This window comes from Salvia hispanica, chromosome 3, assembly GCF_029641045.1.
Source record: "Salvia hispanica isolate PSC_SH4W2 chromosome 3, Shi_PSC_v1, whole genome shotgun sequence".
In the NCBI taxonomy this organism is placed as follows: Eukaryota; Viridiplantae; Streptophyta; class Magnoliopsida; order Lamiales; family Lamiaceae; genus Salvia; species Salvia hispanica.
In genome coordinates this window covers 30,296,516-30,353,883 of record NC_142694.1, presented here as the reverse complement: position 1 = coordinate 30,353,883, position 57,368 = coordinate 30,296,516, and the positions used below count along the sequence as shown (strand labels likewise).

General features: G+C 36.1%; 7 protein-coding genes and 2 pseudogenes across 12 annotated transcripts; 3 read left to right on the top strand and 6 right to left on the bottom strand.

Moving 5' to 3' along the window:
- Nucleotides 1–886: 886 nt before the first annotated feature.
- LOC125214961 (uncharacterized) lies at nucleotides 887–3,335 on the bottom strand. Of its 2 annotated transcripts, none has more exons than XM_048116223.2 (5): nucleotides 3,097–3,335; nucleotides 2,480–2,742; nucleotides 2,193–2,404; nucleotides 1,796–2,063; nucleotides 887–1,359 (listed from the first exon to the last, which is right to left on the bottom strand). In XM_048116223.2, exons 1-5 carry the CDS (start codon nucleotides 3,191–3,193, stop codon nucleotides 1,072–1,074), a joined length of 1,128 nt encoding a protein of 375 aa, XP_047972180.2. In that variant the 5' UTR covers nucleotides 3,194–3,335; the 3' UTR covers nucleotides 887–1,071. The 2 variants fall into 2 exon arrangements, with proteins under 2 accessions (XP_047972180.2, XP_047972181.2); XM_048116224.2 differs by having other exon boundaries at nucleotides 2,480–2,683; nucleotides 3,097–3,319.
- Nucleotides 3,336–6,097: 2,762 nt separating this feature from the next.
- LOC125214963 (uncharacterized) lies at nucleotides 6,098–8,559 on the bottom strand. The gene is made up of 5 exons (XM_048116226.2): nucleotides 8,402–8,559; nucleotides 7,768–8,033; nucleotides 7,474–7,685; nucleotides 7,127–7,394; nucleotides 6,098–6,604 (listed from the first exon to the last, which is right to left on the bottom strand). Exons 1-5 carry the CDS (start codon nucleotides 8,490–8,492, stop codon nucleotides 6,317–6,319), a joined length of 1,125 nt encoding a protein of 374 aa, XP_047972183.1. The 5' UTR covers nucleotides 8,493–8,559; the 3' UTR covers nucleotides 6,098–6,316.
- An 8,830-nt stretch (nucleotides 8,560–17,389) lies between these two features.
- On the top strand, nucleotides 17,390–19,212 carry LOC125209726 (cytochrome P450 94C1 pseudogene; annotated as a pseudogene).
- Nucleotides 19,213–19,633: 421 nt separating this feature from the next.
- On the top strand, nucleotides 19,634–20,768 carry LOC148930538 (uncharacterized; annotated as a pseudogene).
- A 2,917-nt stretch (nucleotides 20,769–23,685) lies between these two features.
- Nucleotides 23,686–35,643, bottom strand: LOC125212478 (ubiquitin C-terminal hydrolase 12-like). 4 transcript variants are annotated; one of them, XM_048112661.2, is made up of 32 exons: nucleotides 35,468–35,643; nucleotides 35,008–35,095; nucleotides 34,623–34,776; nucleotides 34,272–34,429; nucleotides 33,497–33,762; nucleotides 33,171–33,389; nucleotides 32,966–33,074; nucleotides 32,772–32,887; nucleotides 31,616–31,714; nucleotides 31,069–31,178; nucleotides 30,888–30,962; nucleotides 30,566–30,644; nucleotides 30,343–30,489; nucleotides 30,174–30,254; nucleotides 29,972–30,091; nucleotides 28,821–28,943; nucleotides 27,932–28,009; nucleotides 27,726–27,814; nucleotides 27,527–27,635; nucleotides 27,327–27,395; nucleotides 27,121–27,231; nucleotides 26,658–26,713; nucleotides 26,376–26,556; nucleotides 26,165–26,266; nucleotides 26,010–26,081; nucleotides 25,680–25,745; nucleotides 25,266–25,331; nucleotides 24,894–24,980; nucleotides 24,695–24,811; nucleotides 24,514–24,588; nucleotides 24,308–24,394; nucleotides 23,686–24,150 (listed from the first exon to the last, which is right to left on the bottom strand). In XM_048112661.2, the coding sequence occupies exons 1-32, from the start codon at nucleotides 35,495–35,497 to the stop codon at nucleotides 24,109–24,111; spliced, it is 3,381 nt and encodes a 1,126-aa protein (XP_047968618.2). In that variant the 5' UTR covers nucleotides 35,498–35,643; the 3' UTR covers nucleotides 23,686–24,108. The 4 variants fall into 4 exon arrangements, with proteins under 4 accessions (XP_047968618.2, XP_047968621.2, XP_047968622.2 ...); XM_048112664.2 differs by having other exon boundaries at nucleotides 26,379–26,556; XM_048112665.2 differs by having other exon boundaries at nucleotides 35,008–35,092.
- Nucleotides 35,644–38,259: 2,616 nt separating this feature from the next.
- Nucleotides 38,260–42,507, top strand: LOC125215153 (uncharacterized). Its single transcript, XM_048116484.2, has 9 exons — nucleotides 38,260–38,520; nucleotides 38,852–38,893; nucleotides 39,541–39,738; nucleotides 40,282–40,398; nucleotides 40,508–40,654; nucleotides 41,027–41,188; nucleotides 41,485–41,604; nucleotides 41,686–41,799; nucleotides 41,941–42,507. The coding sequence occupies exons 2-9, from the start codon at nucleotides 38,870–38,872 to the stop codon at nucleotides 42,079–42,081; spliced, it is 1,023 nt and encodes a 340-aa protein (XP_047972441.2). The 5' UTR covers nucleotides 38,260–38,520; nucleotides 38,852–38,869; the 3' UTR covers nucleotides 42,082–42,507.
- A 199-nt stretch (nucleotides 42,508–42,706) lies between these two features.
- Nucleotides 42,707–45,167, bottom strand: LOC125215155 (nucleic acid binding / methyltransferase). The gene is made up of 4 exons (XM_048116485.2): nucleotides 44,741–45,167; nucleotides 44,000–44,158; nucleotides 43,216–43,297; nucleotides 42,707–42,953 (listed from the first exon to the last, which is right to left on the bottom strand). Exons 1-4 carry the CDS (start codon nucleotides 45,098–45,100, stop codon nucleotides 42,802–42,804), a joined length of 753 nt encoding a protein of 250 aa, XP_047972442.2. The 5' UTR covers nucleotides 45,101–45,167; the 3' UTR covers nucleotides 42,707–42,801.
- A 944-nt stretch (nucleotides 45,168–46,111) lies between these two features.
- LOC125214872 (syntaxin-132-like) lies at nucleotides 46,112–50,840 on the bottom strand. Its single transcript, XM_048116074.2, has 13 exons — nucleotides 50,628–50,840; nucleotides 49,830–49,931; nucleotides 49,612–49,668; nucleotides 48,598–48,646; nucleotides 48,213–48,301; nucleotides 48,052–48,125; nucleotides 47,609–47,651; nucleotides 47,462–47,522; nucleotides 47,335–47,360; nucleotides 47,181–47,258; nucleotides 46,851–46,931; nucleotides 46,590–46,655; nucleotides 46,112–46,507 (listed from the first exon to the last, which is right to left on the bottom strand). Exons 1-13 carry the CDS (start codon nucleotides 50,646–50,648, stop codon nucleotides 46,334–46,336), a joined length of 921 nt encoding a protein of 306 aa, XP_047972031.2. The 5' UTR covers nucleotides 50,649–50,840; the 3' UTR covers nucleotides 46,112–46,333.
- A 2,822-nt stretch (nucleotides 50,841–53,662) lies between these two features.
- On the bottom strand, nucleotides 53,663–57,152 carry LOC125214871 (uncharacterized). 2 transcript variants are annotated; one of them, XM_089068804.1, is made up of 9 exons: nucleotides 57,085–57,152; nucleotides 56,623–56,851; nucleotides 56,337–56,541; nucleotides 56,157–56,247; nucleotides 55,931–56,076; nucleotides 55,153–55,396; nucleotides 54,772–55,059; nucleotides 54,496–54,697; nucleotides 53,663–54,336 (listed from the first exon to the last, which is right to left on the bottom strand). In XM_089068804.1, the coding sequence occupies exons 2-9, from the start codon at nucleotides 56,843–56,845 to the stop codon at nucleotides 53,867–53,869; spliced, it is 1,869 nt and encodes a 622-aa protein (XP_088924930.1). In that variant the 5' UTR covers nucleotides 56,846–56,851; nucleotides 57,085–57,152; the 3' UTR covers nucleotides 53,663–53,866. The 2 variants fall into 2 exon arrangements, with proteins under 2 accessions (XP_088924930.1, XP_088924931.1); XM_089068805.1 differs by lacking the exon at nucleotides 57,085–57,152 and having other exon boundaries at nucleotides 56,623–56,888.
- Nucleotides 57,153–57,368: the final 216 nt, after the last annotated feature.

Genomic DNA, 57,368 nt, shown 5'->3' with positions numbered 1-57,368 from the left:
AGGGAGTAACTAATATGGGTTTTTTCTACAAGTTAGAGTGGTTACCACCGCCATTAAATATAATTACTTTGTAATAATAAATTTGCAGACATTATTTTGATATAAATATAAGACTGAGATAACAAAGTATATTTACAAATTACAAAGTGGCATGGACTAGAAATAGTATATGAATTTTGGTTAATAATAAATATTGAAACTCGCAAACGCCTTTAACTTGGATCTTATTGTTGCTTTGTTATAGAATTCTACATTCAACTGCAAAAATTATGTATATTTCTTCCAATATTTTATAAATATTAGCCTTCGGTGCAATTTTTTGGTGAAGGTGTTAGCGGTGACGAAAGAAATTCCAATTTTATTTTATTAACTCTTTATATCATGTCTTTCACACATGCCTATCAGCCAAAGTAACCAATTTAGTTGAGCTTTATAGGTCAACCAACTCATTAAATTCCTGAGAACAGAAAATTTTCATTAAATTAAACCTTTGGAGCTTCTATTATGTCATTCCACAATGAGCAACTCCACCCTAGCTCAACCTTCAAGAGTTGTTCTTCATATATGTTTTAATGCCAACGCTAAATGTTTTTCACTGAGTCCAGAGGCGGACCCATGTATAACGAGAGTGGGGCTAAAGCCCTCAATAAAATTGTTTTGTAACTTTTTCTTTTATAAATTTTTAAAATTTATTCAAGTTTAATGCAAATTATAATGTAAAATCCCTTATAAATAATCTAAAACATCAAAAAATACTTTAAAACAAATTTAAAACCACAACCCCTATCATTGTTTATTTCTGTGTCCGCCAGTCCAACCTAGGGTTTATGTTTCTCATTTTCAGCACACGTGTGGTATATAAATGTGATATACAAATACAATCTCATAAAATAAAAACACAATACATATATTTTCATATATCAATTGACACATTTTTGCATACGTAAAAACAAGACATACATACTAGTTACGCTCACCCTGAAGAAAACAACAAGATTTGAAACAAAACACTTGCAAAATTAGACGAGACAACCCCACAATGTTATCAAAGTGTGATCTAATGCAAGCACCTTAAGAAACAAGTGCTTGTATGACTGCATCAGCTATTCCATCAGCTAATAGAAACATGTGGCCTGCGCCACGTAGCTCGTGGTAGTGAATCCATGGCAGCCGGTGGACGATCTCACGCTGCAGTATGGCAGGGACGATGCGATCCTCATCACCCTGCCACAGGTGAACTGAGCCTTCGCCTTCTGGAAAGGGGTTTCTCACCTCCGTTGGGTCAAATTCCCACTTCCCAAAGGCGAATGCCAGATCATGGTGAACAGACTCGAAGTCACCCTGCTGCCTTACCTGAGCCTGGATTGCAAATTCAAGTTATATAGCTTAAAACACTCAATCATATGTTTTGGTAATCAAATCTATACGCTCAAAGTAAACCCCTTCTCGAATGAATTAATTCACAAATGAAAATATGTTCAAGGCTGAGAACAAGGGGTGATGTATATGCTAGGAACAGTCTCGACAGAGGTGACACGATGGAATCTTCAGCAGAAGATCAGTGAGGAAAGGATGTCGACTTAGTCTTAGTATTGGCTAGAGGTAAGGAAATCAACAGAGGCATATACATGACATTTCCCAAGAGGTTTAGGTAAAACACGAAAAAGAATTTTTGGGTTTGTACAACGATGGATTTTCAGGTTCGGATATAAGCACAAGACCAATTTTTGAAAAAACTAATAGTTTGAATTTCACTTTTGCTGTTGTGTGCATTCAAGAATATAGTAACCATTACCACATACTCCTGTCGTAAAGAGAGCAACCTTGGCATTAGTTCTGCATCTTGACGAGAGAAAATTTTGGGGCTGAGACTGATAAGACTCACACCAGGAAACAGCTTTTGGGTGTTCCACCAGTAGTTAAGCCACGGTGCATAGTGAGCTACACGAAGCCCCCATTGGTCCTGAGGAAGAAGCTGCTTATATGCTTCTGCAGTGAGGTTCGAAGGAATACCTTTCCACCAATAATTCACCACTGGTGCAACCAGAGCCACTCCTGCCAACCTGCACACCGTTGTACTCAAAATTCAATTACAACGACGAAGGAACTGCTTTAGGCTTTAAAAGCCAAAAAATAAAAGAAATCGAATTTCAAGCAGTGATACGATATTACAAAACTACGAAGAAATGTACCTGTGAGGAATGTACTTGAGGCAGGTCCACACAATCTCCCCACCCAAGGATAATCCAGCAACGTAAAATTTGGATCCTAAAGCCAACTGATCAGCAAGCTCCTCGATGTCAGAAGAAATGCTTCTAAGTGTCGCGGAAGGGTTAGGATCACTCTCTCCATAACCAGGCCGATCAAACGAAACAATATAAATCCCTCGGCTTTCAACAATATCCTGTTTGTGAGGCAAAGAGATCAGCTCATACACTGCTTTTCATAACTACCAGGAAAATACAGGAAGAAGCGTTACCGGGGAGAGCCCTGCAGTTATAAGAGACATGTGCCTGCAAGCACCGAAGCCATGGACAAGCACGATCTTGTGCTTCGCATTATCCTTTTGTACCCCAAATTCGTTGTAGGCCAAGTGCCTTCCATCCTTGAGCTGTATTCTTGTAGCTGTAACCGGAGGCCCGTCTTTCGAGCCACAGATCTTCGGCGGGGGAGGCTTCGTTGCCTGATAAGCCCAACCCAAGATCCCCACAAAGAAAACCAATACAAGTTTCTTGAAAATCCCTTAAACAATTGAAAATCGAGGGCACAAATATCACACATTTGGCCTTAAAATGCAAATGAAAGTCATCTCTAGCTCTAATTTATGGATTTGATCAATTATCAGATCAGAAATAGAGCTATATATTGTAGCCTAATCAGTCAATTCCCAATATCAAAATCACCAATTTCTACGATTAGGCAACACTGAAGCTTACATATGTTATGCAAGAGCAATATAATCAACTTAATCATACGCATAAACCGTAAAAAAAACTAAATTTAGTAAACTGAAATGGGCATTTGATGAAGAAATTCGACAATCACCAAGCGAAATGCCAAACTTAAAATTGAGGCAGAAAAAAAATGAAAGCTCACCTGAACTTTTTGAAGGAGAGTTGGATTTAGGTTTGCGAGTGTGAGCTCTTGCAGAAGAAGCTGAGATTTTCCTGGTCGTTTCACTTTCATCCGCCATTGAAAAAATTGCTGGAACTTAGGAGTTGGACATGCAGAAGAAAGTATACGAAGCGATAAGATTTTGTAATTATTACTCAGTATTTTTAATTCTTGTAGTGTGGAGTACCACTGTACCAATATGGGACAATGGGAGTGGATCTCTGCTGCTGTGGAAACACAGGAGGGACTGTTGTGCCATAAAGCCATCCGCATTATTTAAAATAAAGATTATGTATGTGAAAAGTTAGATATGATAAATACAGTTCACTCTTAATAATTTGTTGAATAATGTCTTTTATTATAATACATTGTTGAGCATAATTTTTAGTAATTAAAATTTTATCGTTTAAAATTATAACTAATAGTATTATCATAAATTAATATAATATCAATAGTTTATTTAAAATAATAATTAGAGTTTGTTGATAATTTGTTTTGGACTAAAATTTTAGTGATTATTTTTGTTAGCTCATAACTTTTGGTTAAATTTTGAGTTATAATTTATGGTATTGGAAAAAAATAAATGAATACTTCATCTGTCTACGAATAAGATTCCCGTTTTTTCATTTTAGTCCGTCCGCAAATAGGAGTTCGATTCATTTATACTATAAATGCTAACATGTGTCATATTCCACTAACTCATTCCACTCACATTTCATTTAAAACTAATAAATACGAGAAAGACTCATATACCACTAACTTTTTGCACTCACTTTTCTTAACATTTATTAAACTCATGCCGAGAAGAAATGAGGTTTCCATTCGCAGACTAAGGGAACATAAAATTAATAATCACTAAATTTGAATATAAAATGAGTTTTGTAATTTGATAAATTTTTAGTGCAAAAAATGTCGCACTTGTAGGATGATACGGGATATTATGAGCTATTTTTTGGTGTGTTAAGTGGAGAGAAAAAATTTATTTTTATATTAATGGGACAGATAACTTTTTCTAAAAATAGAAATGTGATATTTCTAGTGTGACAAACTATAAAAGAAAGTGTGACATATTATATGGAATGGATGGAATACATTAATTTATGGGTCATCCGCATCCTTGTCTCAATACCGTCTCTTAACCGCCTCATCCTTTCACTATTCATGGGCCACACTGCACTTTTTACCTTATCTCTTAACTAAGAGACAACACATGCATCCTTTCATCTTTTAACCATCTCATTCCTTAACTATTCATTCAATTTTCAACAAATTCACTCAATAAAAACGCACTTCATTTATAAAAGACAAAATACAAATTAAAATCATAAAAAAAAAAAAACATAATTAAAATCTTAAAAAAAAATAAAAAAGACATAATTTAAAATACTAGAAATTAAAAATTGCACACTTAAATTATAAAAACTACTCCGCCGGTGAATCATCCCCCGAAGGCGGTGCACAAGCTAAATGGAGGCGGAATACCAAGTTGACTTGCCAGATACTCAATGCCGGCAAGATGGACTTGATATTAAGCAGGCGTCATGCGGGAAGTGTCAGCCATCGTGGATTGTGAGAGTGTAGTGTTTGTGTGTGGAAAAAAATGGTGGGGGAATTGGGTTATTTATAGATGAATGTGGGAAAAAAAGAAAAAAAAATTGCACAAAAAGGGTAAAAGAAATACGGCTGAAAAAAATGGTCAATTTTTTTTTCCAGATTTTTAAAAAAAATACTGTAATAATTAAAAATAGCCTTAAATCGATGTACACTCGCAGAGCTAGCGAGTGGGCGTCACGCCCCAATCGCTGCTCGCCACGTGGCCGACGCGCGTTGCGAGACAGCCCGCCAACCACCCCTCCCCTCGGGCTACGAGATGCGACGGAGCACCCGCATCGGCATCTCGATGCAGTCTCATCTCGCCGGGACGAGACCGAGCCCGCATCGAGACACCGATGCGATGCTCTAATACTCTTAGTTAATGCTCAACAAAGTATTACTATAAGAAATATTAGTGCAAATATTAACTTTGAATCACAGGCCAAATAAATTAAGGATACTACAACGAAAAATTGTCAGCTAAATGAAAAGGTTTTAAAGGCTATAACAATTGAAATAAAACGGTGCCATATTATGGCAAAGCAGCCCTGCTGTGTATCCACCACAGCGGATCCACTCCCATTCTAGTTTATAGTGTTACACAGCTCCTAATTTAATTAATACACATAGTTTTACCTTTTTTATTTTAAGTCACAAAGAAAATAATTCAACTTTTTATTCTTATTGAGTTACTTTATGATATGCAAATTATTTTAGCTTTCTATTCTTCCCTTCATTATTAATTTACATTAAAATTTAACTAGTGGGCGATTATAAATATATTATGTAGTTGTCGGTTTATTAAATAAAATAATGAAATGTAGTCTAGATTTGTGAGATTGTGTTAATTGGAAGGGGCGGCTGACTAAATGTTTTTCGCTGGGTCCAATCCAAAAGTTCTTGCCATTGTCACCACCCATATATGCGTGGCATACAAATGTGATGTTTATGGAGTATAATACAATCTCATGCTCTTCCCTCGTAGTTAAGTCGTCATTTTTATTGTAAAAAGATCCTTTATAGTTGAATCATTTTCATATATAATACTCCTTCCGTCCCACTTTAGGAGTCCCGATCACTTTTGCACACTCATTTTGTAAAAATTATTAAAAAATAGTTAAAGTAGAGAAATGTTAAATAAGAGAGAAAATAATATAGAGAAGATTTTAACAAAACATGTGTATAAGTGATCGGGACTCCCAAAGTGGGACGGAAGGAGTAACTTTTTACTCTCCCTTACTTTATTCTATTACTTTATTCACTTGTTACTTTATTCTCTCTGATTATTTCTCTTTCTTCCTTTTTTATCTATTTATTTAACCCACTCAACATTTCTTTTTTAAACTCTATGCCGAAAAGTTTCATCTCAACTATGAGAGAACGGAGGGAGTATACAGTACAAAACAAGACATTTTCATATATCAGTTGAGACATGATACAGCATGGCACGCATTTCTACATACGTAAAAAAAGGACAAACATACGAGTTCTAGCCATCTTGAAGAAAACAAGAATAAATATAGACTAGAGACACTAAAATTATACACAAAACAATCCCATAATGTTACCAAAATGTGATACGAATTCATGTAAACCTTATGCAAGCAGCCTAAGAAACAAGTGCTTGTATGACTGAATCAGCTATTCCATCAGCATATGGAAACATGTGGCCCGCGCCACGTACCTCATGGTAGTGAATCCATGGCAGCCGGCGGACGATCTCACGCTGCAGTATGGCAGGGACGAGGCGATCCTCATCACCCTGCCATAGGTGAACTGAGCCTTCGCCTTCTGGAAAGGGGTTTCTCACCTCTGTTGGGTCGAATTCCCACCTCCCAAAGGCAAATGCCAGATCACAGTGAAGGGACTCGAACTCACCCTGCTGCCTTACCTGTGCCTGGATTGTACATTCAAGTTATATAACTTCGAATACTCGATCACATGTTTTGGTAATCGAATCTACACACGCAAAGTAAACCCCTTCTTGAATGAATTACATTTATTTTCAGTGCTGCAAAACTCAGCATGGTATAAGATATTGACATGATTTGCTATATATAGTATAGAGGGTGAAATATGGCTAGGAAACAGTTTTGACAAAGGTGGCGGCATCTTCTGCAGAAAATCGGTGAGGAAAGGATGTCGACTTGGTTTTAGTATTGGCTAGACGATATGCATAAGGATAAAGGTAAGGATATCAGCCGAGGTAAACGCATGACGTTCCAAAGAGGCTTTGCTTCACCTAGTTCATTTAATCATGGATTTTCAGGTTTGGACAACAATGACAGTTTCAGGTTTGAAGGAGCACATTGCCACCTAGAAAATCGAGTAATATATATAGCACAAAATTGATAAGTATGCAATTAGTGGATGATTTTTCTTGTTGTGTGCATTCAAGAATACAGTAACCAACCATTACCATAATATCCTGTCGTATAGAGATAATCCTTGGTATTAGTTCTGCATCTTGACGAGAGAGAACTTTGGGGCTGTGAACGATAAGACTCAGACCAGGAAATAGCTTTTGGGTGTTCCACCAGTAGTTAAGCCACGGAGCATAGTGAGCTACACGAAGCGCCCATTGGTCCTGAGGAAGCTGCTGCTTATATGCTTCTGCAGTGAGGTTCGAAGGAATACCTTTCCACCAATAATTCACCACTGGTGCAACCAGAGCTGCTCCTGCCAACCTGCACGCCATTTTACTCAAAATTCAACTACAACGTACCTGTGAGGAATGTACTAGTACAAAACTACGAAGAAATGTACCTGTGAGGAATGTATTTGAGGCAGGTCCACACAATCTCCCCGCCCAAGGAGAATCCAGCAACGTAAAATTTGGATCCCAAAGCCAACTGATCAGCAAGCTCCTCGATGTCAGAAGAAATGCTTCTAAGTGTTGCGGAAGGGTTAGGATCACTCTCTCCATAACCAGGTCGGTCAAATGAAACAATATAAATCCCTCGGCTTTCAACAATATCCTGTTTGTGAGGCAAAGCAAAAAGAGATCAGCCCATACACTGCTTTTCATAACCATCAGGCAAATACAGAAAGAAGCATTACCGGGGAGAGCCCTGCAGTTATAGCAGAGACGTCATGCCTGCAAGTATCGAAGCCATGGACAAACACGATCTTGTGCTTCGCATTATCCTTTGGCACACCAAACTCTTTGTAGGCCAAGTGCCTTCCATCCTTGAGCTGTATTCTCGAAGATGTAACCGGAGGCCCATCTTTCGAGCCACAGATCTTCGGTGGGGGAGGCTTTGTTGCCTGATAAGCCCAAGCCAAGATTCCCACGAAGAAAACCAATAGAAGTTTCTTGAAAATCCCTTAAACAATTGAAAATTGAGGGCATAAATATCACACATCATGGCCTTAAATGCAAATGAAAGTCATCTTTAGCCCTAATTTATGGATTTGAGCAACAATCAGATCAGTTATAGCCCTAATTTCCGAGTCACACCTCTAGTTTGCTGTAATCAGTCAATTTCCAATATCAAAATCACCAATTTCTACGATTAGGCAACACTGAAGCTTACATATGCTATGCAAGAGCAATATAATCAACTAAATTATACGCATGAACCCTAAAAAACTAAATTTAGTAAACTGAAACGGGCATTTGATGAAGAAATTCGACAATCGCCAAGCGAAATGCCAATCTTAAAATTGAGGCAGAAAAAAAATGAAAGGTCACCTGAGTTTTTTGAAGGAGAGTTGGATTTAGGTTTGCGAGTGTGAGCTCTTGCAGAAGAAGCTGAGATTTTCCTGGTTGTTCCATCCGCCATTGAAAAAATTGTTGGAACTTCGGAAATGCAGAAGAAAGTAGACGAAGCGGTAAACGTTTTTAATTATTTTTAATTTATTATACTCCTCCTTATTTAATTTAATTAATACACGTAGTTTTACCTTTTTGATTTTAAGTTACAAAGAAAAATTATTGTATAGTACTTTTTATTTTATTGTGTTTCTCTATGATATGCAAATTAATTATTTTTTGAAAAATTATTATCAACGCAACGGAGATAGTGGTTTAATTATTTTTTTTTCTGTGTTCGTTTCATATTTAAATGGAACACCTTCTGTGTATTTTTTTTATTAATTACTAAGATTTTAGTTGCGTATACTAAGTTCATTATTATCAGCGTTTTTCACGTTTTCTACTTATTTATTACTTTTATCATAATTATAGTATCAAATGTTTTAGTTATAGTAATTCATCAAAGAAATTAATAAATTTAAATATAAATTATGTATGTACTAATATGGGAAAAGATAGCTCCATCCATCTCATTTAAATTATGCACTTTATTTTTTCATAAGAATCAAGAAATATATTACTAGTATTAATAAATTAATAGAGAGATTAAAGTAAGAAATAAATAGTAAATAAAATATACTAAATGATAAAGTATATGCACTTTATTTTGACATAAAAATCAAGAAATATACTATTCCGTGTTTAATAATTTAATAGTGAGATTAAAGAAAGGGACAAACCCTGAATAAAATATATAAGAGATAAGGAACGTGATCAAACGAAAAACTTTAAATATTGTACAAACCCAAAACTATAATCTGCATGGACTATTGAGACATGTCAACAGGTCACAAAAAAGTATCAATAGGAAAATGTGAACAGAATTTTAACGGTAGTGAATGATTGATGTTGTGTTGATATTGTGTTGACATTAAAATATTGAAATTTTACCCTATGTTTATATTGTATTTTGAGTTTGTACAATATATAAGTTTGCATTTTATCATCATTCTAAGAGATAAAGTATACCGGAAAAAATAGTTAATTTTTGTTAAAAGATAAAAAGAGATTTTATGCAATAATTTTTTATATGTTAAATGCATAAAAATTTAAATAGAAATAATATTGTTTTTAGTTTTAGAAATTAGTTATTTTTCGTTCAACAGTTTGAAGTTTGAACACGTACGTCTATTATATATTCGTATTTTATGTTCAATCTTTATCTATATCTATTTAAACCATTTGACTAAATAATTGGATGGTTGAAAGTTTGAATAAGCTGAATGAGACAAGCATCAAGGCGTCGTCATCTTTTGTGATAGTCAATTTAAAATCGATTATTTTGAAGAGAAATTTTTGACTAATAATAATATTATGAATATATTATTGCTGAAACTTAATTAGTTGGTAACATAATGTTTTTTAACTATTAAACCAATGTTGATAGTTTGAATCACCACGGTCACAAGTAAATATGAAACCATTATTCAAATCTTTAATACTCTCTGTCTCATTTTAGGAGTCCCGATTGAGTCGGCACAAATTTTAAGAAATGTAAAGGAAAGTTGGTGAAAAAAAATAGTGGAATGTGGGTCCTACTTTTTTATATTAGTTTTATAATAATATGTGAGTGGAAAATGGTTAATGGGATGTTAGGTCTAGTACTCCCTCCGTCCCAAGGTATTAGACCAACTTTCCTTTTTGGGATGTCCCAACATATTAGACTCATTTCCTTTTTTAGCAAAAAGCATCTATCTTATTTTATTCTCCACCTACTTTTTTCTCTCTTCTCTCCCCTACTTTTTCCCTCTCTCATACTTTACTCTCTCCACTTTAACTATTTAAATATCAATTCCTTAAATCATGTGCCCAAAAGAAGTGAGTCTAATACTCCGGGACAGAGGGAGTACTATTTATGGAATATAGCCCTTGATATGTTTGATGAAATGTGTCAGAGGGTTGCGATTGAGTCTGATTTTGGGTTTCCCGATTTAGGCAGTTTTTTCAAGCGTGCATACGAGCCTGATGTTTGTCAAAGGATTTTTATTGGTTGGAAAGATCCTTGCTGCTGCAAATCTCATGGGGAAAGAGGAACTGTGTGAGTGTAATGAATGGGTAATGCAAAAGTGAGGGAGGAGTAGTAGTGCGGTGAATAAGTTTCCGTATGTAGAATCAAGAATATCAGTTGGGAATATATGACATTGGGCTCGAACCCCTTGATTATAACGCCAACGCATTTTGGCATGCCATCACTCTCCAGGATGATCCCAACCGCGGCAGAATATGATGATCATAGGTCACTTGACATGAGGTTAGATAAACGATTCACTTTATTTGTGTTTTAAAAGCCCAATCTAGGCATGCCATCACTCTCCAGGATGATCCGAACCCACGTTTCAACGCAGCAAGCGCTAAGAGCACATAAATACGGAATCCGGTACTCCGCTACATGCACAAAGCTCTTGCATGCCTCCCTCCCTTTTGGCAGAACAGAGACCAACTCTTTGTATTATGGAGCATATTGATGAAAAGACCCCTTATGATAAGTCATTACATTGTGATGTAGCTGCAAACCTAATGTTTATATTTACGATATATTCATCATCATTAAAGAGATTAAAAATGGTAGAGACGACAAGTCCATCACAAAAATGTATTCCCTTCGTCTTGTTGGATTTTCATCCTCTTTTCACTAATTGATGAATCGGAATTTCTGCATCTCTAGGATTTTCTTCTTTCGCTAATTGATGAATCAAATCATAGATTCATTGGTATCAGAGAGACCACAACCGGATATCAGGTTCGACTCGCTCAGGTTATTCCGATTGCCTAGTTATCTTTATAGTTAGAGTAATTCTATAGCATATCGCTTCGAGTTCCGGTCCATCAACCACTAATTAAAATTTTAAATTATTTATCAAAAATTAGAAGCTATAGAAAATCTTTTTATATGAATGATTTAATTACTCTCAGTGCCCGCTTTCTTGTGATCTCATTTGATAAAGATGATCACATTTGGGAATTGCATAGTGAAGCTAGTCCTCACCTAATGTCGTGTCATATAATTCAATAATTGAAGGGTTAGATATCATAGAGAGAATGATGATGGACATTAATTTTTACGAGTATTGTATCTGAAATTTTTAGGAAGATAGTGTTCTATTTGGTATGAGAAAGAAACTTCTTATGTTAAAATTACATCTTATGAATAGATGTATGTATTGTGTTGTATTTGTGCATCTTGGATTAACACTTAGTGTTACGGTTTAAGTTGACGGTACTGTTCTATTTGATATGAGAAAGAAACTTGTAATTTCTTCATCTGCATTGTGTTATAGTACTATCTGTATATCTTATGTATGTAAAACCTTATGGAGAACATTCTTTTGATGATTGAATGTTTATCAAGTTTTATATAATTCTTGAAACAACTTTTTGATTATCTCTGTGTTCAGCTTCCTGAATAAAGAAAATGTGGTGTGAGAAAAAGCTGTGAATCTCATCCTTTACTCTGACTAGTATATGATGAGAATCTCATGAAGAAATTATAAGTACTCCATTAGTTATAAAAAAACACTGCATTGTCTAGTAATATAACACGTCTTTTAATAAAAGTTGGACAAAATGACCACAATTTATCATAGTAATTCCTTTTCAATTGTTGATAGGGGATATTATTGTTTGTTAAATAGAAAAAGGAAATATAATATTATAATAATGCTATTTGAGAAAAATTTTCCCAAAAAATAGGAAAGTTGGAAGTACATAACAAATTTTTTTTTAAATGTGAAATCTAGCTTCGACCGTAGCGAGTAGTGATGTAACCTTATTGTGAGTTTAACTTTTTTTTTCATATGTTAAGTAGTATACATCAATGAATTAGACTAAATCAATGAATGAGAGACTGCATCTAGTTTTGTATAATCAAACAACTAATAAATGTTGGATTATTTTGGTAGAACTGTATATCTTAGAAGTACTTGTTAGAAGATCTATAATGCAAGGGAGCGAGATATATATCTAAAATTGTAGGACATGGAGAGAATATATCATCAATAAGAGCTTAAACAACTTTAATTTTATACTCCAGGATGTCAAATTCTTTTTTTAGTTGTACGTGTATAAACGATGAATTTACTATAATTAATCTCAATTTTGAGATATAAATATTTATGAAATGATTTAAAGCTCATAAAGGAGATTGGACTACATATTATTTTCTAGAATAAAATAAATTATTTTGCACATGGAAAGATCATGTAGAAATATTGCTGAAATTGATGGATGATATATTGGGCTCAATTAGATTTAGGACCCAATTAAATGCCCAATAGGCCCTACCAAGATTGAAAAACTAAAGAGGCTGGACCATGAAATCAAAAATAAAAAATAAAAAATCTTTCTACCTCTTTTCAATTATACTCCAATAATAACAAAATTACATCCTACCATTTTCCAGCTAATTACACACTGGTGTTAGCCGTTTTAAAAGACATGGACAAAATTATCTTGTTTCGTCCAATGTTCACGTGTTTTAAACCGGTTGCTGCAGCCGAAAATTATCAAAAAGGATGAAATACTTGCGAAAACTCAAAGCTTGTAATTTATAGTACTAGTAGTATTTTTCAGATTGTGAAAGTGTAAAATTGACCAGAGTTCGACCACCTTTCCTGATTTATTTGACAATTTTAATTTGCGACGAACAAATAACACATTGCTAATTAATGACTTCCCACATCACAATCCCAATAGGAAATGAACTATTCTTCCTAAGTAACCAAAATCATAAAAACTACCACACCTATTTCTTGCTGGGCTTGGCGGCGGCGGAGCTAGATCCGGCGGCGGCCTTAGTGGATAGGCGTTGCTTGAGCTGGTAAAGCAGCGTTTGATTCTCTTGGTTGAGAAGCTCCGCCTTCTTCCTCAGCCTCTCATTCTCTTGCATGATGCAGTAGTTCTCCATCGATAGCTCCGAGTTCGCCTTCTCCATTCTCTCTCAAAACCTTAAATAATTTTTGAAGAAACTGTTGGCAATAGAAACTAAAACTAAAATACAACTATATAATATCAGTGTAACATGAGAACTGAAACTATTTTAATAGGGCCTCATGGGCCTTTCTTCTTATCACCAGTTGATTTTATGACGTAACCCGTGAATTTCTCTTAATTAGACACACATAGTATATCATTTTTATGGAATTAAAATAATATAAAAAAACTAGTGTTTGGGTGTGTGAGTCATCTTCAAATTTGTGGTTTCTAAAAAGATTTAGATTTACCTTTTCACTGAAACAGGAGAGGGAGTTTGTTTCTTGGTATAGTGAGGAAAAAGGAAGAGGATAGTACTAATACTATATCTAGAGAGAGAGAGAGAAATGTGTAAAGTGTAATGATGGGTGTGAAAAGGGCAGGATTTAAATGGTGCATGATGAGTTTGGAAGAAGGGGGCTAGGATGCTGCATGTGAATTATGGCGATTGCAGCAGCTGGGATACAGGGCCCAGGGCTATTTTCGTAATTTCACGCCCACTCTAAATGATGAGGATGCTTGCAATCATGGTTTGGATTGGTATATCATCATCACCCCATATCCCTACATGATTCTTTTGCTTGTGGGGGTGTCTGGTTGAACCGGAACTCAACCGACAATTTTATTTTTATTTTTAATCTTAACCGACCTTTAATTCGTAGCATAATCGGAATATAGTTTCACGTAACTTTGAACTGAAAATCGATAGAAATTGAGAAAACGTCTCAGGTAACTTTGAACAACATTGGACGAAGAGAAAGTATTTCTCTTTTATAAACTAGTGGTTATGATTCGGAATTTATGGTTATGGTTCTAAGAGAAGCGGACCAATAATTGACCCGGCAAGTGAATTCATGGTTCGAAGTTGAATCGGTAACCGGAGATTTCGATTTTGGTTCAAAATCAGTAGTTTTGACTTTTGAGTGATTTTTTCTGATTTTCCATAAAATTTTTGCAGCATTACTGATTCTACACAATTTTCCCTGTTTATTCTGATTTTTGGGCCAAAGTCGATGATTATGAATTTATGATGGCAAAGATTTTGTGCAATATTTTACTCACAATTGCAATTCTATTCTTCAACTTAAATAAACCGGAATTTATTTTCACAACAAAGTTTAGTCCAGTGGGCCTTAATCCATGGTTCGAGAAATGAAGCCCAATTTTACATAATTCGTTGCTAATAAGCTTCATTTAGGATTTTTATCCCCCAATTTAACATATTAATAATCCAAGAAATAAAATATAGTCCTAATAAGGACAGTGTATCCATTTTATATTTCATCTGTCAATATAATATAAAAAGCGAGATAAATATATTTTCTATGTCCAAAATTTCAATAAACTTTTAAGCTTTTGTATTTCCAAAAAAGACACAACATAAAAAATACGGACATGTTTCCAAACAACTTGGAATATAGTGATGAAAAACCAACAAAAACTCTTTTAATTTACTGAAAATTTGTTACTCAAATTTTTTCAGCAAACAGCAAATTAATAGTATGTGCTAATGCTATATTCAGTAAGGCCAAAGTATCCCCACAAAATCAAAATTCAAGCAATTAGTTGGAACCATACACTGAATCAAAATTTGTAATTAAAAGAACAATACTATATTGCTGAAATAGGTAAGACTTCACTTCACTTTGGGCTGGGCCCTAAAAAGATATCATGTTGTCATCATCCACTTGTTCAGTTAATGATGATTAGTGAGGACTTGTACCTTCCTTAATTAAAGGAAATAAGAATGGATTAATTAATGATTGCAATTAATGTTAAGCTTGTATCAATTGCAATCTCCATCATCCGAGTCATCACACATTTCTGCAAGTGGATATAGACTTGACATTTTTGTGCTCATGTGCATCTGTATATAGATATTTGAGTATCTAATTGTTCGATTTAAATCATTATGTAGTAGTACTTGTTTTTTTATGATCGAACGTGATGCATGCATAGTAGTATGAGATTCTTTCTCTTTGCCTATTGTATTTCTACTCGACATATATCTTTATTTTAGTGGTGTTAGTGGTGCATGTGCAGTGTTTGCAGTAATGATGTAATTCAATAAAAAAAAATAATTATATTTTAACATTAATAATGCTTCGTCCGTCCCTAAAGAGTATGAACAATTGATTCGGCGCGAGTTTTAATAAATAAGGGAAAAAGTAAGAGTAAGAGAAAGAGAAAGAAAGGGTAGTGGAATAATGTTAGTGGAGAGTCGAGTCCATATTAGTGTAAGGTATAAGTGGTTAATGGTAATGGTATAAGTTGTAAATAAAATGATTTGTAGGGGTAATATGTTGTTTGAATTTCAAAAATTAGAAAGTTCTTATTTTTCAGGAATGAACGAAAAAAGAAAATTTTCACACTATTTGGTAACGAAGGGAGTATTCAAGTTTAAATCATCTTTGTTAAAATAAATCATTATATTTTAGTAATGTGTAGCATTCATTTGGCTCGGAGTGAAAGGAAAGTTCGGACATCAGACACACACACGCACCCATATATATACCAAGACAGCATAAAAAAGTTTTATCTCTTCACAAACTCTCAGTTAGGTTTAAATTCTTGACACGGAATCTTATCCGAATATACACTATAACCCAAAATATGGAATCCGGATAGTACGAATATACACTATAATTTCAACAGCTATACATCAAAATCAGATGTCCCTTCCAAGAAAATTCGAGAGACAAACAATAAAGAGGTGAGTTGCTTCATACAAATTGTATTATTGCAGGCCTACCAACATCTTCGAAATTAAGAATCGACTAAACACCATGTGAAAACACAACCACGGCCAAAAAAAGAAAATTAATTATTTATTATAAAGTATTTTTATTTTACTATCAAATAATTAAAAGAATTATAAAAAATCCATATGCCCCATGTAACGTGGCCAAACATTTCTAGGACAGCTGGCGATTAACATTATATATCCCACATATGAAAAACGTGTGTCCTCGTGTGTCCTCCATTAGTGATGTGATTAATCCCAATCCCAAACGTATATTTCTTCGTAATGACATAATGCTATTAATAGATTGTTCCTTGTACTCATATCCCACTTTGAGATTTAGGTCATAATCTCGATTTTAGTTTTAGAACCATCCTATCAAATTACAATGAAAAATTAATAAACTTCATTTATATTGCAAAAGATGAAGAAACTATAATTTAATAACTAGTGAATGTGATGCACAATTAAATAAATTCCATACAAAATATCTAGAATAGATTGATATATCTTGCGTCGATCGACATCTAAAGATGATTTTTGTCAATTTAGGTAGTGTTTCCATTTCTAAAATAAAATAATATCAAGATACAATCTAGGATTGAGATGTGAAATTATTTTAGTTATAAGGGGCTAGTTATGACTAATTATCCTATGATTATCCATCTAGAATTGAGTTGTGGGTTGAATCTCATGAACCAAACACACTACAAATTTAATCTCGGATACAATCTTGCAAACCGAACACCCCCTTAATATAACGATGTGTAAGATCGAGACATAACACACCTATGTCGAAGGTGTATATAATTCTTGTCCAACCTCATTCAGTTTGAGGGAGGTGACCCAAAAACAAATTCATGCGAACTTAACCCAAAGCGGACAATAACACACTGTTGTCGCAGTCGACAATCCGAACAAAAAGGTTTTAAAAAATTACAAACATTTTTAAAAATCGGAAATAATCAATAAATCACTAAATTAACATAAATTCAATTGTTAAGCCTTTTTAAATTGAACTCCTTTCATAAATTAATTAAAAAAAATTGATTCTATATATAGCATTTATCCTCATCCATGTCGACTCAAATCAATTATTAGCAAGTGGACCTTACTATAGAGGAATCACATAACTAATTCCATATATAATATTGGTGTCAAGAAACACCTCTTCTCACATCAATTGATCAATATTCCTCGTTTTTCCTACAAAAACTTGAATTCCTCAAAATCCATGGATTCCTCATTCATATTGTTCTTCTCTTTAGCTCTCGTAATCATCCTAAGCATTTCCATAATCATCACGAGACTAACTAGATCAGCTTGGTGCAGCTGCGCCGTCTGCCAATCCTACGTGGACTCGCAGTGGCGCAGCCGCTTCACCAACCTCTCCGACTGGTACACGCACCTCCTCCAATCCTCGCCGTCGCGCACCGTCCACATCCACGTCACCAACAACGTCATCACCGCCAATCCCGCCAACGTCGAGTACATCCTCCAAACTAAGTTCCACAACTTCCCCAAAGGGAAGCCCTTCTCCTCCATCCTCGCCGACTTCCTCGGCCGCGGCATCTTCAACGCCGACGGCGACACGTGGCGCTTCCAGCGCAAGATGGCCGGCCTCGAGCTCGCGCGCGCCTCCCTGCGCGCGTACGCGCTCGAGGTCGTCCATCACGAGATCCACCGCTGCCTGATTCCGGCGGTGGATTCTGCTTCTAGAGAGAAGGGGGTGTTGGATTTGCAAGACGTTTTCCGGAGATTCTCCTTTGATTGCATTTGTAGATTCTCCTTCGGGGTGGACCCCACGTGCTTGGAGCTCTCGGACTTCGAGGCGGCGTTCGACGTCGCGTCGCGGCTGTCGGCCGAGCGGGCGATGGCGGCGTCGCCGCTCGTGTGGAGGGCGAAGCGGTGGCTGGGAGTCGGGAGCGAGAGGCGGCTGCGGCGCGCGGTCGCGGATGTCGATGCGCTAGCGGAGGAGGTGATCCGGCAGCGGCGGAGGTTCGGGTCCGCCGGCCGGAGGGATCTCCTGTCGAGATTCATGGATAGTGTGAGTGATGAGACTTATCTGAGGGATATAATAGTCAACTTTTTATTGGCAGGGCGGGACACTGTGGGGTCCGCCCTGACCAGCTTTTTCTGGTTGGCAGCCCGCCACCCTGGGGTGGAGGCTGCTATACTAGAGGAGGCGGATAGGGTGATGGGAGTGGGAAATTCGAGGATCACGGGATACGAGGAGATGAGAGGGCTTCATTATCTTCATGCGGCCGTCCATGAGAGCATGAGAATGTATCCACCGGTCCAGTTCGATTCGAAATTTTGCCTGGAAGACGACGTTTTGCCCGATGGATGCCCGGTGAAAAAGGGCACTAGGGTTACGTACCACCCGTACGCGATGGGGCGTATTGAGGAAATTTGGGGGCCGGATTGGGCGGATTTCAAGCCGGAGAGATGGTTGCGAGACGGGGTTTTTTGCCAAGAAAACCCTTATAAGTATCCGGTGTTTCAAGGCGGGGTTAGGGTTTGTCTAGGGAAAGAAATGGCGTTACTAGAGGTGGAAAGTGTTGCACTCGCCTTGTTAAGAGAGTATCGTGTCGAGCTAATTGACTACCGCCCGGTCCCAGTGTTCTCACCCGGCCTCACAGCCACCTATCGTGACGGCTTGCCGGTCTTGGTGCATCGCCGGTGAACCATGCAAGTCCATAGACTTAGTACCATTTGTTAAAGTTCTCATGTTTATACGGTAGGGCTTTATTCTAGCTAGTAATGTAATTATGAATGTCCTTAACAATTATTGATTGATGTATCATTTTATGTCCCATTTAATTCATAGTGTGTGCATTACATAGTGTGTGCACTAGTGGCTGTCTAGAATCTAGATCTTGTATTATTATGTCTAATTATCATTTACTTTCCATAATGTTATGCATATATGTGTCGTTGATGTAGGTGATGATACATAATGATTTTTGTTGAATAATCCATCATTTTAGTTTGGTCAGGTGAATATATATGCAACAACTATTCTTTTTAATGAGGAATTAATTAATGTTGTTAGCCTAATTAATTAGTATTACAAACGTGTGAACCGTTAATATTGTTAGCCTAATTGATTATGATTTACTAACTACATAATTCATGTTTTGGGCATTATAAATTATAAACATCACACGCACATATACGGTGCGAGTACTGGAAAATAGACTGATAAACATAATTATGTTAAACAGATGCAGTCACATAATTTAATACGGAAATTAAAGAAAAAGAAAAAAAGGTGTATGTTATTTCATATATTGACACTAAAATAATTGAAATGGAAGGGGCAATTTTATTGTTTGGAAACAACTTTATGCTTATACTTTTATTTGTCGGTAATAGTATTTTATTCAAGTCAAGTGATGGCACGAAAACTCCTTAATGAAATTCGACTTTCAAAGTAACATGTTTTTTTAAATATCGTAATTAGATGATTGAAACATTTATTCAAACTTTAAACACATGATTAAAAACCATTTAAACATTTTATCATTAATATTATAAAAAAAAAAAATCTATGTAATTTAAAAAATTACTAGCTTCACAGATAATTTAGGCAAAGTTTACATGTCTAAAAAAACTACTCTATGAACGAAAACGACCTATCGAGTTTTATTTAAAAAAAGACAAATTAAATACATTTGATCATCACAACAATAATCGGTTCATCTAGTGGGTAAAAATAAAGAGGGAAACTTACCATATATTAACATAAAGGAAACACAATTTCTTTCCTAATTCAATTCTGTTTCCAAAAGGAAATACTTAAGTTTTTCTTCTTCATATATACTTACATCTTCTTCCAACTCTCTCATTCAAAACATTCGATCAAATTCTCTCTGTCCAAATCAACTCTCTCAAATCAAATTCTTGAATCAAATGAATGGCTGCTTCTTCTTCTTCTTCTTCCCATTCCTCATGCTGACGAAAACACTGAAAAAATCCAACACCTCTCCTTCTACAACCTCAAAAACAACACAATTCCAATGCATTGGCTCATCTCGCTTTCTTGGACCAAACCCTAAAAAACCCTTTCCTCTTCCCAAGCCCAAATCCACCACCACCAAATCACCAAACTCATCCTCTCCCAAAACCCCTCCCTCCGCGCGACTCCACGTGGCATGACCTACTACGAGCGATGCAACAAACACCCTCTTCGCCCTAGCCCCCGGTTTGCAAGTCGAGTCGTGGAGCTTGAGCGATGATTCTCCTACAAAGACGACGATAATTAGCGCTTCTTTCCCGAGATCATGGGGAGGTGAGGTACGACGGGGCGCTGACGGACTACATGGTGTGTCCGTACAGCGGAGGAGGGGAGTGGGGTGACGTGGCGGGAATGAATGCGATTTATTTTACGGATGATTATTGGGAGAGGATTATAGCTACGGAGGCCATGATTTTGGGGTTTTCTGCTTGGAGGGGTTTTTGAATTGGAGATGGAGGAGATCAATCCGCCACTCTCCCTTCTTCCACGTGATAAATATCATCGATTCATAATCCAGCGTAGTAGATGTATTTGTTTGGCTAATTTTGTTTATTGAATGAAAATAGGTCATTTTGATTACCTCTAATTACTTTTGTAGTTGTTGTTATCTGTTGACAGTCGGTTTAGTAATATTTTAAGAGATATCTATGGCAAAAACAGCAAATCTATTTTGTTTTTTATAACCAAATTTGACTTGCTCGAAACTCTTTCGACCGTATTTAGATAAAGCAATATGCATTCAAAATGGCAGTAAACCCTTGTTGAGCTATACAATAATGTATGGACGGAGGGGGAGTGTTATATTGCTACCTTATAACTTAATTACTAGCTATAACTAAATAATAAGGACTTAGATCATTAATCCCTAAATGTCAATACGATCAATGAAAAACGTCAATAAGACCATAGGAATAATTCCAAAAAATATCAATAGGGGTATTAATGTCAATTAACTACATGTTTAGTTATAACTAACTTTTAAAAGAAATCCCAAAACTTTAAATTCATATAACATATATCAAATTAAAGATATTTTCATAAGGATTACAACGATATCATACATACATATGTTCCGACGTCAAAATTTGAAAAAAAATTCAAATTTTTTTAATTTTTTCGTACAAGCAGAAATGTCAACATACTATATAAAATATATCAATATAATACATGTAGAATGTCAATATAAGCAATGGGTTAACATTCTTAAAGCATTGTGTTGACATTCTCAAAGTATTGAGTTGATATTTTCGAAACACTATATTGACATTTTCATCCAAAACCCTAATTTTGAGTTTTTTTTATCTTTTTCGATTTAATTAATAAAAACGAAAATTACATGTGGCAAATTATAGACCACACGTTTTCTAAAATCCTTGGCCTTAAATTAGTTGTAGTTAGCAATTAAACGATGAGTTAGCAATTGATCACTCCCCGTATGGACAGTATTGTTTCATGAATTAATTAATTATCAACAGCTAGGGCTGGCAACCCGATAACGACCCAACCCAATAAGGCCAAACCCGAACCCAACCTGTTAAGGAAACTCCAAACCCGAACACGAACCCAACCCGCCAGCTTCAAACCCGGACACGACCCGAACACGATAACGACACGAACCACTTTGGGTTGACCCGACACGATATCGACCTGAACATGATACCGACAAAAACCACTTTGGGTTGACCCGACACGATAACAACACGATTACAAATTGCTTCAAAAGAGCGAAAATACTAATAATTAAATTAAACTTATTAAATCAAAATAAAAAGAATATAATAATAATAAATTATATTATAAAATTATTTGTTGATTAGTTTTGCTACTACATAATACCTGAATTAACGTTTTGTATCTATAAGTATAAACTTATTTTTCATAAATTTATTCAAATTATCCTTTTATTCTAAACACTAATTGATTTAGTACTATTTTTCATTTGGATCTCTCACGGTCATTGTATTTTATTTCATTTCTTTCGACTACTTTAATTTTTGTAATTTGAAATATAATTTGAAGCTTGTAATGTCAAATATTTTCTATATATTATAACACATGGAGAAATATGCAAAGTAGGGTCATTACATGGTCATTTAATATTATTATCCAAAATTACATGAATGAAGACATAATTATATATTTTGAATATATTAACTAATACACTTGAAGTGTCACACGCCTAGGTGGACGTTGAGAGCAACAATCTTCTATCGTCGAACTAGCTCTTATGTATCATTTGATGCATTATAAAATATAGTAGATTATTAATCATAAATTAATTTTATAATATGGGTCTAAAATTTGTTGTGGTTTATCATACTATTTAAATATATCAATTTATATAGCAAGTCATATAATTAAAGGATATGTTACAACTTACATGTTGTGTTCCACATGTTGTTATCATCATACCATCTCTATTATGATATTATTACACACTATGGAAATAATTATAAAAGTAATATTAAAATAATACGGTAAATGAAATATTGAAAATATTGTGATTTATCATATAGTATTACTAATAATTTTTCATGATCTTATCAATTTATGTAGCAAGTGCTATACATTTGAATGTTGTATTATTATTATATGTATTGAGTCCAACAATGTCTCATCATTGAATGACCCATATTATATTGTTAATAATTTTAGATAGAATAATCAACCAATATGTATAATATTATTTTCAAAATTAAAAGTTAGAAATTAATGATAAAATATCAATGGTTTCAAAAATAATATGAGAGAATTTCCAAACAAAAGAGTGTTTTCCTAATTTATACTTTGTAAAAAAAAAGCAATTTATTTATCTTTATATCATTGTGATAGTTTAAATAAAATGACTAAAAAATTATTCCATCATTATTCCATTACAACTATGGATGGTTATTCTCTCTAAAAATTTTCTTTTAATAAGGGTCTGGTACCATATCTGTACTACAATACAAATGAAAAATGAAAAATTATAAATAAGGTTAAATTAGTCACAAAAATATGTAATTAATGATGCTATCTAATCAAAATAAATTAATATTATCCTTTTTAAAATTTGAACAGCATTTTGTGTATGCAATTTTTGTAAATTTATCTTTACTCAAAATAAAAATACTAATATTAATTTTTAACGGGTTACCCAATCCGACCCGCATCCAACCCGCATCCAATAAGACTTGATCCAAATCCAATATTTTCGTACGGATTTGTGTCGGATTATCGTGTCGTGTCAAAAATTACCAGCCCTATCAACAGCATACAATAAATTATGGTATACGGGTGAAATCATGTTAGTTTAGTTTTATGTAAATGAAGCCCTTGCTTTACAAAAGGCCTTGTGTTTCGAAGCATAGCGTACATATTTGCACTGACAAAGAGATTGGAGGAAGCTGAATGATACGTACACGTGCTTCTAGCCAATAGGGAATGGGGTTGTGTTCAAATCAAAATCAATATAAGATGCATAAACAAATGTAAGGCCTAACTATACCCACTTTACAACCCAATCTGGAAAAATCTCGTTAAATTACACATAATGACAAGGTAAAATTTTCCAACTGCTACTTCAAAACCAGAAAATTTGGGGAAGATGAGAAGTGCAAGAACTACCAACCACGAAAAAAAAACATACATATAGCAGTGGAGGCTCCGCTTCCCATCTGAGCAACAAAGAGAAGGTTGTAGTAATCATAATCATAGTAACCAAAAAGACCACCAGATCCCTTGGTGAAGCCACGGGAGGGGGAAACCCTCAACGTGCTTTGTCCACCTTTCTACATCATCCATGCTTGAAGATTTCAGAACTTGTCCTTGTGGCATCAGAGTCGTGCAATCTAAGATTAGCAGGAATAGGACTTAATTGTATATTTTTACTGGCTTCTCGAATGTGTGGCGATTCTGCAATGATTTTAAAGGCCAAAAGGAAACAATAAATTATGAACCATCATGAATTGTATTCATACACTTGATGTGCCAATTGAAAGTTTAGCAATATTATCAGATAAGTGGTAAGCAATAAATGAAGAAAATGAATAAGTATGTCCAAAAATATTACCTGGCTCGCATTATAAGACCTTTTGGGGGTCGTGTCTGAGTGCTCTAACCCCAGGTACTGCTCCCAGGCACCATATACATCTCTTCTCTGAAAGAGAGAATTGCAAATTCCTCAGTGTACGTACTTAGCATTGATAAATGCTTGAATTGCATGATTGATACCAAAACTTAAGCCAAAAAAAGGAAAGATTTGAAAAGTAGAAAGACCTGGAAACGGGTTGACACAATGTCCGAGTCCTCTAGATACTCTGGACGTCCCAATGACAAAAAGGCAAACTTCCACTGAATAGTTAAGAAGGTACACAAAACAGTTAGAAAACTCCCGGTCTCCTGGTATAACCAAACCTTAGCAAAGTGCATATATTGGTTCGACAGCAAATGGTAGTACCTTAGAAAACTCCTCATCTGGGACCTGCAATTTCTTTTGAATTCGTGCTTTGACCTCTGCTAATGTCTCTCCTTCGTGAATGACCAAAAAGAAAGGTTCACCGAAATTCTGAACTTGCTGTTTGACCACACAAAAAAAAGTTAAGGAATTTAAATGTTTATTCTATAATGCATATTAGAATCCTGTACATATATTGTACCACTTGATTCTGTGCAGTCTCCTTTGTGAAATGGTAAACATGAATCAGGCGATCATGTTGCCCCAAGTTCTTTTCTTCTTCCGGAATCTAACATAGAGCAAGAAATCAGGTTTTATAAGATGAACAAACATAAAACATACTGTAAGATAATACAAACCAACCAAAAATGTAAATATGTAATGTATGATCTTATAACTGAGAATCGATTACCACTTTCCACTAAATATGTTTGAAAAATACTTATGTTTTTTACATCTTGGACTGTTGTCACAGCATGTCTTGTATCATTTGATACAGCAGGCATGGTTCAACCATATAAGAGTATAAACAAATATAGCAGTGTCAACGACAAAATATTTTGAGAAAAGATACCTCCTCTGCACGTAACGTCCAGTATTGATCATTTATGTTTTCAATCTTCTCATGGGTAGGGAAAATCTGTAAAATGAAGAGAGCAGCATGTGGATTATGAGTCTAGGACGTAAATGTAGTTTTGTGATCTAAGGACACTGCAAATCATAACTTCTAAAAAGATAGTGAAAAGACGTCAATGTCATAACAGTTTAGTGTACAGGACGTCAACAAGATCACATTTGACATTTTGTTCCAACCGAAATTATCACAAGATAATGAAAAACAAAATCCTCCTCAAGCAGAAATGTCCAATCCCTAGAATGAAAACAAAGTAAATTCCAAAGAGGCATTCACAAACATCAAAAGATCAGAATGTCACAGCAGTTCTGTTCAGAAAAGAAAAAAAAAGAATGTCACAATAGAGAGCATTACCTTGTAAATCTTGTGATAGAAAACTTCAAGCAGTCTAAGTTCAGCATTTGGCTGAGACAACTCTACCTATCATTAGATAAAAAGGATGTCAGATATCATCAAGCTGCTCATGATATACTCTCACTTCCTTGTAGTTAACACCAAGGAAACTTGCTTTAAAATGTTAAACAGAAAACACTCCAAATAGCAGTGAAGGTATTAATGATGAATCAGTTTCATGACCTGTTAAATTAAATGTTTACCTTTCCCTTACATCATGGGGCATTCATTGAACACAAAGCAGCTCCATGTTTACATAATTGATTACAAATTGCAGAGAACCAAGCTTACCTTTGTTTTAATTTCATTGAGGACATCTCCGACAGTGCTAGGTTTAGGCAACCTAATATTAAGGATTGTAGCCTGAGAAAAAACATAAGAAACATGTCAATGATTTATAGGATTCAGATTAATAGAAATTTTCAAGGGTAGGTCAGTTTTGGTACCTCATCTTTTGTTGCATGATGGAACGCAACCTTTAAAGTTTTCAGGCACTGCAACTCTGGAAGAGGGATGTCCAGGACTTCATAATAGAGTATATCCGATATCTATCACAACCCAGTAAATAATCTGTGGTCAGTAATAGTATTGCACAACCCAGAAGAATGCTTGCATACTCTCTGCTTACAATTAGCCCATGAATGAGCAAAATAGAACCACCTGATTGTAGTGGACAAGCATGTCTATCAAATGATCAACTGATCGATATTTGATAGGATTGGGCTTTGGTTGCTGGGAGTAGCAATTGTGAGGAGTAAGCCGGATTTTAGATGGATCATCCAAGCTAAGGTGTTGGGCTACTCGTTCCACAACATCATCATAAGTGTGATTCTTTGCCCTGTACGTCAAGTCAAAAATGGTTATACACACTTATCTCAAAAAGGGTTCTGACTAATTCAAATGAAACAGAGTCGATAAGTGATATCAGATAGTACTCACAACTCCAAACAAAATTCATCTTCCTTGGGCCTCTCCAAAGCTCGAAAATGGACAATCTGCCAGAGTTGAACCACACATTGAGGAACGGAGGTAAAGGGGAAAGAGTCAAAGGGTGCAAATACTAGTTACACACAAGAACTTCCAAGACTAGCTTTTCGCACATGTACATCAGTTTCGGTCAAAAGTCCCATAGAATATTAAGAAAACATACCAAGTTGGTACAGCCAACCCCTCAACAATGAAATGAGGTGGAGTTGAGTGTTGACATAAAATTATAGTAAAACGAAGTTTGCCAAGAAACAGTTGAAAAGAGAATGGCAGGGAGTGAATGGAAAAAATACTAAGTGATATTTGGCAGCATTTAAAGATCAAAAGCTTGAGTAACAGCACATTTCATGAATTATTTCTTAAGAAAAAATCGCAAAACTCAGAAGAGGGACAGGGGAGGGGGAGTAATGTCAACCTGGCGATTTTTCACATATTCCAGATATGAAGGAACATCAGCAAACCGAACTTGCTCGTCAGTTTCAGGGGGTGGCCATTTCTGGAAGCAGATAATGTCCCCATCTTCAATCTGTGTGTGCGTGAGAGAGAGAGACAAAGAGATTTAGCATATGGTACACAAAGAGACACATACAAGTTATTTATAGTAAATAAAATAGAAAATACCTGACTGAACCGAAATGAAGCTCGTTTATCAAGGCGTTCACACATAACAGATGGCTCAAATTTGATTTCCTGTAGACATTGGAAATAATGTTCCGTGAATTATAAATCAAGAAAAATAATACATGTTTGTCTTATGTGTAACATCCTATTGTCCAACAGAACAATCCAGATGTGAACTATTGTATAGTGACACAACATACCTCAAAGAGTTCAATTTCTTGATCAGAAGCAAACCCAGCTAATTCATTCAACTTCATTAGGATCTCAAGAGGCTTGCCAGTACTTTTTACAAAAATCCTGCCAACATATCTGGAAAAAGAATGATTCAATGATCATATTAGCAGGCAGAATTCTTAGAAGTTAAAATGATGCACTACATTTTTGTTGAGTATGTTGTACCGGAGCTCTTCTTTATGGGGATCGTAGAGTTTAAAGAATAGCAGTATGTCTTCCTTAATCTTTTCTGGGGGAGGAACCAGTTGTAAATCCTATCATTTGAAAACAGTCAACTCACATTGAATAGGATAAATGAAATACCTACAACATATCAATACACATGTAAGTAGTAGTAGTATATAGTATTTCTTTATTGGCAAAAGATATACCGGTCCACGCTCCACTTCCAAGAACAACTTCAATTCTGCATTATGGGCTTTATTTGATACTTCCCGCAGTGTTCCTACCTGCACAACATAAGCAGGAGAAAGAAAATAAACAAAATAACTAAGGAAAAATTGGATGCCACTTTTAAGCATTCTGAGTCACAGGAATCGAAGAAGCATCAATCAAATAAATAAGATTTAGCAAAGCTAAAAACAACTGGGAAAGAAAGTTACTGCGTACAGAAAGCCTAAGACAATAGTTGGAAACGAAGCATCATCAATCATATACACAAAACAGGAAGCAACAATAGTACAAAATTACTTGATGTATCAGATTAAATAGGGAACCTTTTCTCTTTCATAAAAAAAGGACTGTTATTCTTAACAAGCACACCTTCTTATGACGATAGTTGGAAACGAAGCATCACCAACCATACACAAACAGGAAGTAAAACTGTACAAAATCATTCGACGTCTCATTGATTAAATAGGGAACATTTTCTTTTTGAAAAAAAGGACCGCTGATTCTTAACAAGTACACCTTCTAATGTGAGAAAACTGTTAAATTCTCTCCTCCATCCCCATTCCTCTACAACCCCCCGAACGCATAAAAAAGAAACAAACAAGAATTAACATAGAGAAGCCAAATAAAACACTCAATGCCTCAAGAATTATAATTGACATAATGCTTGTCAACGGCATCATAAAGAAAAAAAATGGAAAAAAAAAAAGAGAAGTATATAAGCAGGCCACCCATCTAAAAGTAGGTAGTGCACACCTATTATGACATTTTAGTTTCTGTAGATACTATCAATGAGTGCCACAAGCACCATCAAAATGGGAACCACCCATGCAAATAAAACACAGATAGTAACACAGATAACATAATTACCGTTTGAGCTTCCTCCTGGGGTGTCAATGGTCTGTTTGGGCGGTAAGTATGGTTTTGTCTTTTTGCCCATATCCAAAAGCGCTGAAATTGAACAGGTATACCAAGTTCTTTGGCGACCTCCTCCTTCAAAAATAAGCATAGACATAAGTGAGACATGTACTTTCACATGAAACATGAAAAATGCTTCATGATGTTGAGATGAATCAAAAGGAAAAGGAAAGAAATATGCACATGCACAGAGTCAGAAAGGGAGAAATGCGCGTTGCAGTAAAGAACCAAATGTGACGGAAAAGAGTAAAAACAACCAGGAATACTGATTAAGGTTTCTAATATTAAGCATCAACCCAGGATTTTTGGAAAAATAAATCTTTCTAATTTTAAGCATCATTAACGTTTGCACTTGCATTCCTTAGAACAGGTTGGCATTACTATTATTATTATTATTATTATTATTAATCTCATGCATGACTCATCGATAAATTTCTATGTGGATTTTTGTAGTGTAGCATTTAATGTTTTTACTTAGAAAAGTTGAAGATGAAGCATACTATTTCCAAATGCATTCATCTCACGGTTTATCTTCAACTAAGTGTTATCCTAGGTAAGTTAAAATTAGCACTTCCTCTCCAAGTGATCTTACCTGCCATCACCAAATTTAGATCCAGAATAAACAAATGATCCCACTTTGTGCATAATTACATCATTTATCAGTATCACTGTTGGTTTACTGAAATACCAATAGAATCACTACGACTGACCAGACCATCAAGGAACTATAATTGAACTGTTTCACTTCATCCAGTAAAAATATTACTCCCTCCGTCCCTGAAAATTTGTCACCTATTTCCTTTTTCGTCCGTCCCTAAAAGTTTGTCACCTTTCACTTTAACCATTTTTGGTAATAGACCCCACATTCCACTAACTCATTCCCACTCACATTTTATTTTAAAACTAATATATAAACGTAGGACCCACATGCCACTAACTTTTTCAACTCTTTTTCTATTACATTTCTTAAAACCCGTGCCGAGTCAAATGGTGACGAATTTTGGGGGACGGGGGGAGTATCACAGAATAATATGTTTCATCACACAACAAGCTACATTTAGGGTAATAAATATTTCCCTAAATTCAAGCAAAAGAGAAAGTACCTTGAAAAGGTTAAAAGGCATCTGTTTCTGGATTCGGAAATTACGGACTTTATCATGATCAACAAGGTCAAAATAGATATCCTTTCCAATTTGCTCCCTCAGGTCCTCATCTCGAGCAACCTGCATTGGAAATGCTTCAGCAATGTATTTCAAGAATAAGAAAGTAAAGTCTACATGAGAATGCCTGTTTAGAAAAAATAACCTTTATAATAGTGTAAAGGTGAGCCTGTGCTTTGTATCTTCTCTTATCTTCCTTTTCTTCTTGTTCCTTTTTCAGTCTTATCTGGTTTAAGTAGGGCATGTCAAGTTTCAGGTAAGAGTATGAAAAAATTACCTTAAGAAATAGCAGATGTACAAAACATAAATATTACCCTAAGATGCTCAGCAATGTCCTTTTCATCCACATCACAGATTATTTTGTCCTTGTCGCTCACTCGTATATACACAAGCATGTACGCATTCGAGTATTTGGTGAATTTGAAAGGAGTGTTATTGTAACCAGGATTTGTCTGTGGCAACTGTAGCATAAATGAACATAAGCACCACTACAATAGAGAGTTTGAGAGGATAAATATCAAAAAGCAGACATATCACCTCCTCCTCGCCACCATACTGCTCTTCTAGTGCCCTTTTCACATCTTCTTTGGTGACCCTCTCGTCATCAAATTTATACCTGAAAAAAGAGCCATTGCACAAAAGTGCATATGCAATATACAATGGCAGGATGAGACTGAGCATAAGACAAGACCAAGTAAACTCATCCAATGTAACAAATAATTGCATGTCTTAGTGCAGTGATCACGATAGAACTGGTAAGCTCCAAACCATTCAGTATCCATGTATATCTAAGTATATATATATGAAGGGAAGAACAAGAGCAAGGGATAATAGATTCTTCAAAAGTACTGAGACCTACCATTGATCAGTAAGAGTTGGCCTGATGAAGGCATAATAGTGTCCACCATGCACCCCGCCACTATGAACTAAGACACTGTTGACATGAAACAAGCAAGACAAGTATCCTCTATCAGCTTCAGGTCAAAGGTATAACAGAAGAACATGCGAGGATAGACGTATATATTAAGGAGTCCAATCACCTATGAAGCGTGTAAAGATTCCGTACACTCCTATCAGCATCGGGTGATAAATATTTGCCATTATCTCTATCAAGATCAAGCTCTAATGGAAATTCATAGCGGTCATTTATCTGCATCAGTGACAAATTACAATTGATTCAAAACCTATTTTTCGCTTGAAGGTCATCATACATAAACATTGAAGCACTGAAACGAAAGTTGTATTAGGAAAAAATATTGATTATGCATGCACTAGTTATGTAAACCAAGCTGGAAAGGTCAAATGGTTTTTTTTTCTCATCTACATTGAGGAGCTGTAGCAAAAATGAGCCACCAGCACAAGGGATCAAACTGAGGCCATAATAAATTTACACGATAACTGATTGGGACAGTTTGTAACAGTTGAACAAATTCAGCACCATCATCTCAGTATAAGCACAATTTCGATATCATGAAAGAGATTTGAAGCAAGAACAATTATATTTAGCAAAAGAAAACTGGATCTTGTGGAAGCACTCGTGAAAAATCCACTCTTGAGATGAAGAAGTTTATGGTGTGAGCCACTAACCTTCACCATTGTATCTCTCATAAAATCATACTCGAATCGCTTTAACTGAAGCTGTAGAACTGGTGGAAAGTCAATGAACAAGACACCCTTCTTGGCATCCTAATATTTAAAAAAAGATTTTAATTAATATGTAGAGAAAAGCTTGTGTAGAAGAAACATTGTATCAATCATAAGGAATACGAATAAAAGCATACAGAAACTGTAAATCCTAAATAAAGCTAACTTAATTTTCATATACTTGTGATTGGTCAATCCCTGCTGCATCTAATGAAAAAGAATACATCTGTCATGACTACCATAATTTACGACGCCATCTGAAATGACATTCAAACAGAATAATGAAAGTCTTCCTCTAATGAAAAGAAATTTTTGTTCCCCGCAATCTTGTTGCTATTAGACCAACCTAACAAGATTTCCTTCCAATGATGACCTGTTCCTTGGACTCAGTGTGTAGCCATCATCACAACAATGAGTCCACAAATTACTTCACTTGTCAAAGTCAAGTACAGATGGATTGTTTTATCAATGCAAAAAACAGCATGCACCTCCCATAATGTCAATACATTTTTATCTGTTGAATGCTATAAAATTTGCTTGATAGCCATGCCATATCTCTAAATAACGAAACAAAGACAATTTTTCCCTCCACCGTATCATAATCCAGACAGGTGCCTAGCATGATCCATATGTAGTGTATCCATAAAGATCTGTCTGGGCAGACGACTTCAGAGTTTTACAAACCAAGAGGTCTACCGTTATAAGTATGTTGTTGAGATTCATTAACAATCTCTCAATCAAAATTCACTTATCGCGACCCATAAATTACATGACTATTACAACATCATACATTGGAGGCACCAGAGTCACATTGACATTGACTCTGGTGCATGACTAATCACAAGAAGGCCAGAGTTCCATAGATGTATGACTATTTCAAAAGCTTTTTACATTTATAGACTGTTGAACTATTCTCATTAAATAGCTGACACAAGACAGATTAACATTCCTTCAAAAACTTCAATTAATGGAAATGTAACTTTCCCAGTCAGGTCTAGATTATCATGCAGCACACAGATATTCTTGCAGTTTTCAACCTTCAAGAAAGATATATAGATATAGATAAACTACATCATTATCTAGTAGAGGAATTACATACCTGCAAACCATGTTCCTCGGCATGGTATTTGTTATCTCCTTCAAGGCATTCTACTTCCACATACTTGTCAAATGAAGCATAAACATCCTTGCAACCTTTTACATCAAGTTGAAGGTCTGCACCCACAAGAACAACTGTTAAGATAAACTCATCTCTATTAAAAGACAAAGGCCATCCTCAGTACGAAATAATACCATAAAATGACTCTTTTCTTGTTGATTTGAAGTCCACGTTAATACATTCAATATAATTCATATGATGGCCTTCAAATAACTTTTGTATGGTCCCTTCGACAACAGTTCCCTGTCCAGTAAAAGAAAAAAAGAAGAAGTCCACAATGACCTTATAAGTACAGAAAAGAATCTTCAAGGAGGTCTGTTATGTCGGAATTTTCAGTACCTTCATCTTGTCTTCAAGCTTCTCACATAAAACTCTGTTAAGTTCTTGAACATCATGTTGCATGAATGAATCATAAGTGTCCCATCCAAATGATTTAGTCAATTCTTTTGTAGCCACACTGGTGTCATTGTATTGGAGCTTATAGAATAAACTCTGTAAAGCCAAAGGGATACTCCCAGTAGGGATATCATTCTCCGTTGTTGGCATATGATACACGGCCTGATATAACATGTTTAAAGTAAGGCTTCACCATACTTCCCTAATAATGGCCTTGAATAATTAAATATTGGCCATTCAGAACTAGATAAATTGCAAACTTAAATAACCTTTCTGAAATAAGGAATATGGTACAAAGTCTGCAGCAAAGAGTTCATGTAACAAGTTGCCCCCTGGTTCTTAAGCCCAACATAACCTGTCTCCTTCTTTGAGTCATATGCCCAGTAGTCAATAACCTTGCGTACAGCAACATCGGCTTCAACTAAACAGGTATCATTCATGAGGTACCCCTTGTTGGGATCATAAAGATCACTGAGAGGCATGAAAGATGTGAAACCCCAGTCACTCTCCCTTTGATTAAACTGGTGTTGCGTGTCTACAGAGCCCAAAAACAAAGGAAGAATAAATCACAACAATCATGATTTAGGTAGCAAATGCTTTACAAAGTGACAGAATGTAGACAGCATTAATTTTTTCAACATTTTATAGCCAATGTACTCACTCAAAGTGAAATCAGTATTATTGTCAGACCAATAATACAATCAAATAAAATGTTTAGAAGAGATTTCGTGATAAAAGTCCTGTACGTAACTGAGAATCATTTAAGCAAGATTTACAAAAATCAGTATCTTGATTGCCATGTATTTATGGAAGGAAAAGTATCAGCATAACTCTAGATTCTTTGCCTTCTAGTTTACAAACTTGCAGCATCCAATACAGGACCTATACCATGAATCAATGAAGAGATATTTATTTAAAAACCTATATTACGATCATATACATATACAGACACATGAAAGTCTCTATTTTGAGTCTCAATACTTAATTACATATCAAGCTTTAGCTACATAATTGCATCAAAACAGATCTAATTCTTGGGTATACCTTTCTTCACTGTAAGTTTGTTATGCATTTGATTGACTACAGCCAAGCTAAACTGTGCATATCTACTCCACCCATAGGGCAAGGTAGCCGAATCGGCCACATCTAAATACATCGACAAGAAGTCCACATTGTTTCCCTTCGGGAAAATAAGCACGCGCCTGCGGAAGGAAACTCGTGTCAAAAGGCAATCAAGTTGCTTTCCATAACAATACAAGGCGAAGCAACATCGAAATTTAAGAAATAAAGTGTAAGTAGCTCTAACAAACATAATAAATTTCATTCTTCGGATGCCACCAACACGTGAACGTAAATGAATCATGAATGAGGCCATATTCGAATTCAAAAAATTACCATTTATAACCCCCAACAGTGAAGACATCAGAATATAGCTTCTTCATATTCAGTCGAGAAAAGTTCTCAATTGTCCACGTGAAACGTGATGCTTGTGGCTCTTCATTTGCCTGATTCTCCACACTTCCCGTGTTGTCATTGTCGGCCGGTGCCACTAGGAAATTATAAAAAGCTACTAATTTTAGTACACTTGGAGCAAAACAAAGACAGAATCATAAGTTTTGCTTATAAATCATAAAAAATGAAGAATCCAACAATGACATAGCCACATGTAACCAGGACATAAAACTCAAAAGACCAAATCACGGCAGTACTTAGCATGTATGTGTGCTTCCATCTTATAAACAGACATCAACATTTACAATAGTGTAACAGAGTGAAGCACCTTCCATCGGCTGAGGACCTTCGACTAAAGGCTGAGGACCTTCGACTAAATCCGAGTGTGGAACCAGCATCTCTTCATCTTCCTGCTGCTAAAGTCCAGAAGCAAAAATAGAAATGAGAAAGAAATGAGCTTGATCTTGATCCAGCAAAAATTAGGCTTCATTCCAGAAGTCACAATCTCGAATTCAATCATTCTCACTAAATCAGCACAATTACAATAAATTCAAATTGAACTAGGCTTAAACCTCCTTTCTCGCTCACGCAAAACCCTAGTCGATCCAACCATTCAGCCCCCGCACACCATACAAACGCCTAAACTTGCGGCAAAAGGCATGAATTGGAGAAAATGCAAACAAATTGCTAATATGCATGAACACACACAGCAATAGACCACGGAAACGATAGAAAGCCGAAAATGAGCAAATATGGAAAAATGAGAGTGAATAGGATAGTGGAGTTACATCCAACGGCTGAGGAGTCATCATCGTCATGGCTGGAGAGACAGCAGCCGACGGATCGATACTATGCAGGTTGTTTAGGGGAGAGAAAGAGGGGGAGGAGGGGGAGACAGAGGAGAGAGAAAGCGGGAGCTAGAGAGAGAAAGATGAAAGGTCTGAGGGATTTCTGAGTGATGGGGTCTCGTCTCGACATTCGATAGGGATAATTTGGGTGTTTTCACAATTGAAGGGGGCAAAATTGGGATTAGGAAATTAGCCAACAAAATCACGACGTGTGATGAATAACAGTACGAGGGCATTTTGGTCAATCGGATTAGAACTTTGGAATTGTCGACGCTGTCGAGTTTGATGTGATTTTAAGACTTTAATGACTTTAATCTCTTTATCAATTATTGGTATTACTATATAGTATGTTAACATTCCATCATAAAAATACATGCATTTAAAATAATATAAAAATGAATGTATAATTGATAAAGTATAAAAGATGAGGAGAATAGTAGTTAATTTATTATTAGTGGAGAATGAAATTCACATTATTATTTGTGTTTAATAATTTATAATGATGGTCCGTAATGATTTAAGTTATAAATAACTTACTAAATATAGGTAATTAGTTGTGGACATCTTTCTATGAATGAAAATGCTCATATTTTTATGGGACGAACGGAAATAGAGAGTGACATATTTTTATAGGACATGTGGAGTATTAAAATAGCATTTGTTCTCCCATAGTAAAGTTAAAAAATATCCAATGAAATTAAAAAAAATTAAAAAATCTAATTTTTGGGTAGAGGCATGTTCATGTGCTCACACGAGTCAAAACACTAACGGTCATATACCACAACAACTTGATTCATACATCTGTTATCTATTGTTTCATCACTTACTTCTTGAATGGAGGAGTGTCGACTTTGAAAATATCGGAATCGAGACAATGAATGTTGAGGTAGGTTGGGTTGTCAGTAGACGTTGTTGGACATATGTGTCTATCATCGTTGAAATTAGTTGTCTCTTCTTAATTATCATTATTTTTTTATTAAGTTGCACGTCAACGGTGTAACTATGAGAGCATTAGCAATAAGACCCTAGCCACCACCTAGCGGACGGCGGTTGGCTAGGGTCCTATTGCAATAGCCGAGCTGTGGGGGAAGGGGAGGGGCGCCCAAGAGCTCGGCGGTCGCTGGGTGCTAGCTCGATGCCTATTACTCGCTAGCACCTGTCGAGCCATAATTGTTTAGTTTTTTAATTTCTAACCATAATTGTTTAAATTTTTTATTTCTACTCTATGTATACAATCCATTGCACTTTTCCTTTTAGTATTTGATAAACACCAACAATTAAAATGAATTAAATTGGATGACTTTTGGGAAGGCTGTTGAAAGGGCTATGAGAAGGGCGTAGAGAATGGCTAAACTGTGGGAGAGCTTTGATGATGTAGCCGAAGGAATTTGTGATTGAGTTGTGAAAAAAGGCTTTACTATTGCTAATCCATGACAATCCAGAGCATTGTATTCTCACGGATAACTATCTAAACTTAATTTTGCAATTTCAATTGTTTATACTATTTGAACTAATGAATTATAAGGATGATTATTATCTAACAGAACTAATACCAACTATTAAAGCAATAAGAACATAGGAATATAACAATTAAATAAGAGAATAATAGGCGTTAGTTCCATCAATTCTTTAGTGCATTCAATCATCAATTTAATAGTAGTACTATATTATTACGGCTCAAGTTTCATTAGGGCAATCACTAATATAGTATCCCTCCGTCCCTCGACTCCCTTCCCTACGTAGTTGAGTCGAATTTATTTCTTTATATTGTCTCACTGTAGTTAAATCATTATTTTCACAAAAAGCAACAACACTTCTTCCTCTTGTTTTATTTTCTGTTCATCTCTCAACCTTTTTACTCTTATATTTTATTATTCATTTACTTAACTCACTTAACACAATTTTTCTTATATCTCATGCCGAAAAGAAGCACCCCTACTACAGAGGACGGAGGGAGTAGTATAAACTACATCTCGATGTATTTGAATCATAGGTCAATCACTATAACTAGCATTGATGCTTTCGACTTAATATTAAGGTTCAAATAGTTTTTTCTCATTTTTCCCAACATGCCACTCGGTCGAGTATTTGTGAAGATGGTCTCAATCACACTCCAACGCTTAACTTCGTTTGTTGTTGTTGAATACAATACATTTTACTTTTAGAAGATCCACACCATCTATCCTTAGAAGTGTCGACGAAGCCCATCACATCACATTCATCTCTTCCATCGAATAATTCTTTCTACCTTCCCCCTTGATTCAACTTCTAGAGGGATTGGATCCACTGAACCGACTGGTTTTGTTATAGTAGATACTGAAAGCACGCTTCTAGCGGCTTATTTGAATACAATTACAAATTTAAAATGAGAATAATTAGTTTCTTTAAGTTGCATTTTTTGTTCTTTATTAAATTGGACTACATAGTCCAAGTATTTCATACTATAAGATAAACAGTGATCTCTTATACGATTCCTTGCAAGAATAAATTAGTACTCCTTCATAAATCATAACATATATTCCTATAAGAAAGAAATATCAAATATTTATTGTGAAAATACTATAATATCATATCTAAAGTTTTCTAATACTGGATAAATGAATGACAATATTGTTAAAAAACCACATTTTGGAATTGTATTAGAATCAAAATTTTATAGATTTTGTTTGACAAATAGATATGCTGCCAAAATGATTATGGAGTTTACCCATTTCCCTGGATTTACTGACGCACCAAAGGTCAGATTTTTACCGAGGCAAAATTGCGGTCGATGCCACGTTGGCAATTCCACCAGCACTCTCGTGTATTTAAATGCGTCCCAGAGAGGAAAATGGGCGAAAGCGCTCTGTTTATTTCCCTTTCCGGTGAATTATTCCGGCGGTCTGAGAAGGCGGAGCTCATAGCTGCGGCTGTGTTACTCAAATCAAGAATCACATTTGCGGGAGAAAGAGTTTATGCTTGCGATGTTTTGGAAGTGCAGCTGCAGATTTTAGGTTCAAATGTGCCATCTAATGTTTCCCCTTTTAGTTAATTTTATGTTGCTCAATTCAGATATTGATTGATTCTAGCAACATTCTTGTTATTCTCTGTTTTCCTTCAAGAAAGGGGGAAACTTTCGTGATTTGTTTATTGCTTTGCAATGATGATTTGCTGTTTCATTATCTGAAATGTGAAGTTGTGGATTTCCACAGCACAAGCAAGAACAAATTCATGAAATCCCTCTTACTTGATTGGATCCACATTTACCTGAGATTTGCATGTCTTCTTGTATTGCTTCTTCCCCAATCGAGGACTAAAATATTGGCTAACATTTGGTTCTTTCAGGGGGAGTGAAGCAACAGAATGGCATCTGAAGAAGGAGACACCGTAAGTCGAATTTGGTTCATTGCTATGCTATCTTCATAAGTTTGCCACTTGATGCATAATTGTTGTGTTAAAGGACTTAGGAGAATTAGGCAACTTTAGAGTCCAAATCAGTGTATAAATTTCCTATCCCTCTGATGATTAGATGCCCTGTACTTGAAAAGGGAGTTGCGCAAAATTTATGATTCGGACTTCAGATAGATATGATGGTTTTGATTTTTTGATCTTTATCATACCTTATTGGTTTTCTCTAAATGAAGCAATGGAGATTAGTACTCAAGCTTGAAGCACTACATGGAAATAAACAAGCTTTGCATAAGATATGTTCTATATTTTTCTTGGTGTGTCTGTGTCAACCTTGATATAGATGACGATGCAGTGCGATATTATGAATCTATGATAGATTAGAAATTCAGTCACTGAGCAGCGGTTTGACCTAATTAAACAGTAATGCAATAGTTGATCTAGTTATATTCTGCTCTCTTGCATGAGACAGCAGGATTGATCACCTTCTGTTGAAAGGAATGCTTCTATGTATCCTACTGGATCAATTCACCTTGAGGCTCCAGCTTTTTGGAAATTTCAATTAGTTTGAATTTCATGTATTATTTGTTTATTTATGTTTTCTGGACTCTTTTTGTCCTTTTTAGGGTACCGGTTTGGATAGTGCAGACTTAGCTCACACTACTCAAATTGCAAAGAAGGCTAAAAATGTTGATGCTGCTGATGTGACGCGAGTGGATATTGGGTATGGCTCATTGGCATCATCTTCAGAAGACCCCATCGAAGAGCTTGGGATCCAGGCTTCGGAAACAGAAGAAGAAAGGGTTGGAGAGTATGACGCCAATGTGAGTAACAGAATTAATTTGCTCACCTCTCATCAAGTGTCAACGATTCATCTTATGCTATAGATAAAAGCCTTTCACAATGCATCATTGAACCAATATTTACTAAATATTGCTCACACCATGCGCATGGCATCTGTGTTGTTGTATATGTTTTCTAAAAGGAATCACTGTAGTCTGTAGGCAATCAATATACTATAATAAAATAGGGCCTGATTCAGAGCTGCCTCTTTACTTCCTTCCATGGGATATTTTCTAGAAATGACACGCTCTTCTTCATTCTTGCTTGTGTGGCAATACACCTATGCATAAAGACAAATGATCTCGAATACCCAATACACACTTACCTGTTCACTTTCAGTTATCTTATCTCAGCTAATGATCACAGAATACTATCTCGAATATTCTCCTGCTGGCTGTAAACATTTCATTTTACTCTTAAACAGTGATCATACTTATCTAATTAAGATTTGAATTATGACTCTTCATAGCTTACCCATGGTTTTTCATGTTGATAGACACTTTATTTGAATTCACACATGGCAGATTAATAATGACTATGATATCAATTCAGAAAGAGCAAGTGATGATGTGATGGCGAGCTTGCTGGGGGATGAGGAATCACAGGCTAGAAGGCAAAATCTGATACTTAAAAAGCTTCTTGTAAGTAGCTGGGATATATTGAAAGGTTAATGCGACCTGATGCACAATTGTTTGTGATGGCATGCTAGCTTATTAAACCTAAGTATCTCAAATGACTTTATTGATCCAGCGAGCTCCCAGGTATTTCGACTGCCCAGAATCTGCTAGGCTAGCCAACGAACTCAGTGAAGATGATGACGAAGGCACAGCTAACAAAGGGCAGAAATCATGCTATATTTGTGGTGACATCGACCATCCAGGAAATAATTGCAAAAAGGTCATTTTTCTCTAAAACATGCTCTAGGAGTTCTTACTTTACAGTGATTGGTTTTACCTTTTAAGACCTGTTTCCATTACCGAAATTCTTAAATGTTTCAACAAAAATTACTTGTTCAACTATGTCAAGAAGTATTTGCTTTACTTCTGCTGCCTTTTATGTAGAAATGGGGAGCCATAGCTAGCTCTGAGATCGATTTTATTGTTTGAAAAACCCATCTCTAGGCACTGAAAAATCAATAACTGTACATGATTTACAGCCGTGCGCCTCAACACTCAACATACATGCTCGTCTAGATGTCCATAACAATGCTAAAAGTTGTTTGCTGGAAGAAAGTTCCATGATTCATTTTCCGCCTTCTTGGATTGGCAGGCCAATGCGTGCATCGTTTGCTCTGGAAAGGGCCATCTGATGAAGGATTGCCCAAATAAAAACAGTGAACTGGATAGCACTCCAACTCCATGTTTAAGATGTGGAAATACAGGCCACGACATGTTTTCGTGTACCCAAAACTATGACCCTGAAGATCTCAAGGTATGTAACACTGTATTTTCTTATTATTATTCAGTGTTATTTTACTAAAATAACTACAGATGTTCCCTCATTCTCTGTCTCTGTTAGGAATTCCTGTCAAAGTAACGAAACAATATAGCTTCTGCCTGCTATTTTCTGAATATCCAGTCAACTTTTGCGTTCTTTCTTTTAAGAGCGGATGTTGCAAAAAAATGCATTTCTTGCAAGTTCGCAACCGTGTGATTAACTTTTTCCCTAATGCTAGCAAGCTTCAAATTACGTTTTAAGGTTTAATTGGAATACTTAATCTTCAACAGGCTATCGAGTGTTATATTTGCAAGCAGCCTGGTCATCTCTGCTGTCTTGATAACAAAGAGGAGGAGGGGTCAAATAAAGCATCGTGCTACCGTTGTGGGCAGCCTGGCCATTTTGGTCTGGTATGCCTTCTCAACTTGTAAACTTATCAATCCTTGCTAATTACCTTCTGACTGCCCAACTTAATGCTTTTGTTTCTCCAGGAATGCTCAAAATCGAATATACCTACCTTTGATTTCCAGCTATTTTGCCGCAAATGCAAAGAGAGGGGTCATTCCTCAACACAGTGCCCCCCAAAACAGCGCCTCGGGAGAAAGGTTTGTTATAAAAGCATTGAGGAGTCACTCTCCCCCTCTCTTTCTTAATGTGTGTGTATATGTATATGTTTGTGTGTGGGGGCATTTGAGAATACTAAATGTAAGTTATCAGCTAACACAAGCATGGACTCATTTCCACAGGCAAGGTCCGCAAAGAAAATTGAAAGGACGAGGTTATTTTTTGCTCGCAAAAACAGAAGAAAAAAACCCGAGCAAGCACTAGCACCATTGCCGACAGGTGCAGCCTCGTATTCTGGCAGTACAGCACACGTCCAGCCATAACAACGCAGCAATCCAAGTCACCGGGCTGAACATGTTAGATTCCCAGCAGGTACGAGCGCATGTTGCCCATACACTAGATTTCACAACACTTGGAAGCCTAACTTCAGAAACTCTTGTATCAACCCCGGCATCCAACTTTTGACTTGGACCACATACTAATAGTCAGATTCGAAACCCCCCTTCCTTGGGTAGAATGTTGAGCTCATCGGTGTTGTTGGCCTTGTCTCATTTCAAACATCTGCCAATGCGACCGACCGCTGGAGAACTGAATTTGTTGTTCAAATATTTTCCCTTTTTTCCCTTGGGTAGATTTCGAGTTCTTGTTGTTGTACGGAAAATAGAACTTTTAAACACATCTCTTAACAGAGAGAGAAGAGACTACATGTACCATTTTTCAGCAAAGAAACTATCATTATATGCTTTTCACATTGATGTATAACAGAATTACAGAGTTTTACAAGCTTGCCACTAATATATTTATATAAATGTATTTTACAGTTTATGGTGAGAGATCTGAATTGACATCAACTTAAAGTCAGCTTAAATATATTCATTATCCACACACTTACGGTCCCAAATAACTTATCGAAAGAAACCTGCAAAATTTTGGACTGAAGAAAAGATATCAAGAAAAATTCTCTCCCAATTATAAATTAAAGCTATAGTCTTACAACAACAGTATCAACTACGACATCACAAGCGAGGGGAGCCACAACGGTCCTATATATCGTGTTGCCATCCACCGAGCCTTGCTCCGGGATCATAGCTGGTGAAGAGCCTAAACTCGTTACCAAGTTTGCTAGAGTGCTCAGGTTGAAAACCACATGGACGCAAGCCTAAGAGCTCGGCAGCCAACATTGTTTGCACCTCACCTATACAAAAGAGTTGAGGAACATCAAACTCTATCCTCCCACAGTCCCACTTGCATAATTTTAAGATGGCCATTCAATGGCAGAGAAGAAAAATTTCCATTCACATGTAAAGAACATCACAGATGGGATTCAACATTGTTTATGTGGGCAAGACAAAATCGAAAATCCAAAAGCTTAGGACTTGTATTGCGTTCATGAGGAACATATCCAGCTTCCACATCTGAAAAACTTCAACGAAACAAAATGAGAGTCAAAAGATTACCTGTAAGTAATAGTAGGAAACTTTCTCCTGGTTTAGATAGAAACTTAACAGTTTCTGCAATTTTCTCCAAGCACTCCTTGCTCTGTTAATAGAATCATTAGTTCTCGAATTACATCAAAAATTAAGTTTGCTACAAAAGTCATAGCTAAGCTAGTTGAGAAGCCAAATTCAAGTTTGATAAGTACTACTAACTGAATTAGATATAACAATGAAAAGTGAAAACACATCTCAACAATAGGAAATAAGAAAGTTACACACTAAAACTGAGAACAAAACTGCAGAAGACAAGTTTTATCCATCTCCATAATGAATAATGAAGAATCGGTAAAGAGACAAAACATAACATCAGCTAGAGAAAAAGATCATTCACATTACGTCTAGTTTGCAAGATTTGACTCATAGTCAAACGTCCATATGGAATGCTTCATTCCAAACCTATTGTTAAAGTGACTAGATGGGTTTGGAAATAACTCCAATTTGATTAGTTTTAAAATCCTTTCAAACTAAATCCCACATTCCAAACTGACAGATTCCTCAAACCAAACGCATTTCAACAATTAGACCCAAGAAAGTTGTTTACCCTGGTTAGTTATTACTACAACTCCATATAGTCTTATTTTAAATGACGCTTTACATGAATCCTACCAAAAGGGAGGATAGCTGATGTGTAGAACACAATTAATCATACAAAAATATGTCCAACGATCTTCCAATTCATAAGTGACATTCTCCTAATAATTCAGCCTCAACGCATAAACGAATTCACCAGGAAAATGGCATATACCAGGTAAGGAGGATCTGCTACTACAATTGGAAACGAGTGCTTCAACGATGACGGAAGATCCTCCGGTTGGTTATAGTCATAGAAAGTGAAGTCATCCCTGTATTGCTCGAACCTTTTGTCGAACTCAAGAAGCTGCGCTGGTATTCCCGGAACAATTTTCTGAAAATCCCCAATGTCGTGGCGGTTAAATTGCAGGTAATTGAAAACTGAATAGAAACTCTTGAAAAATCTATAATAATGCACGATTGCACTCTAATCGTACTTCCTCAATACTTTCAAATCATGATAATATCATTTATAATAGCTATACGAGGAAGGGGTGAATCTAACTAGTAACTACCAGTGAGACAATCAACAGGAAAGCATATGCATCGAGCTCTTATTTCACGCTGTGCTTAGGAATTAGTAACATCATAAACCCTAGCCATTCCTTCCTTGTGAGAATAGTCATTCCATTCTATAAGGATCTCTATTACTTTCAAGGTGAAAGTATGCACAAAACAAAAAACATTTCGATTCCAAGTGAGACAATCAACATGAAAGCATATCCGACGAGCTCGTATTGTACGCTGTGCTATGGAATGAGTACATCATAAACCCTATCCATTCCTTCCTTGTGTTAATTCATTCCATTCGATAAGGATCTCTATTGATTTCAAATGAAGAAGGGTGAAAATATGCACAGAACAAAACACATTTCGATTCTAACACACAGACGGATCAAGCGATAACGGAGGCTACCTTGAGATAGGCGTAAAGAGTAGGGCAAGCAATGCAGACGACGCGAGGGGAAATGAGCGTTTCAGAGAGAGCGGCGACCTCGGCGGCGATGGTTTCGGCAGTTTGGCGGTTGTACCAGAACTGACTGAGATTCCAATTCTCCGTTACCAGAGACACCTCCTCCCCGTCTGCGTCTACAGCTTCTTCGGCGGCGGCGGCAGCCTGGTTCTGTTCTGCAAGGAACTCCTTGAGCGCTTCCAGCGTGTGAGAGCTCAACATCGGAATATCGTCTTCTTCATCTGCGCTGACGCTATTAACAACTACGGTGTCGTTTAAGGAAGCTTTGGGTTCTTTGACGAGGTTTCCGTCGGTTGACGTCATTTTCCGGCGAAGAGAGACGGTGAGAAGAGTGGAGGCTTTATTGGGGTTGCGATCTGTAGGTTTTTCTATTTATTTTTTAATTTTATCTAAAATTAATATTCAAGGGCGTAAAATTAAATCTATTTAAATACTTTACTGTAAAATTAAATTAATAAAATTTTAACCATTTTAGAACTAAGCATCCACAATAGAAAGGATATCTCGGCGGACTAGCACTAGAACTAGCTAAAAAACCCTCCTGCCACCTAGGACTAGGTACTGCACTGCCATATCACTAGGACATTCCACTGCACAATAGTGTAGACAAACACTAGGACTAGCATTAGGACATCCTAACAAATAAAATAAAAAAATTCACAATTACAGAATTAAAATTTTTACACGAAATACGGAGAAAATTCAACTATTTTATATAAATTAAAAAAAACATACATAATTAAAAAAAATACATAGTTCACGAAAAAAATGAAGTGCAACGAGCTGTATATATAGAGTTTTGAAAAAGAAAAAAAAATCGATAAAACCGCTAGTGCATCCGACATCTATTGGGAGCCCACAATAGCGGACTAGCCGACGGACTAGTGGACAGACTAGCGCGTTATCCGAAGATTGTCCGTCGGGCTCATCCGTACTGGCTAGCCAGTCGCAGCGTGCTAGTCCACTATTGTGGATGCTCTAATAGTGTTATAGTTATTTGGTGCAAGGAAGGACATATACCATATACCTCATGCGAGCATCATCTCATTTACTGCACATTGAGCTTTATTTATCTTGCTTTTAAAAATTATGATTTGATTTACAATTTTTATAAAAATGAAAACTTGATTTATTCATTTTCTTTATAATTTCAATCGAGCTTTATATTTTACAAAATTGTAAGATTGAAAAACCTAGAGTAAAAGTGATACAATTACAAAACAAATAGTACTTCTAAAATGGAATTGATAAAATTATTAAATATAGACATAGCTTCGGTCATCAACTCAAGAAAACAATCGACAAAGCTAAAACTGAAGGAAAATGAGTATGGTTTGTATATAAGACAACAAAATACAAACAACAAACTACACGTTGGCTAAATACACAGAAGCTCAAGTCCCTCATCAATTCAAAAGTTAAAAAAGAATAAGCACCATTGTTTGTAGAAAATAAATCAATTCTCAATAGTCAATACTCACTTTCTAGATTTTTCTGGTATTTATACAATACACTTTGGCAGAGAGGGAGAGAGAGCTAAGCACCATTCTTGTTCTGCCATGGCTTAAGCACACCTACTACGACAATCACTACGATAATGAGAAGGATCATGATTGCAATACACATCCATTTCCTCGAGTTCCTCTGCAAACTCTTCGCCTTCTGCAGGGCAGTATTCCCCGACTGCACGTGGTCTACTGCTGATGAAACCTGGGAGATCGATTGGAGAAGGATCCATTATGTTGAACTACAGTCTCAAGATTATTAGTTAAGGCCTTAGGGTTAAGGGTACCTGTGACTCTATGTTATCGAGCATGTCGCCTTGAGCATCCACCAGAACCGCCATGTCCAGGAATATCTGCACAACGACAGTACAATGCAACAATATTAAATCTTATACGAAGAAGTAGAAAAGAAAATATGTATGAACTAGATAAAGCTCAACAAGGATCGACTTAAAATGATATCGGGAACCACCCAAAATGTAAAACCTGACAATGAAGTGTATATGTTGTGTATGTACAGAAACAAATAATCGCAATAACCACTTTACCTGTTGCAAATCCAGAAGCTTCTTCTCTAAGTCTCTAACGGCATCATGGCGCTCTTGAATTTCAGCAAGTGTATCCATTATCTGCAGGTATGATAATGTTGGCATGATTAATAAGCATAACTTAAAGATATTGCCATTGGAATTAGCATGCAGGGATGCAGCAATTCGGATTCAATGAACTGTATATGTTGTATGGAATGAATGCAAGTATTGATAAATGTATCAACAAAAAACAATGAGATAACAATATGAAACAACAAAAAGATATAAATCAAATACAAAACCGAGCAGAAGAATACAGAGGACAAAAAATTCGAATTAGGAAGATACCTGGCCTCGGCCTTGTTCTCGGATTGCATTCTGAAAAATCTGCTCACTATCTCCGGTCTCTATCAATTGATCAATTGTCTGCGATAGATGGTTTAAATAAATGAATAACATATTAATACATGATTCTATGGAAATTATGGTAAACTGGCTTCACCTCTTCATCAGCCCGGGTGCCAGTAACTGGAAGGAACATGACAACCATCAAACTAGTTATTACTACAATTTAAGAAATGTGGCATATTAAAGCAAAATACTATTTGTTTGTAAACAAGCATTGAAACCTGTGAATACACGCCTCTCAACTACTTCACGGTACTCTTGATGTATATTCTCTCTTAAGGTCTGCAGAGAATTGAAGCAAAAAATAAGATATATAGGAAAATTAGGAAATTTTGCAATATGCAAATATAATAGTGTGTCTAGTGTACCTGAAACTCAGACATTTTATCTTTAAACCTCTTCTTCATGGCTCTGCATTCAAACATTAACCAATAAGAAATAAGATTTCACCCTTTCAATTATAATTGGATATAATTTATAAATCATAGATGGGTTAGAAAAAAACTATCACATGCAGAATTTTACAGAGTGCTTGTGTACTAGACAATAATTGAATGCAAGACAACCCGGCATTTTTCTGTATTAGGTAAATACTATCATGCATTAATGATTTACATACTTGAGTAGTCAACCTAAAGAATGATACTTTAATTATATCGAGAGTTGTCTGTAAGAACCAAACTCAATAAAGAAAAGTTACTCTTGGGTGATTAAACTAAGTGAAAGGATGATGTGCTCAAATATAAAATGGCACGTCAGCTACTTATGATTCAACAATAGCCAGGATAGAGAAAAGGAGTGTGCAAATTACACTGTTGTAGCTGTTCTTGATCTGTCTACGCCTGATCCTTTTCCGCATCCAGGCTTTTGTCTATTGGCTAAATTCTATAAAACACATGAAAATAACAATCACTCAGTACTAGAAAAATTCAGTAAGTAAACCACAATGAGACCTGCAGCACATTTCTTTACCTCTTTGTCAAGTTCCTCAATTCTTAATTTAATTGTGCGGGCAATTTTTCCTACATCATCAACATCCTTCTCCATTCGCTTCTTGATTGCTACAGGGTTATGAAATTTTAGTGATAAAAGGCCCAGGAGCACAAGAAAAAACAAACAAAAAAAGGAAAAAGATGAACTAAAGAAAGAATCTTGTCGACAAAGCTGATGCAATCTATAAGCTGATAAAAAGCCCATCAAATTAGAAAAGTTCATAAAATTAATTAAAGAATTGAGTTGCTCATGCAGATAGATATGTTAAAGTCCTGGTATGTAAATTTAGAAAACATAATGCTACAGAAACAATGGAAAATTAATCAAGTACACCTGCAATATGTTCTAGTAAAAAATAGCGTACCTTTCATTGCAGCAGCCTTGGTAATAGCCTTTGATTCCTCGTGGGCATCCTGCAGTTGAACGATGGTGAATATTATCAGAGTTTAGATGGTAATATCACGAGAATATCTATGTCCCATAGGAAGATACACCAGAATAAAGTCGCATACGCATTCAACTAATCTACAACAGTCAACACATATCAATAGATCTGAGAAAATTCCACATGCATGTATCCACTCCTATGCAAATGATGCAGCATTTAGGAGTTCAGAATTTAGTCTCAATGACTTCCACCCCATCCTGAAGAGATGAAAGTCACTTATGAAGACGGAGATTTAGACAACGTGAGCTAGAGTAACTAAGTAAGGAGATTCTAGAGTAACTAAGTAAGGAGATTCTATTTCAGGAAATGCACTTGAATGGAACAATTTCTACAGAACAACTAGAGTGGCAAAACGGATAGATGAGTAGAACTTACACTAATATAGTCTCCAGGGAAAACATCTAAGCAATCACTACTCAGTCAAACTAGTCACACCATTTTAATAGCAAATGTGATATAGTTACATTGACCTAGTAAAACAGGAAAAGTAAAGAGAATCCCTTGGAATCAGATAAATGACTTCATCTGAGGATGGAATCTTTGAAGTTGGATAAACCCATGTCACTGGGAATTACTTTTTGAGTTTATTTAACATGATAAATAACAACATGAAAAGAAAACCAAAACCTGAGTTTATCAAACACTGAACATGACAGCAATAGATTATATGGCTAAAATAAGAGAATAAAAAAGATGATGAAAGACCAATAAAAGTTGCCTATATTCAAGTACAGTCAGAAATATATGAAGTCAAGAGCACCAATTGAGCATCACAGCCACACTTTACAAGAAGGATAGTTCAAATATTCTAGGCTCTACAAGCATTTTATCACTTGTTCTATTTAATAGCTGTTCTAAAAGAAGAAAAGGACATGAGAAGTTCCTGTGATTTCAATTTAGAAACAAGAAAAGGTAAATAGCAGCACAAACCTGAAGCTTTCTCAGTAGGGCATTAAGCTTTTCATATTGTTTCTCAATCTCCTGAACCTGTCAATCCAATATAAGATGCAAACTAAGTCTCAAATAAAATAAGTACCAACTCATCGATCATAGTATCAGGTGTTTTGGCATCTAGAAAGCATTAAATAGTAATGAAACAACTCCTTCTAGTGATCATCTCAAGCATTATTGTGATTAGTGGTAGTCACCTGCTTAAAGAAATCTTCCAAGCCCTGGTCGTTCGTTTGTCTCTCCATTCCCATTTCAATATCACCATTTCTATTTCCTTGGTCCCGTGACACAAATGAATCCTGTAAAGATTGCACAAGAAGAACAAACAAACAATTTCAGGACTACATTATTCACAAACAAATTTAACATAGGCCAAATTACGGGTACTAGAGCAGACTATATTTAATACTCCAATTAGGACTGGACTTTGTAAACACAAGCAATCATGAAAAAGGGATGGGTTTTTACAATTTCACTATAGTCTCAAGTTCCTGATCAAATTAATGATAAGTGTAAGAGCTGTTATAAGGAATGATCTCACGTGGATCAAATACTTTGAATTTGATTAGATAAGCAATTCTATCATAATATTTTCTCAAGTCATCCCCCAATTCCCAAATTCTAGTTCAATAGTTTGGCCACCAGCAACCCAGAAATCTGATATTCTCCAACAAGAAGTGATCAAGTTCTGAACTTTCATAGTAATTCATGTTTCCACCAATGTATGCTAAACAATCGAACAAAGATGGAGCTAAAGTTGTACATATACGAAACGAAAACAAATTCAATTTGCAGCTCTGATCCCAGTCATAACTATAAGCAACCTCAACTTTTTCTGCCTTCAATTTTCAACTAAAATCTTCAGCAATTTCAAAATCCAGCTGCTAAAAGCTAGTGCATTGACATTGAAGATTTCCAAATCCAGCAATTGCTTCAATTTCATAAAAAAATCAATTTGCAATCAGGCATTCAAAAAAGAGGGCAAAAACACTCACCGACGACAAAAGATCATTCATTGTGGAGGCCGCAGGATCCTGGATTCGAGAGAAAATAGATTTAACGAAAGATTTCCTTCCTCTCCGACTCTTTCTCTCCCTATTTCACTTTCTCTCTCTACTTCTTCCTTGTTTTGATTTTTGTGCTTTTCTATTTGCAACTTTTTTCCCACGCGGGTTGGAGGAGAGAGAGAGGGACACCACTGTGTGAAAGGTGTGAAGGTTTTGTTTAATTTCAATTTCAACCCTTTTGTTTTATGCTAATTTAATTAGGTGTAATAAATTATTTTTGACTTCCTATTCTCGTAATTAATTTGATTTTAATGTATCATAAAAAGTAAAAACAATTCCAAAAATAAAAGAGCAAACAGTTTGAAATAAAACTCCCTTACAATTTTTTTGGTACCATAAAAATAGTACTAGCATCGCTCTCAAAATTTATCTTTTTTTGGTACCATAAAAATAGTACTACCATCGCTCTCAAAATTTATCTGACTTTGACCCAGTTTGAGTTTTAAGAAATATAATGAAAAGTGAGTTGAAAAAGTTAATGGAATATGAGTCCACAGTCAAAAATAGTAAAAGTGGAATATGTTCACAATAAAAAATGATAAAAGTGAAATGGAATAAATTTTGAGGGACGGATGAAAATGAAAAATGAAACAAATTTTCAGGGACGGAGGTAGTAATTTTTTCTTTCTAATAAAATGGATTTTGTTCTCAATTAATAATAAATTAATGTTTATATTTTAGCAATTACGTATCAAAATTTATATCATTCTAAAAGTGTCTAATTTATGGGACTGACACGTAATAATAGTTTTGCTTCATAAGTACTATAATAAACTCTTAATATTGCGTTATTTTTCTATACAGGATTGATTGTAGACTTGTAGTGATTGTTATTCGTAAAGGGAATAAAATTTAGTCGTAAAATTAACTTTTGTTGTCGTTTTAAATAATCTTAAGTAATTATGATTAGAATGAAAGCAATATGATGGTTGAAGGTGGAGCCCAAGACAACTAATATTTCAAGTCGATCTCCACCGATAGGGATATATGTTGATCGGTTTGGCAATTCTATAATTTATTATAAAGTTATTATTTTATTTAGAAATTCAATCAGTGACCAATTGCCAACCCACAAGAGACAAATGTTGGCTGTATATATTGCATTATCGAGTAAAATAATCTCAATAAATCTTAGCTGGACGGCGGGATTGATTGATTTCTTTCTTCACGAGGTTAGAGTGACCACAGTAGCACCGTCGCTGCAATCTATCGCAACATGCGTAGGTGCCGTGATGGTGGGAAGACAGGCGAAGACCCGAGCTGTCAATTTCGTTTTTTTTTTAATACTTATTTTCAATTATTTTTTTCATTCCATTCCAATCTCAAATCTCAATTTTTTCTCTAATTCCCTCTATCAATTAAAATACATCAACAATTGGTTAAAAAAAATGTGAAGTGTGACTTTCGTATTGCTGGACATAGCTGGATAAGTTTTATGTGATTAAAGTATGACTGTGATGAATAGACAAACAAGTTTCTTTTGACTTTGATGTGACTTTGTTCCACTATTATGACCACCTTTAGAGCATCCGCAATGGTCGGCTAGCGACCGGCTAGCCGATTCGTCGCGCTGGCCGATCGGCTAGCCGAACCATTGCAATCGGCGAGGGCGATTTCGGCGAGCGGATCGGCGTGGGCTGGCCGATCGCTCGTCGCTGGCCGAAGCGCTAGCCGATCGGCTAGCCGCCATTGTGGAGGCCCGATCGGCCAGCGATCGGCCAGCGCCGAATTTTGTTTTTTTTTTTTAATTCTTTTTTTTAATTTTTTTTAATTCTTTAAAAAAAAAAAATTTAATTCTTTTTTTAAATTTTTGAAAAACTATATAAACGCGATTTTCTCTATCTCTAAATTTCTGTACAAGAGCAACATCTAGCGATGGACAACAACAACTAGCCCAATACAAAATTAAGACCTAAAACAGAAACATGTCATACCGTCGGGCCAGCGAGACCCCCGTTCGGCTAGCGGCAAACTATAACAGATTCAAGGTGGCTCGTGTGTGGAAGCCCGAATTTTTTTTTATTATGTTATTTTTATGATTTTTAGTTAATGTACTTTTTTTTATTTAAATATAAAATTAATGAATTTTCCCGTATATGTCTCGTAAATCTAATTCCGTATTTTTATCGTAATTTTAATTCCGTAAATGTAGTATATTTTGAATTATTTTTATTGCGGCTGGCCTATGGCTAGCCTATGGCTGGCCTAAATCTGATGTGGCAGGTGGATTTTTTAGTATTGCTGACGTGGCAGGGGAGAGAATGGCTGGCCTATTGCTGGCCTATGGCTGGCCTAAGCACCATTGCGGATGCTCTTAGTCAAAAACATTGAAACAATTTGCAATGATAATTAAGATCATTAGTTTTATAATACTTATATATAGACATTAATTTCGAGTATTACAAATTCACATGTAATGCAACTTTGATAAGTACGAGTCACATTGAAGATGGAGCTGCACAAAAATTATACTCCTTATTATAACCTCAACTTCGAGCATATTCCAAAAAATGTTCCCGATTTTTCGTGTTTTCGTCTCAAACTTTTTGCATTTTCTATAAGATGTCAGGCTATACAAAATCTTAATTATGATAAAAATCTAATTTATCTTGTCATAGTTTGAGAGAAATTTTCCATCTCAACGCATAAAATGATGTCATTTTAGTAAAAATTAATAAAGGTTAATAGCAAAATGTTTGAAGATAACTTAAACTTAATTTTAGCTTATTCCAGAAAAGTTCCCAACTTAAAAAAAAAAAAAAAAAAAAAATGTTGGAGACACAAAACAATTAATCATCCTAATTTTTTCAAAACAACGTCGTTTTGTGTGTTAGAAGTTAAATTTGTATACTGTATTTATTGAATAAAGTCGATAATATTTGATGAAAAGGGAAAATATATTAACGATATTTTCATACGTTGAAAATTGGTTGCGTAATTAAATAGTAATTTAGTCTTATCAATAACAGGATCAATCGAAAATTACTACGTTGTCACCTCTTCAATTCAATTGAAACCTTTAAATAAGGAGATTTACAATAATTGATACTCACTCCATCCCAAAATGGAGTACTCAAAAAAACAATTTCATAAAACAGAAAGAAACAAGCTCAATTACTATATGGTCTCATCTTCACTGTCTCGATCCGGATATTTGGTTTTCGGGGTTATGCGGCGAGCCCATACCCGAAGGGGAACAACGGGTCATAATGCTTATCCCCAACATTCATGGGCAGCTGGTCCACGGTCCTAAACCAAGTGCGGGGCAGCCTGCCCGTAAACCCGAAATCCCCGAACAAAACATCGGCCACGCCCTGCCCCTCCGTCCCGGGCAGCCACGCCGCCACCAGGGCGTCAATCTGCCCGAGATACGGCTCGATCACCACGGGCCGCCCCGTGACCAGGACCACCACGCACCTGACCGAACCGCACACGTTCGATATAATGCCCGGCCCGGGCTTGGGCAGGGTCAAATTCAGGCTGTCCCCGTTCGTCTCCGCGTACGGCACTTCCCCCACCACCACCACCGCGTACGAGAACCCGCCCTGCTTCACGTAGCCAGAGTCCGGATTCTCACTGAACACCACCTCGGTTTTCGGGTCGACCGTTTTCTTTATGCCAGTTAGTATTGTTGTACCTGACCATTCAGAACAGGGGCGAAGCCAGAAATTCAATTTAAAAGAGGCAAAATTATATATATAAAGAAATTTTAAGAGTTTGAGGCATGGCATTTATGAAGAAATTTTGAAAAATTGAAGAGCAAAATGGTATAAATAAAATTTGGATATATGCATACCGGAGGTGATGTTGCCGCTCTGGCCTTGCCATTGGATGGTCCAGCCTCCGCATTGGTTGCCGATGTCGTTGGCGTGTGTGCCGGCAACTAAGATCTTTGGCGCGTGCTTGTCGAGTGGGAGCAATGGTTTGTGACTCGAATCGCCGTTTTTGAGTAGCACCAATGACTTTCTCACCGCTTCCCTCGCCAGTTCCCGATGTTCCTGTTTTCTTAATGTCAGGAAAAAGGGAAACTGTCGAGAAAATAAAAAGCTCCTTGATACGAGTATAAACTGACCTGACTGCCTAGGTACTTGGTCATGCTGTAGTCGGGCAGCGGGTGCTCGAATAGGCCCATTATGAATTTGACCCTTAGGATTCTCTTGACCGCATCGTCGATTCTACTCATGGAGACGAAGTTGTTTTCAACTAGAAATTTTAGGCCATCGAGGAATTCAGTGTAGTTGTACGGAACCATAATCATGTCGATTCCGGCGTTAACTCCGGCGAGGATTGAGTAAGTATAGTTAGCATGAGGTGGAGAAGTAATCCTATCAATTCCTTGCCAATCTGATATCACAAACCCCTAAGTCATATTTTCAAAAAATTTAAGTTAGTAAATGTTAATAGTGGGAATTTGGCATTGTCATGTATAGACAAGATTGAGCCTTAGTGTTACTCTGAATCGTAAGGTTTTCTTCAAGAATCCGGTGACGAGGTCGCGGTTAGCGTGCATCTTGACGCCGTTTAAGCTGGAGTAGGAGACCATGACGGTCGAGACGCCCTTGATGATGGAGTTGAAGTAGGCGGGCATGTGGATGCTCATCACTTGGTGCCATGTTGCTATCGTGTTGTTCTCGTTGATGCCGGTGGTTGTTCCGCCATCGCCAACGTAGTGTTTCGCGCAAGCTATCACCTTGTCTCTGAAGCACAAATATGTTGCCAAATGAAACAAACAAATGTCCGTTAACAATATGAAAACATAATTGAAACTACTATATAAGTCTGCTGGATTAATTACTCGATTATGTATAACTAATTTAATCGACTATGGATTTAAGCTTTAACTGCCCCATTTATATATTTGCACTTTGGTTTAATCAGACCATAACATAAAATCAGATACTTGGGCAACAACATTGTAATGATGTTCAAAAAATGCCAAAATAGTTGCTCTTTCTATCCAACCACATGTAGACACATTTCTATCAACATTTTTCATTAATTCCTACATATTGCAGCCAAACAAATGAGAAAACAAGGAGTGCTACAAGGAAAAAACAAACAAACAAGAAAGCTCAAAATATATAGTTCTACAAGTTTTTCCTTTAAAAAAATGTCGGGGGTGCTGAAGCCCCCGTAGCACCCCCTTGTCCACCCACGAGAGTACTCTCGTCATGGCGTCTACTTTGAGTTACAATACATAGGATTGAGTATTTGAAAGATCAAGAACTTACTGTCCGCCTAGGTATGGCACGCCCTTTGGAGAATTAGGCGGTATGTCTCCTTGTAAACCGGGTATGAGTTCTGTCATTGCGCGAACTATGCTTGGATCTTCACCGTAGCTCTCGTAGCAACGACCCCATCTTGGATCTCTACACACCTATATTATATATTTCTCAAAAATCAAATATGTATTTTTCCTATATAAATTAATTTGAATTCAAGATTATTTGTATTTACCGCAATAGTAGGTGCAAAAGTATATGGAATTCCTGTAGCTCTGATTTCAAGAGCAGTTGCTACTCCGATCCTCTTCACCAGTTGCGGATCTCTGAAATTTAATAATTTCAATAAAAGAGATATTTTATGGTGGACGAAGAGAGTATTAATTATTCATCGGCGAAAAGGTGACTTTTTTACCTAGTAGCACCTAGACCAATGTTGTGAGGGAAAATGGTGGCATTGTACACATTATTATGCCCATGTACTCCATCAATCCCATAAATCATGGGAATCCCGAGGCGGGTCGACAAAGAACCCTTCTGGAGCTCGTTGACCATGTCCACCCACGCCTCGGGGGTCGCTTGTGGGGCCGGGACACTGCCTCCCCCGCTCAGCACACTCCCTGAGGTGAAAATTTATTAGAGAGGCGCGACAAAATAATAATATACTAATTTCATAAGTAGATAAGTAAATATATTTGTGCCTATGAAATATTTGCTCATGACTTGTGGAGATGCGACAGATCTCTCAATCTGCACCATTTGGCCGAGCTTCTCCTCTAATGTCATCTTTTTCATTAGATCATTTATTCTTCGATTCAACGGCTGCTTCGGATCTTTGTATAGGGCGTAATCCGCGTTCGATGCCTCGTTGCAGCAACATATCACTAGTATTCCGAGCAAGATTGATGCAGTAGCTTTTTTCATGGTTTCCTGAGAGAGAATAATGATGTACAAATTTAGTAGAGTAGTATAAAGTAATATGATGATGATGATCAATGATTAGTTAGGTATACATGTGAAGAGAAGAAGTGTGACATGTGAATTTGTGTGGGAATATATGACATAAAGGCAGAAGTTTTTTGGAAGCACATAGAAAAATTAACAAATTAAGCATAATGCTACAAATTTTGATCACAATAAATTAAGCATTATGCTAAACTTACAGAGGTGAAAAGGTGAAAATGGATTCAACTTAGTGATATTCCACTTGAAGTCTATGTGAGTGTGGAGAGGGAGAGAGAGATGTGTTGGGAAGAAATGGGTGAGAAATTGTTAGGATTTATAGCATTGTTAGGTGGAACTTTGATTTGGAATTTGATGAATTTTATGATGTCTTATTTGAATTTGAAATGGGAAAGAGTAAATATTGGATAAGTGCGTATACCGTTTTGGAAGACAAATTAGTAGTGATTTGGTTTGATTGAGCAATAAATATTAAATATAGAGG

Excerpts from the sequence above, each read along its gene's own strand:
- LOC125214872 (XM_048116074.2), bottom strand. The coding sequence starts at position 50,648 with ATGAATGATCTTTTGTCGTCG. Across the intron at positions 49,932-50,627 it reads TGAATGATCTTTTGTCGTCG|GATTCATTTGTGTCACGGGA; the intron begins GTGAGTGTTTTT and ends CAATCTTTACAG. Across the intron at positions 48,126-48,212 it reads TTGAGGAACTTGACAAAGAG|AATTTAGCCAATAGACAAAA; the intron begins GTAAAGAAATGT and ends TGTGTTTTATAG.
- LOC125214871 (XM_089068804.1), bottom strand. The coding sequence starts at position 56,845 with ATGAAAAAAGCTACTGCATCAATCTTGCTCGGAATACTAGTGATATGT. Across the intron at positions 56,077-56,156 it reads CTTTTGCACCTACTATTGCG|GTGTGTAGAGATCCAAGATG; the intron begins GTAAATACAAAT and ends TATATAATATAG. Across the intron at positions 55,060-55,152 it reads AGAAAACCTTACGATTCAGA|GGGTTTGTGATATCAGATTG; the intron begins GTAACACTAAGG and ends AATATGACTTAG.
- LOC125212478 (XM_048112661.2), bottom strand. The coding sequence starts at position 35,497 with ATGACGATGATGACTCCTCAGCCGTTGGAT. Across the intron at positions 33,763-34,271 it reads CAAACTTACAGTGAAGAAAG|ACACGCAACACCAGTTTAAT; the intron begins GTATACCCAAGA and ends TGGGCTCTGTAG. Across the intron at positions 30,645-30,887 it reads CCAACTCTTACTGATCAATG|GTATAAATTTGATGACGAGA; the intron begins GTAGGTCTCAGT and ends CTCTTTTTTCAG.
- LOC125214961 (XM_048116223.2), bottom strand. The coding sequence starts at position 3,193 with ATGGCGGATGAAAGTGAAACGACCAGGAAAATCTCAGCTTCTTCTGCA. Across the intron at positions 2,405-2,479 it reads TAACTGCAGGGCTCTCCCCG|GATATTGTTGAAAGCCGAGG; the intron begins GTAACGCTTCTT and ends CCTCACAAACAG. Across the intron at positions 1,360-1,795 it reads CTTTACGACAGGAGTATGTG|GCTCAGGTAAGGCAGCAGGG; the intron begins GTAATGGTTACT and ends TTTGCAATCCAG.
- LOC125215155 (XM_048116485.2), bottom strand. The coding sequence starts at position 45,100 with ATGACGTCAACCGACGGAAACCTCGTCAAAGAACCCAAAGCTTCCTTA. Across the intron at positions 44,159-44,740 it reads CTCTTTACGCCTATCTCAAG|AAAATTGTTCCGGGAATACC; the intron begins GTAGCCTCCGTT and ends GGGGATTTTCAG. Across the intron at positions 42,954-43,215 it reads TTTCCTACTATTACTTACAG|GTGAGGTGCAAACAATGTTG; the intron begins GTAATCTTTTGA and ends TCTTTTGTATAG.
- LOC125214963 (XM_048116226.2), bottom strand. The coding sequence starts at position 8,492 with ATGGCGGATGGAACAACCAGGAAAATCTCAGCTTCTTCTGCAAGAGCT. Across the intron at positions 8,034-8,401 it reads CTCTCCTTCAAAAAACTCAG|GGATTTTCAAGAAACTTCTA; the intron begins GTGACCTTTCAT and ends CAATTGTTTAAG. Across the intron at positions 6,605-7,126 it reads CTATACGACAGGATATTATG|GCACAGGTAAGGCAGCAGGG; the intron begins GTAATGGTTGGT and ends TGTACAATCCAG.
- LOC125215153 (XM_048116484.2), top strand. The coding sequence starts at position 38,870 with ATGGCATCTGAAGAAGGAGACACC. Across the intron at positions 40,399-40,507 it reads TGATACTTAAAAAGCTTCTT|CGAGCTCCCAGGTATTTCGA; the intron begins GTAAGTAGCTGG and ends TTATTGATCCAG. Across the intron at positions 41,605-41,685 it reads AGCCTGGCCATTTTGGTCTG|GAATGCTCAAAATCGAATAT; the intron begins GTATGCCTTCTC and ends TTGTTTCTCCAG.